At 45.4% G+C, this 72089-nt stretch overlaps 1 protein-coding gene across 4 annotated transcripts; it reads right to left on the bottom strand.

The window, feature by feature from the left end:
* Positions 1 to 1295: 1295 nt before the first annotated feature.
* On the bottom strand, positions 1296 to 32885 carry GMEB1 (glucocorticoid modulatory element binding protein 1). 4 transcript variants are annotated; one of them, XM_088442162.1, is made up of 10 exons: positions 32551 to 32885; positions 31967 to 32129; positions 31667 to 31746; positions 31464 to 31588; positions 28667 to 28770; positions 28430 to 28584; positions 28137 to 28268; positions 14587 to 14724; positions 5464 to 5586; positions 1296 to 2291 (listed from the first exon to the last, which is right to left on the bottom strand). In XM_088442162.1, the coding sequence occupies exons 2-10, from the start codon at positions 32092 to 32094 to the stop codon at positions 1765 to 1767; spliced, it is 1512 nt and encodes a 503-aa protein (XP_088298288.1). In that variant the 5' UTR covers positions 32095 to 32129; positions 32551 to 32885; the 3' UTR covers positions 1296 to 1764. The 4 variants fall into 4 exon arrangements, with proteins under 4 accessions (XP_088298288.1, XP_088298286.1, XP_088298289.1 ...); XM_088442160.1 differs by lacking the exon at positions 32551 to 32885 and adding an exon at positions 32458 to 32537; XM_088442163.1 differs by lacking the exon at positions 32551 to 32885 and adding an exon at positions 32458 to 32534 and having other exon boundaries at positions 31967 to 32126.
* Positions 32886 to 72089: the final 39204 nt, after the last annotated feature.

A 72089-nucleotide genomic window follows, 5' to 3' on the forward strand; every position in this document is an offset into this window, starting at 1 on the left:
GCCAGGTCTGGGTATGGTTTATAGTGGAGAGGGAGGCCTGGCCTGCTGGAAAAAGCTATTTAACTGTTTTGTGCCCAGGCTCTCCCCTCTATAACCATGGTGTACCTGTGCCTCCTATGGAGTCGAAGAAAAGGCTTTGACCAGGTAAGAACATAAATCTATTTTTCTCTTGCACCCCATTTTTTTATACAGATGTGCCCAGCTAGTTTGTTGCTCCATACAGCCATGTAGCGCGCCATGCATCTAACACCACACAGAAGCCTTGGGTCGCGCCACACAATGTTTCTTAACGGAACATAGTGTAGAACTGGAAAAAAGTCATATCATGCAATGCAACTTTTTGTCCACCAGGTGTCACTTTTCCTAAACTACACAGCACATGAGTCAGTGTTCCAATGCATTTTCTGTATCACCGCCCGATGATTGACTGACAGAAGCTGTGATTGGGTACACTATAGAATAGCATTTTGGTCATGGAATCAGGGTTGTAGAAGAATGTGTAATAAAGTATTAAATAATAACAGTATGTGTGTGAGTCCTGTACTGTTAAAAAATAAATTATATATATATATATATATATATATATATATATATATATATATATATATTTGTCTCATGGGCTCAGACAGGGGTCACAGGCATGCACAGTTTTCACTAAGACATGATGACTCGGTAGTGCGAGCGTCTTTTATGCAACTTTTTACCTTCAAATGCATCTGAATCATACAGCGAATCAAATTGAGAGCACTAGCAGCTTCTGCATGCTGCATATCATTTTAATCAGCAGAAGCTGTTTGTGCTAATAAGACGTATTTTAGGGTAAAAAGATGCAAAAAAGACGCTTGGCGCTACCGAGTTACACAGCACTCCTGTGAATTCTGTTATGGCATGGCGTGACTCGGTAGCGTGAGCATCTTTTATGCGACTTTTTACCTTCAAATGCATCTGAATCATACAGCGAATTGAATTGATAGCTCTGCTGATTAAAATGATATGCAGCATGCCTATATTCTGTGAGCCAGTTCGGGTGTATCTGCACGCAAAACTTTACTCTAATAGCGACTATAACACTTTAACGTAGTGATTTGCTTGCAGATACAGCCATACTGGCTCACAGAACATAGGCATGCTGCATATCATTTTAATCAGCAAAAGCTGTTTGTGCTAATAAGACGCACTTTAGGGAAAAAGACGCAAAAAAGTCGATCTGCTGATATAATCGGTCAGGTGTGTACCCACCTTTGAACAATTGTATGGAGATGATCAGATGCAAGAGAAAACAAAAAACTGTAGGATAAATTTAAAATAAAATATATATCTATATATCCCTTAAATGTAGACGGACAAATAAAAGAAAATAGTGTGTTAAAATCCCTTAAAGATGAGCTGTTGACAAAATTGGGCATCTAGGAACAGTTGATTACCACCTCAATTATACAGTTCTGCTTGACATCACACTTTATAAATAACAGATTATAGTAATACATGTCATTTTAATAAAAAAGTAATTTCAACATTTGCTTTAGTCTTTTTACACACTATGTACAGAAAACACAGAGGCTGCAGTTATACTTAGAGGGCCAGGGGGACATCCATTTTCCAGCATATGAAGGCTCTTTCGTCTTTGCTAATATATTTGTCATTAGCTCACTTTACTTGCCAAAAAAATCCTTAAAATAAAAATAGAATATAGCCTGGCCTGATATAATAAATTAATGTTACTTAACATTAACTCTAAACACTATGATCTGTCTGCTATAGCTGTTAGTCATCTTCCAAAACCACAATTTCCACATTATGCATTCCATCATGGTGGCCAACACCCAGGACCTTCCCATCACCTAGCTCCATCACCTTGGATCCTCCCTCGGGGTCTGGCGCTGGGTCTATCTGAATGATAGTTTGGCCCTCATCACCAAGTCCATCCTGGCACAGTCCTGAATCCATTGCAACCAGCTCTACAGGGCTCATAATGCCACTCAGGGACCCAGACTCCTGCATTTCTGTTAATACAGTAAGGGCATCACCTCCCTCAGTCTTGCCTAGGACTGTGGTATAACGCAAGCCACCTATAGAGAACTGCTGCCCAACTGGAGCCAGAGTGAGAGGAGACAGTACTGTATACTGTGGCTGTGATGAAGGAGTACTCAAAGTGCCAGTAGAAGCGGGACGTTGAAGTCGAGGCCTCTTTGGTGGCTTAGGGGTGTTCACAGGCATCAAGACCACATTCTGTAGGAGAGGAGAGTGGCTGCCTTCCTGCTTTCTTTGCTCTTCCAGTTGTCGTTCAAGATCTGAAAGACATTAAAAAAAAAAAAGATAAGGAACTGCGTGAGGGGAGGGTACCCTTCAAAGCAAAAAGATAACTGTGTGCTGGACAGGCATAATGGAAGGACACCCATAAATAAAAATACACAAAATGGTGTGTGAACCTATTCCACAGTTGTCTCCGAGAACTGTTGCATCTTTGCAGGGAGGAGTAAATTACATTTGTGCAGTTTCTTTCTGCTGTTCTTACCTGGAATATTTTACCAGCCCCAAAAGTGCATTTTGTCAAAGTAGTTGATTTATTAACACGGAATATTGTAAAGGAAATAAACAAATTTTGATTTTAAAAACAACTAATCTAGAAGAGCTGGTAACAACTTTCAAAAATGTATGTGGAAATAAAGCATCTACATATCTAATGTAATTAGAGTGCTAAACACTTAAATGTTTTTTTCTTTCTGTAACTTTAATGTACAGTGCATCCGGAAAGTATTCACAGCGCTTCACTTTTTCCACATTTTGTTATGTTACAGCCTTATTCCAAAATGGAATACATTCTTTTGTCCTCAAAATTCTACACACAATACCCCATAATGATAACGTGTAAAAAGTTATGAGATTTTTGCAAATTTAAAAAAAAAAAAAAAAAACATTCATCTTTCCCTCTATACTTACTAGTTCCTGTCGCTGAAAAACATCCCCACAGCATGATTGTGCCACCACCATGCTTCACTGTAGGGATGGTATTGGCATGGTGATTAGCAGTGCCTGGTTTCCTCAAAACATAAGGCCTGGCATTCACGCCAAAGAGTTCAATCATTGTCTCATCAGACCAGAGAATTTTGTTTCTCATGGTCCGAGAGTCCTTCCGGTGCATTTTGGCAAACTCCAGGCGGGCTGCCATGTGCTTTTTACTAAGGAGTGGCTTGCGTCTGGCCACTCTACCATACAGGCCTGATTGGTGGATTGCTGCAGAGATGGTTGTCCTTCTGGAAGATTCTCCTCTCTCCACAGAGGAATGCTGTAGCTCTGAGTGTGGCCATTGGGTTTTTGGTAACCTCCCTGACTAGGGCCCATCTCCCACGATCGTTCAGTTTAGACGGCCGGCCAACTGGAGCCAGAGTGAGAGGAGACAGTACTGTATACTGTGGCTGTGCTGCAAAACATTGAAAACACTGAAGAGTCCTGGTAGTTCCGAACTTCTTCCATTTACGGATGATGGAGGCCACTGTGCTCATTGGGACCTTCAAAGCAGCAGATATTTTTCCTGTACCCTGTCCCAGATTTGTGCCTCGAGACAATCCTGTCTCGGAGGTCTACAGACAATTCCTTGGACTTCATGCTTGGTTTGTGGCCTGACATGCACTGTCAAGTGTGGGACCTTATATAGACAGGTGTATGCCTTTCAAAATAATGTCCAAACAACTGAATTTACCACAGGTAAACTCCAATTAAGCTGTAGGAACATCAAGGATGATCAGTGGAAACAGGATGCACCTGAGCTCAATTTTGAGCTTCATGGCAAAGGCCATGAATACTTATATACAGGTGATTTCTTAATTATTTTTTTATTAAATTTACAATTTTGGAGGACAAAAATTTATTCCATTTTGGAATAAGGCTGTAACATAACAAAATGTGGAAAAAGTGAAGCGCTGTGAATACTTTCCGGATGCACTGTATTGTTACAATATATACAGGTAGGTATGTATTTACTTACAATACAGCGGTTAAAGATGGCTTACTAGTAGAGAAACTTGTTATTGGAGTATTGGCCTTTTAAACAGTGTTTTGCAGCATCCATATTAGTCCAAGTATGAATAAGAAAGCGAGTGTGTCAGTATATATAGTATCAGTCAAAAGTTGGGACACCTTCTCATAAAATGTTTTTTGTTTAAATTATTTTCAACATAGATTAACACTGAAGATATCAAAACTATGAAAGAACACATATGGAATTATGTTGTAAACAAAAAAGTGTTAAACAAATCAAAATATGTTTTATATTTTAGATTCCTCAAAGTAGCCCCCTTTTGCTTTGATGACAGCTTTGTACACTCTTTGCATTCTCTCAATCAGTTTCATGGAATGGTTTTGAATTAACAGGTGTGCCTTGTCAAGAGTAAATCTGTGGAATTACTTGCCTTCTTAATGTGTTTGAGACCATCAGTTGTGTTGTGCAGAGGTAGGGTTAGTACACAGTGGACACCACTATTTGACCACTGTTGTAATCCATATTATGGCACCAACCACTCAACTCAGTAAAGAGAAACAACAGTCCATCATTACTTTAAGACATGAAGGTCAGTCGATACAGAAAATTTCAAGAACTTTGAATGTATCCTCAAGTGCAGTTGCAAAAACCATCAAACGCTGTGATGAAACTGGCTCTCATGAGGACCGCCTCAAGAAAAGAAGACCAAGAGTTACCTCTGCTGCAGAGGATAAGTTCATTAGAGTTACCAGCCTCAGAAACCACCACTTAACAGCACCTCAGATTAGAGACCACATAAAGTCTTCACAGAGTTCAAGTAGCAGACACATCTCAACATCAACTGTTCAGAGGAGACTACGTGAATCAGGTCTTCATGGTCGTATTGCTGTGAAGAAGCCACTACTGAAGATGTACAACAGGAAGAAGAGAATTTTTTAGGCCAAGAAACACAAGGAATGCACATTAGACCAGTGGAAATCTGTACTTTGGTCTGATGGGAGTCCAAATTTTAGATTTTTGGTTCCAACCACCGTGTCTTTGTGGGACGCAGAGAAGGTTAGCATATGGTTTCATTAATTCCATAAGTGTTCTTTCATAGTTTTGATGTCTTCAGTATTAATCTATTATGTTGAAAATAATTTAAATAAACAAAAACCATTGAAGAGAAGGTGTCCAAACTTTTGGTACTGTATGTATATTTGTGTATGTATGAGTGGGTGGGTGGTTGTGGTGGTATTGTTGCTGTATGGAGAGTTTAGTGCTGGATCTATTGTAGGGGTAAGCAACATGAAACACTCCAGCTGTGGCAGGGCATGCAGGGATGTGTAATTCCAAAGCAATTGGAGTGCCATGTGTTGCCTATCCTTGGTTGAATCCAATGCATTTCAATGGGGACAAATTTATTTTTAAAACGGACTATTAAAGGTTTACATATTACAAATTACCCACATATTGCTTTCCATGCTCTTAAATGAGAGACATACCTGCCAGTGTAGAGTGATATTGTTCTTCACTCTGGTCTGTTTGATTTTTCTTTTGTTCAAGAACTTTTTTCACTACATCCAGGAGGCCAAATGTATGAGCAATGTTACCAAGTACAGTGGCATCTAAGTGGGAAAGAGAAAATCTAGTCTATTTCTGATTATATCAGATCTATATATCCCTAAATAAAGTAGAAACCATGTATACAAGCCATTCTATGTAATATAGATCTTAAAGTCTCTCCACCGAATATATTTAAGAATGAAAATTAAAATGATTTTTGGTAATTAGTTAAATCTGTCTACAAATCCATCTGGGGGACACTCTAGACCCAAAGGTAGCATGGGGTGTAATGAGGGTTGAGGAGCTTCCACTTAATATGTTAACTAATGTATATAAGCTCCTCTCCTCTTACCCCTTCCTCAGTTTAAATTTAAAAAAGCTCCAAAGACAGGTTGAAGAAATAAGGATAGGATTGCATCCACAACCCAATATGGGAGAGATCGTGGTGTCCCCAAGATGGAGTCAGACAGAGACTTAACGGTAAGTACCTAACATCTTATTTACTCCATCTATCTGGGGGACACTTCTATACAATGGGGATGTACAAAAGCTGCCCCTTGGCGAGGGGTGTGCTCAGCCTTGGCTGAACCCAATACTTTCCGTCCAAAAGAAGTATTTTGTTGAATATATGCATCGAGGACCATGTACTTGCTCTACATAACTGCTCTGTGGAAACTCCATGCCACCTATGACGTTCTAACTGAGCAAGTGGAATGAGCGGAAATTCTAGCTGGGATAGGTTGTTCAGCCGTCTCTTATGCCCGCTGAATAGTGGCCCTAATGCATCTAGCTATAGTCTGCTTGGTCGCTGGCCATCCTAATATCTTCGGATCATAAAAAAAAAAAAAAACACCTTCTCTATACTGGCTGTCCTTTCCATGATTCTTAGCACTCTAACCATGTCCAACTGACCCTGGCCTGTTGTCTTGCCTCACTTAGCTAAAATAAAATGGTATTACTATATTCCGATTAAATGAAAAGCGGACATATCTTTAGGCTGAAATGAAGGTGTATACAAAACACTGATCCATCTTTGTGAATCAGAAATGGAAGTCTACAGGACAAAACTATTTCGTGAGCTAAGAGTTGGTTTGAATTAAGAGCTAGAAGAATTATTTTTTTTAAATTTACCAGTTATTTATATATCGCACACACATTCTGCAGCGCTTTACAGAGAGAATATTTGGCGGAGCTTACAATCTATATTCCCTAACACATGGTCACACACATACACACTAGGGTTAATTTATGCTGGGAGCCAATTAACCTACCAGTATATTTTTGGAGTGTGGGAGGAAACCGGAGACACAAGCACAGGGAGAATATGCAAACTCCACACAGTTAGGGCAGAAGTGGGAAATCAACCCACGACCTCAATGCCGTGAGGCAGTAATGCTATCCATTACACCATCTGTGCTGCCCAAAAGAAATGATAAACTTCCAAGTGACCCACTTCAGGTCTACCTTCTGCAAAGGTTCAAAGAGAGGTAACTGAAGCGCTGAAAGCACCAGCTTAAGATACGAAGGGTCTATGGGATGCCTATAAAAGGTGGCTGTATATGCAATCCGCCCTGCAAAAAGGTCTTTATTTTTTCAGAGAAGATTGGCTCTGATTCCAGATGTAGACAGCTTAGGTTTCCTTAAGGTGCAAGTATGAGCTCTGAAGGCCTGCCTGAAGAAAAGGACTCGGTGTATTAAGGAGAAGGTTTCTCATTACAATTAGCAATATAATATTTCCAGACTCTAAAGACTTTTTCTGGCTCTGATCACAGCCTGAACTACTGAATCCTAGAAACCAGTCTTTTTTTTTTTTTTTTAAGATCTGGCTTCCAGAATCATGCCATCAAATGTAGTTGATGGATGTCCTAACAATAGGCAGAAATGTAAGCCAGACGAAACTTCCAAGGGACCACCATCGCATCCTTGACCCAGCAACAAAACTTGGCTCTCCTGTTGATCCGAGAAGCTAGATTGTCTCTCTCTGGCTGAGACACACATCTGGCCACGTCTTTGGAAGAATAAACTGACGACTCAGAAACTCAGCTTTCCAATTCTATATTCCTTGAATAAAGATTGTGGATATTCCAGGAACATGGATCTCTGCCCAAGATGGGATCTTGAACAATTCTCTCATTGCCAGGGAACTTCTTGCCCTTACCTGATGATTTATGCATGCTACTGCTGTAGCACTGTCTGGCTGGATCCTTACAGGCTTTCCCTGAACCGATGTTAATTCCAGCTCAGTGATTGGAAGCCTTGTTTCCTTTCTGGGCCAGAGTCCCTGAAAATGATGGTTCATAATCACAGTCCCCATCATGGGGGATTGCATCGTCGTGATAAATCAACCAATTGCTGGGCATGGAAGTTAGTCTAGTTTTGTCACAAATAAAAGTAATAACAAAAAGGCAAGTTCAATTAACCACAGAGTTGAGTCACGCAGACTGTTACCTCCAGAGGTATGAGCAGAACTTATCATTAACTGCTGCCTCAGGGCTGCTCGCAGGCTGATCACAGCTCCGTAATGAACTAGTTCCGGGCACTCTACACATGGGAACAGAACACGTGAAGCAAGACTGCGGCTAATTGAATCTGCCCCAAAATGTACATTTTGAAAAATCATCAGTTGTATGAGCACTATTCAGAGAAGGTGCAGAAAGAAAAAAAAAACAAAAACAAAAAAACAGGATATTGGTACATAACAGTAAATCCATTTCTCCGATTCCACAGGGAACACTCTAGTACAAGACACTTGGGTATACACTGTGGTAGAGTAGAGCCTGTCACTTTAAATAATTTAGAAGTGTGACTGGCTCCTCCGCCTCTATGCAGGCCCAGCGACAGGGGGGTAACAACCACCCACTCAGCAGATCCTGCACTACAGGGAGGCGCCAGGTAGGAGGCACTTTCCCTGCAGCAACTGCTGGGTCCACTGATGCTGCTGCAGGCTGCACTGCCTGTCACACTGTATGACATGCAGCGGCAGCCTGCTGCAGAAAGAAGTGCGGCTGAGCCTGACCGGCTCTTCACAAAGTCCCTGCTGTTCTCCATGCTTCCTTCCCTATCCTTACTGCTCGTCGGCTGCGCTGCACCAGTGACCACTCCTTCGCTGGAAGCAGGGGAAGCCTGGAAGTGCCTGGCCCTTGACGTCAGGCACTGGTCAGGAACATATCGGTGGGACTCAAATGCCGGTGACTGCAGTGTCTGTGCTGTGTGGATGGCGGGTGGCAGCCAGACAGCGGGACTCCAAGATGTGGCCAGCACCTGGTAAGAAAGAAGAATGGGGGTAAGCCAGCCTGATAAGGGGGGAGGGGTTCTAAGTGTGTCCAGGAAGGGGGTGGGGTACTAAGTATGCCCAGTATTAAAGGGGGGGGGGGGGGTGTTATGTGTGCCCAGATTTGGGAGGGGGTGGGAGCCAAGTAACCAGGGGCTAAGTTTGCCTAGTAAGCGACGGGGGGAGTTCTGTCCTGGTACTGTCCACTCTGTCCTGTCCCGGTCGCCTCTGGGCCTTTCACCTCTGTCCCGCTCTGGTCTCCTGTCTTGGCCATCTCACTACTGCCCTGCCCCCTCATTCTTGCCCTGTCGCTTCTGTCCTGGACCTGTCAATGCCGTCCTGGCTCTGTCACCTCTATCCTGTCCCCTCTGTTCTGTCTTGGTACTGTCACCCCTGTCCCTACTGTTCTGTCTTGGCCCTCAACTCTATCCTTGCACCTCTGTCCTGGGCCGGTCTCCTCTATCCTTTCCCTGTCACCTTTGTCCTGAAATTTGTGTATCTAATAAATACTCCTTGCGGTGTGGGGGTTCAGGGTTTTTAGGCTGAGGGATATGGTTTTGTGGGTAGAGGTGTTTCATAGGGGGGCCTCCAGAGATTTAATTTTACCGGGCCCCAAAATTTCTGTTGCCGGCCCTGCCTCTATGCCCCATCAACCCCAGTTAAGAAACTGAGCCCGAGACAGATAGACTGAAGGAGAACAGAGCAACCCACTGCAGTCACACCACAACAGAATGCAGTCAACCGCAATAGAACAGAATAGAACAAACCAAGCAGGCACGTAAGCAAAGCAGCGCTGCGTGGCCGTCCAGTGTGTCTCCTGTGGAATCGGAGAAATGGATTTACTGGTAAGTACCAAAATCCTGTTTTCTCCTTCATCCACTAAGAGGGACACTGGAGTGCAAGACACTGGGGACGTCCCAAAGCCGATCTCCCAGGTGGGAAACGCTAAGAACTTGCTGATCCTGCGGCCAAACTAAACAGGAACTGCCATAAACCCAACAGGAGGACAAAATAGAAAAGCAAGAGCGAAGGACCAAAATCTGTAGAGCACAGGAGAGAATCAGAACTCTTCTCTGGACAGCCACAGATAATTCCACAAACATACAACAAAAACCAAATAGAACAAGAGAACCTCAACTCTTGTCAACAACAGCAGGCAAGAATCGTCAGAACAGCATATTTTCAACTGAAACCTACCAACCCCAAGCTTTATCATCCAACCAGGAATCCTTAAGAGAAGGGAAGCAACACGAGAACACTCAAGAAACCCAACCAGATTGTAAAGACAGGAAGATGCAACAGCTGCCGACAGAAGAATCCCAGAACGGCTGGGTGTCAAAATATTTTAAATATATAAAAATTATATATTTTAATAAAAAAATATATATATTTTACATTTATTTTTCTCCAGAGCTGTTCATGTTCACAGAATTCTCTAGCAAAAGAGTATACATGAAGGCCAGAGACAAGTCAGAACAGTCATCCCGGACCAATCTTGAGGTCCATATAAGTAGGGTTTTTTTTTTCCCCAGCGGAAGGCTGAAAACATAGAAGACCTTAACCGGTGGAGATCCTACCGGGCATGAGGCGGAGACAGCACCAAGAGTGAGCAGAGACAGAAACACCCTGCAGAGGCTCAAAGCAGGACAACCAATTCTGAAAACAGATGGATAAGACAGCAACCATAACCTTACAGCGAGCCCAGGTGAAGACCAGCGTCCACCTCGTCTGGAAACAACAACATAGTAGGAAACAAACATCCAGGACACTCTAGCAGTTAAGAATCATGGACGCAACAGCCACACCAGGAGAGCAAGAACCCTAAGGAACTCTGCAGAAGAAGAACTAGCCAAACAACAGACCTGGACCAGCTGCAAAAACAATCAATATAGGAAAGCACCATAAGCAATAGGCTAGAACACTAGGACAATCATGAAAGTGTCCTAGATAAGACAGAGTCCATGTTTAGAGGCCATGGACTAACTGTAGTACACCCGCTAGGACCCCTGGAGATAAGAAGGGGATTAACGGCACCTATCCCAAGAAGACCGATCTCTTATTATGAAAGTATTAACAGATACCAAACAGGCAAACAAAGCAAGGTCTCCAGTGCGGCAGCCCAGAATGTAGCAGAACCAAACAGCTTCTAGAAGGATAGCATCATTAAACACTAGTTCAGCTTGAGATGAATCGGGAGAGGCCTCCGAAAACAAGCAACAGTCATTGCGAAGCTGCACTGCAAGCTAACCTCACGCTCTTCAGAGAACTACAGTTCTTCCACCTCACAGAAGCTGAATTATATAACAATTCCTGTCAGAGAATAACAGTTCACTCATGGAGAGAATAACGTTCCTAGAAGAAGTGGGACAAAAGAGGGATACGACTTATCAGAAGACTGGAACCAGCGTGCTTGTGTCGGAGCCAACAATTCTCACACCTATCCGTGACATCTTTGGAAAGATGGTGAGGAAATACGACCACCACTAGTGGAGGCAGACAACATATCAGTCCAGGAAGGAGGATTAAAGTTGTGTTGCAACTTTGGACCTATACGCTAGGAATGCTCGAAGTTGAAGAGTCAAGTGATGTGAACAGGTACCATATATGGGCAGATGACTGCTAGGACAGCAGCTAGGGTGCGGGGACGGAGGAATAATAGCTGTGTAAGGTCAGGTATGCATCGTCCAGAGCTTCTTCCGAGACAATAGTGGGGTCCGCATAGCTGTGAGCAACCAGAAGTCCCCTTGTCACATTGTAATATTTCACTGGGCTTTACCCTCTCTCAGCATCCAGCCTCGGCAGTATGAAGAGTAGCAATAAGTTCCGTAGGTGGCAGCTGGGACAGTTTTAATAGAGACAGACTCGGCTGTCACTAAGCCCAGCTACAAGAACCATTTCCTGACTGTAATTAAGCCTACTCTCCTCCACCCACTACTATCGGGTGGAAGGAGGGATCGGAGGTAGTTGCGGCCACCCTGTGTAACAGCTACATGACTGCACGCTGTCACTGAGCCCAGTCTTTCTCCACCACTCCTGAGTAGCATTACTTACATCTTACTGCTGCGGCCTTGATGCTGGGCTTACCGGGGCTGGTGAGGAATCCGGACAAGCCGTTTCCAGCTGTGGCGGGCCTCACAGAGACAGGAGTTTCAAAGCAGGGGCTCCCCACGCAGGGCACCGGCTGCAGTAGCCGTGGCGGTGCCCTTCGCTGCGGGTTCTAAGTAGCAGGCAAGCTGCCGAGGTCGGCCTGTCCTCATATAATCAAGTTTGTAAAATAATTAAAATACTAACATGAGCTGGAAACACTGTGCACCGGCTCACTTGGGCACATTTTCTTAACTGGGGCTGATGGGGGAGGAGCCAGTCACACGTCTAAATTATTTAAAGTGCCAGGCTCTACTCTACCACCGTCTATACCCCAGTGTCTTGTACTCCAGTGTCCTCTAGTGGATGAAGGAGAAAAAAAAAAAAAAAAGTAAAAAATATGTCATGGAGAATATATCCGAATTTAAAAGGTTTTCTTTGCGAGGAGCTGTGGACAGACAGATTGTGTATAGTCTGAGGAATACTAATCTTGAAAAAAAGGGAAATGGAACATTTCATTGAGGAAACGTATCCTATATGGTTTTATTCATACAAATAATGTGCGGTTGTGTTGTGTAAGGTTGATACACTCCCATTCAAGGCATTATGTGCACAAAAATGCACGTGCAGGCTATATACTTTAGTTATAACATATGGGGGAAGGGGTGATTTATATAATAGCCTGCGAGTGAGTTGCAGTCATTGGTGCAACTCCGGCAAGTCTGCCAGATGTTTTAAAGCTGCAATAATTCAAGAGGCAAAACCAGATTGGTTTAACCTTTTAAATTAGATTTAAAACATTGGGAAGAGTTGCACCAATGACTGCAAGTTGCAAGCTATTACATTTATCCCGTAGTCTCAGTGATTCTCTCATCTCATCCTCAAAACTCTATGGGCACACGCAAAGTTAGATTCAACATCACAAAACAAAATTCTGTTGTTTACGATGCACTGTATGTGAGCATGCAGTAACAGGTCAGACCGACTGCAGGGGATTACTCAACAGGGTAAGTAATACAGCAGAGACCATGTTGGATGGGGCGGACAAAAATGCATTTACTAGAAAATATGGAAGCCCCTAGTTTTATAGCATAACACTAAGGGGTATATTTACTAAAGTGCGGATTTTTAGAAAAGGAGATGTTACTCATAGTAACCAGATTCTACTCAACATTTATCTAGCACCTCCTAGAAGATAAGCTAGAATCTGATGGTCGCTATGGGCAACTTCTCCACTTCTAAAAACCTGCACTTTAGTAAATATACCTCTAGGAATCAATGTTTGTATGCATGTATACATGCGCTTAGAGAAACAAAATAATAATAAACAAGTTAAAAGTGTAATTAAAATACTAATGCTGGGCATACACAGCCAGATAAAATGTCTGTCAGACCGACAGACATTCCATCTGGCCGGCTGCAAGCCGCAGATGTCGCCGGCATACACTGTGAGAGAAATCTCACAGTGTATAGCCAGACATCCGCGCTCCGCCCCCGGGGGAGGAGACATTTCCCTGTTCCTTCCGTAGGAAGGAACACAGGAAATGTTTGTCTGTCGGCCGCGCTAGGCATACATGCCCGATGCGGCCGACAGTTACCGGGTAAATATTGCATCGGACGGGCATGCTGGACAATCCTGCATGCCCGACCGAGCAATATTTAACCCTCGGTCGCCCGCACACACGCTACAATTATCGGGGCGAACCGCTGATATCAGGCGGATCGCTCCGATAATTGTAGCGTGTATGGCCAGCATTAGTGAGAACAGGGGAGCAGGAAGGATCCGCCATCTGCCAATGTTTCTTCCTCCTAATGTTGAAGAGCGATTATGGTGTCTTATAAGTTTCTACTACACTAAGGGGTCAATCCAATTAGCCGCGAAGCGTGTGACTTGTTGCTGGCGTTTTAACGCCGTAGCGGCACCTCATCTCGCACCCCTTGTGGCCCCATAGAGCTGCAAGCACGGGCTACCGTAAAGTGCCGCAATGACCAGTGAGTTTATCGCGGTTAATTGGATGACCCCTATATGGGTTGTACTCAGATGTGTTTTGTCTTTCAGTCAAACAGCATTTTAGTACTGACCAATGTAAGGAACTGCATTGGTAAGGAATTCTGGTATCATTTAAAACAAAATGTTGAGACTGCTAAAAGCCATGATAGTACTACAATACAAAATAGATCTATACACTACTAAACTCCAATATAGCTCTAGCTAAAGCCGCATACACACTAGACGATAAGTTGGACGATATGAACAAGAACGTTATTGTTCATCTCGTTCAATATCTTCCAGTGTGTATGCAAGACATCGTTAATGATGCACGCTCCTGCGGATCATTTACAATGCCTTTCATCGCCCGTACTTGCAGGGCAACCTGACGATATAGTCAGGTTCTGCAAGTACAGAGATGAGGGAGCATGCCAACACAGAACGATATCGTTAATGACATTGAGCCTGGCAGTGCATGGGGAAACACTTAACGATATTGCTCATGGAGCATATCGTTAAGTGTGTATAAGCATTTACAGTGGGGCTTGTTGGGAAATTAATAAATGAATGCAGAAAAATAACATAGTACCACCTCACAAGCAGAGTGATGAGAGTCATGCGCTTCTTGTACATCTAGTCATTGAAAAAAGCTACACTGACTAATATTTACAAGAGCGTTCGTAGTACAGAACAGTTTAGAGAAGAGATAACAATCACCTGTCATCTGAAAAGGCGTCTGTTCAATTCGCTGTTGGACACCGCTCAAAAGATCCTCAATTTCATTCTGGACCTTGCTTATTACTTCATCCATAAGTCCCACATCTGAGATCCCTTTCAGAAACAGCAGAGTCTCCTCTGAAAGGTTAGAAATTACACTCCTCAACATGTCAGTTCATTAAAATGCAAAACTGTTCAAAGAATGATATCCTTTGAAACTATTGCCTAAAACTGGCAGAAGGTCTTACACCTGCAACAAATTATATACTTTATAGCGTGAACAGAAATTGGTAAGTAACATGGTGGTGTAAAGTAAGAGTTATGGTAAAACTTACCTAGATAACTCCTTTTCTTCAAGGTCCATAGGGTCCACAGATATACCATGGGGATATTATGGTTGGAGAGATCTAGGCACCAAACATTTAAAGCTTCAGCTCCCAGGATGCCTCCTGTCCTCCTCCATATATACCCCACCCCTAACCATAGGACTTCAGTTTAGCTAACAAGCTTCAAGGCAGGAGCAGGAAAAAGGAGAAGGAATCGTACACCAGAAACACAAAATGAGGCAATCTGTGACCAAAAGAAAAACTACCTATGCAGCTAGGTGCATCAGGGTGGGTGCCATGTGGACCCTATGGATCTCGAAGAAAAGGCGTTCTCTAGGTAATACTATAAACACAAATTTCAGGGTCCACAGGGGATGTCCTCAAGCAGGCCCCCTAGGGTGGGGGACACTCCTGAGCAGAAAGGAGAACGCTTCACCCAAAGGAAGCATCCAGAGAGGCAAGGGCATAGAACCTAAGAAAAGTGTGGACAGAAGACCAAGTGGCTGCCTTGCACAATTGCTCAGCAGAGACACGACGACTAAATGTCCACGATGGCCCTATAGACAGATTACAATGTGCTGTCACCGTGCTTGGGACAGGGAGATCAGCCTGTGTGTACACCTGAGAGAGTCATGCGTAGCCATCTCGCCAGAGTCTGCTTATTAGCTGGCCATCCTAGTTTGTGAAAACCATATAATACAAAAAGAGCATCTGATTTTTTAATATTGTTTTACGTTCCACAGAGATACGGAAAGCACAAACTACATCCAGGGAGACTTCACCTACAGAAAGATCTGAATCCTGAAAAGCTGGAACTACAATTTATTCATTCATATGAAAATGGGACACTACCTTAGGAAGGTAACCCTCCCTTGTACCAAGAACAGCTTTATCCTTATGAAAAATCAAAAATGGAGAGCGACAAGAAAGCGCTGCCAAATCAGAAGCTTTGCGAACAAAAAAAGAGATAGCAAGAAGAAAAAGGGTCTTTGCTGTCAACCGCTTCAAATCTACAGAGTCTAGAGGTTCAAATGGGGAAGCTTGTAGCCCCTTAAGAACCAAAAGACAAATCCCACGGTGCTACCGGTGGAACAAAAAGGAGGCTGAACTCGCAGAACTCCTTATAAAATAATTCTAACATCTGGTAATAAGGCAATCTTCCACTGGAACCAGACTGACAGTGCAGAAACCTGGAAGACAGAGACCGTTGTCTAACTCCGCCTGAAGAAAAGCCAGTACCCTGGAAATCCTGAACACCTTAGGATCATACTTCCTATGGGAACACCATTGACCAAAAGAATGCCAAACACTGTAATAGATGCAGGCAGAGGCAGGCTTCCATGCCCTAAGCATCGTTTGAATTACAGAACTAGAAAAACCTTTTGCTCTTAGGATGGAAGACTCAAGAGCCACACCGTCAAAGCCAGACGAGGTGAGTCTGGATGCCGGCAGGGAGCCTGAGTTTGCAGATCCTGCCATAGAGGAAGAGGACACGGACTGTCTACGGACAAATTATGTATGTCGGTGAAACAAAGGCGTGTGGGCCAAGCTGGAGCCACCAGTATTACTGTTCCGCCTTCCTGCTTGAATTTCCAGAGAACTCTTGGAAGGAGAGAAATCTGAGGAAAGAGATACGCCAACTTGAAGTCCCATCTTACTGCCAATGCGTCCACGAAGGCTGCTCATGGGTTTCTGGACCCGTACCTGGGGACATTGTCATTATGAAGTGATGCCATGAGATCTCTCTGGTAGACGCATTTGTTTACCAGGAGCTGAAAACATTCCTAGAGGAAGAAACCACTCTCTGGCGTGTATGTCCTGGCGACTTAGGAAGTCTGCTTCCCAATTGAGTACTCCCGGTATGAATATTGCTGAGATGGCCAGAAGATAAAAAGGTTCTGATTTGGGCAGAACGTCGTCACTTCTTTCATGGCTGCGTAACTTCTTGCGCCTCCCTGATGATTAAGATAGGCCACTGTAGTCGCATTGTTGGACTGAATCTGGACCGGCCTGCCCTGGAGCAGGTCCTGTGCCATGATAAGTGCCTTGTACACTGCTCGCATTTCAAGAAGGTTTACAGGTAGATGACTTTCCTGATTTGTCCATCTTCCTTGAAAGTGTGATGACCTGTCACTGCCCCCCATCTGCGAAGACTAGCGTATGCTGTGAGATAATCAACTTTTGCAGAGGCCTGGAATGGAACTGAGCATACCCCACCATGTCGAAGGTGGATATCATTGATCCCAAACAGACTGGATACCCTTCGCTTCCGTAGCAGCTTGCGTATTCATAAGGACAGCGCCGCAAACTTTTCCTCTGGCAGAAGTAAAGTTTGTGCCCGAGAATCCAGCAACACTCCCAGATGTACCATCTGCTGTGTTGGAGAAAGCGAGGATTTCTTCCAATTGATTATCGAACAGTGCTTTCGTAGGCAGGCTATGGTCAGTTAAGGTATGCAGTTATGAGACTGGCGGATGCATGCCCGCCGGTCTCAATACAGACAGCATAATCCCGGCAAGGGATCTAACTATGTTATTCCCGACACCGGGACCCCAACAGGATGCCGGACCGATCGTCCATTATTTTGGTAAATACCCGGGGAGCAGTAGATAGGCCATAAGGGTAGAGCTTGAAATTGGTAATGCTGCTGAAGGACAGCAAACCGTAAAGAGTGTTGGTAGGATGGTATAATAGGAACATGCAGATATGCATCCTGAATGTCCAGGGAAACCATGTAATTCCCTGGCTCCATTGCCAAAATATTTGACCGCAGAGTTTTCATCCGAAACTTGTGTACATGGATAAACTTGTTAAGGTATTTAGATTTAGTATAGGGCAATAAAGCCCCATTCGGTTTCTGAACCAGAAATAGAATGGAATAATAACGACACAGGAACCGGGATTATTACCCCCGTCTGCAGCAGGGAGCGAATGGCTTCCTGAAAGGCCAAGGCCTTGACCGCATCTGATGGAGGATCTGTGCAAGATGCCTCCTGAAAGTGAGGGCATACCCGAGAGACCATTTCTCGGACCCAGGCATTTGTTGTTGTTTGATGCCAATAATCCGCAGACTGAAGAAGTCGGCCTCCCACCCTGGGATGCCCCAGGAGGAGGCCCGCCCCATCAGGCCGAAATTTTGTCGTCCGGTTTAGAAGCTGGACGTCTTGGCAGACCAGCCCTCTTAGTTTGTCGCCTTGTTGTCTTGCGAAAACTAGTTGATCTAGAGGAAAACCGTTCCCTTGCTCGTCTGTGAGGACGGAAGGACCGAAAATAAACCTGCTTAGACTTTATAGTCGCCGTAGATGGCAGACCTGCTGATTTTGAAGCCGCCACAGTAGCAATAACCTTATCCAACTCTGCTCCAAAAAGTACCTTTCCATAGAAAGGTAAGACTTCTAGCACTTTGATCCTGTACCAGCTTTCCAGGATCTTAACCAAAAGGGTCCTGTGTGCCACCATTGAAGCTGCTGATGCTTTAAAAGCTAAAATTCCAGCATCTACCGCAGCTCCTGCCAGATAGGAAGCAGCTTCCTGTATGTGGGAGATATACTGTAGATCCTCTGTTCTCTGGTAGCATCTGGTAGAGTCTTCCAATTCCCCCATCCATTCTTCAATAGCTTTGGCTACCCAGGCTCCAGCCATAGCTGGATGAGTAACCGCTCCAGGTGATGAAAATATTGCCTCAAGACATGCTTCTATTTTCTTATCTGTGGAATCCTTCAGAGAAGATGTTGACGGAAAGGCAATGTAGCATTTCTGATTAAATGAGTTACACGAGCATCCACAGTAGGAGGTACCTCCCGCTTAGTACATACAGCAGCTGAGAAAAGGGTACAACGATGTTATTCTTTTATTCACATAAAATAGTTTGTCTGGGTTACCCCATGCCTCATCCATAAGCTCAGTGAGCTGTTCAGATACAGGGAACTCCGTCTTGACCACCTTCCGGTGATGATTAAACATTGGAGCCTTCATACTATGAGCTGGTGCATCATCCTGAATATCTTGGACTGATTTAACCAACCTCACCGAAGAAGGAACATCCACTTTGGACGGATGGTCCTCCTCCCACGAGCTAGACCCTGGAGGAGAAGAGCCCTGCACATCATCCGATTCCTCCGATGATGTGTCTGAATCCATATGTTGAGCAGACTGATAAAGAGAACTTGCACTTAGGCGCCTTAGTAACTACCGGTCTGCTTTCAACATTAGATGGTGCTATACTTTGACTAGAATGGCCATAAACATCTTTCCAGGAATGATGCATAGGAGGTCCAAACATAGCAAGCTGTGGACACTCCATCCAAGGAGGCATTGTGGGAGCAGCCATACGATCCACAAATTGCTTCATTATCTGGGACAAAAAGGATACCCAAGATGGCTCTTTATCCAGAGACAGGTAAACTAGACTGGTGAGGTGGTTCTTTATAACAAACCATCCTTTACATCCTGAGAGGACACATAGGCCATATACATGAAACCAGCACAGGGGGCTTCCCCTCCTGTTTCCCTTTATCTTTAGACATGTTTATAAAGGTAATAAATGCAATGCTGTGTGACAGCTTTCACAAAATCTCAAATGAATGCGAAGTACTCAAAGAAAAACCTTCACCCCAAAGGATGGAGAGAAAAAAAAAAAAAAAAAAGTGATTTTTATTTCTCTGTCTGTCAGAGAATTATAACTGAGTGTCAATAGCAGCTAGCAAACAGTCACATGCAATGCATATGTAATATAATTACAATGGACTCTAAATCAACTACACAAACACCAGGAATGGTAGATATAGAGCCCTGTATACCTTTACCACGGAAGAGGTATACACTGAGATTTACCCAAACCCTCCTGAGACCAACAGCTACAGCAGCATACTTGTGCATCTCACATACACGTTGAGGGTAGGTGGAGCAACTCAGACGCGTAAAACCCTTCACTGGGACTGCGTCTGGGTAGATCCAGCCTCCCCTAAGCAGAGTTAACAAGCTGGGTACGCTGGCCTTGTGGCAGCAGAAGCGTCTACTGCCAATCCCCAGCGTCAGAAGACAAGGCCCCGGGGGTGTAGTGATGACGCGAACAATCTCGGGCCCTGACTGCAGCGTCTTCTGGTGCGTCTCTGACACCAGAAGCAAGGACTGCCACACGCATTTCCACATAAGTGAGGAACCGCCTTACCAGACATCTCCGTGCGTCTGGTTGCAGTCCAGGTCACAGCATTGCTGCTAGCAAGCTCAGCCGTGCCCCACCGAAATCACCAGCCCTGTTACTGGTGTTGCGGCCCAACGGAGGTAGATGGAGTCGCAGTATATGAGTCTTAATTCAGGACACTTAGTACTGCCAACCCAAAAAACAAAATAACAGCTTAGGACTGCCTGAGCAGTCCCCTGTTACAAAGGTGCGTCTTGTTCCTGCCGCACCAAACGAACAACTGATTCCTATGGCTAAGGGCGGGGTATATATGGAGGACCCAAGGCATCCTGGGAGCTGAAGCTTTAACAGTTTGGTGTCTGGATCTCTCCAACCATAATATCCTCATGGTATCCCTGTGGATCCCTATGGACACTGAAGAAGAGTAATCAATGGTAAGTCTACCAGAACTCATTTTCTTCTTCAGGTTCCATAGGGATACACAGGGATACCATGGGGATGTCCAAAAGCAGTTCCCCAAGGGTGGGGACGCTCTGAGCAGAAAGGAGAACTCGTCGCCCAAAGGAAGCATCCTGAGACGCAAAAGTATCAAAGGCGTAGAACCTGAGAAAAGTGTTAACAGAAGACCAAGTGGCTGCCTTGCACAATTGCTCAACAGAGGCACCACGACTAAATGCCCATTATGGCTCTACAGACCAGGTAGAATGTGCTGTCACCGTGTTTGGAACAGGGAGATCAGCCTGTGTGTATACCTGAGAGATAGTCATACGTATCCATTTAGCCAGAGTCTGTTTGTTAGCTGGCCATCCTCGTTTGTTAAAACCATAACACACAAAAAGGAGTATCTGATTGTCTAAAAGAGTTTGTACGCTTAACATAGATACGAAGAGCACGAACTACATCCAGAGAGGCTTAACCTACAGAAAGATCTGAAGCCTGAAAAGCTGGAACCACAATTTCTTCATTCATATGAAAACGGGACACTACCTTAGGAAGGTAACCCCCTTGTACAAAGAACAGCTCTATCCTGGTGTAAAATAAAAAATGGTGAGCGATGAGAGCGCTACCAAGTCAGAGACTCTGCGTGCAGAAGAAATATCTAAAAGAAAGTGTCTTCGCTGTCAACCATTTCAAGTCTACAGAGTCCAGAGCTTCAAATGGGGGCTTATAGCCCCTTGAGAACCTAAGACAAATCCCAAAGGTGCTACCGGTGGGACAAAAAAAAAAAAAAAAATTCTAACATCTGGTACAGAAGCAATCTTTTTCTGGAACCAGCCTGACCGTGCAGAAATCTGCACTCTCATAGTGGCCAGGCGGAGACCACCAAGGTCTAATGCAGCTGGAGAAAAACCAGAAACCCTAAACACCTTAGGGTCATATTTTCTGTGGGAACACCATGGACCAAAAGAAGGCCAAACTCTAATAGATGCGGGGAGTGGAAGGCTTTCGTGACCCAAGCATCATTTGAATCACAGAGCTGGAGAAACCCTTGGCTCTTAAGATGGAAGACTCGTCAAAGACAGGCGAGGTAAGTCCGGATGGAGGCAGAAACTCTGCGCTAACATATCTGGCCATAGAGGAAGAGGATACAGACTGTCTATGGATAGATTCCGTATGTCGGTGAACCAATGATGTGTGGGCCAGGCAGGAGCCACTTGTATTACTGTTCTGCCTTCCAGCTTGAATTTCCTGAGAACCCTTGGGAGGAGGGAAATCGGAGGAAAGAGATAAGCCAGCTTGAAGTCCCATCTTACTGCTAGTGCGTCCATGAAGGCTGGTGAGGGATCTCTGGTCCTGGACATGTACCTGGGGACCTTGTGATTGTGACGTGATGCCATGAGGTCTATGTCTGGTAGGCCCCATTTGTACACCAGGAGTTGAAAAACCCCCGGGTGGAGAGACCACTCTCCGGCGTGCATGTCCAGACGACTTAGTAAGTCCGCTTTACAATTAACAACTCCCGGGATGAATATTGCAGAGATGGCCGGAAGATGACGTTCTGCCCAAATTAGAATGTTTGTCACTTCCCTCATGGCTACATGACTTTGCGTGCCTTCCCGATGATCGAGATAGGCTACTGTGGTCGCGTTGTCGGACTGGATCTGGACCGGTCTGCCCTGGAGAAGGTCCTGTGCCACGATTAGTGCTTTGTATACTGCTCAAAGCTCCAGAATGTTTACAGTCAGATGACTTTCCTGATTTTTCCATCTTCCCTGAAAGGTGTGATGACCTGTCACTGCCCCACATCCGCGAAGACTGGCATCCATGGTGAGAAGAACCCAATTTGGAATACAGAATGCGCGACCTTTGTCCAGATGATCCTTTTATGGAGGAAGGGAGAGGCACTCTGGGACTTTATCAGATTATACAGTCCATTCCACCTGGAGAGAATCAATTTTTGTAGAGGCCTGAAATGGAACTGAGCATACCACACAATGTCGAAGGTGGATACCATTGACCCCAGGACCTGCATCGTTGATAGAATGGATACGCTTCGCTTGTGTAGCAATTTACGTATTCGCAATGATAGGACCTCAATCTTGTCCTCTGGCAGAAATACCATTTGTGCCTGAAAAACCTGAAGTGCCCCCAGATGTACCATTTGCTTGGAGAAAGGATTTCTTCCTATTCATGATCCAGGCGTGCTTCTGTAGGCAGACAATGGGCAGTTGGAGATGGTGTTGTAAAACAGCTAGAGACTGTGCCAATATCAGAAGGTCATCCCAGATATGGTAGTATTCTGATTCCCTGATGCAGGTAGTCATAACAGCCATTATTTTGGTAAAGACTCGAGGGGCTGTTGATAGACCAAAGGGTAGTGCCTCAAATTGGTAATGTTGTTGCAGGACAGCAAGCCGTAGAAATTGTTGGTGGGATGGCATATTGGCACATGCAGATACACATCCTGAATGTCCAGGGAAACCATAAAATCCCCAGGCTCAATTGCCAAAATAATTGACTGAAGAGTTTGCATATGGATAAACTTGTTGCGGGTTTTTAGATTTAGAATAGAGGGATGAGACCCATTCGGTTTCTGAACCAAAAATAGATTGGAATAATAACCACTTCCTTGCTGAAACACAGGAACCGGTATCATCACACCCCTGCCTGCAGAGCCAAGGCCTTGATCACATCGGATGGGGGATTTGTACAAATAATAAAAAAAAAAAAAAAAAATCTGGGGAGGAAGCCTCCGGAAAATAAGGGCATATCCCTGAGAGACCACTTCTCGGACCCAGGCGTCTGTTTGATGCTGGTAATCCACAAACTGAAGAAGTCTGCCCAGGAAGAGGCCCGTCCCCGTCCCATCATGCAGGTGGTTTGTCGTCCGGCTTAGAAGCTAGATGTCTGGCCGTCCCAGACCTCATAGTATTCTGCCTGGTTGTCCTGCCAAAACTAGACTGCCTGGAAGTAGTATGTTCCTTCGCTCGTCCCTGGGGACAAAAAGGACTGAAAAAAAATCTGCTTAAACTTTAATGTAGCCGTAGATGGCAGACCTGCAGATTTTGAAGCTCTAAGGCTGGGTACACACGTAAAGATTTTCTGTCCAACCATCCAACTAGTTGATTGGTTGGAATGAAAATCTGGTAACGTATGGGAGTAAATGATGATCATCAATTTGCTCCTAAATGCCAGAAAACAGATGAAAATGGTCGTCAGACAAGTTTGTTAAATGTTTGAGCTAAACAATTTGTTCAAACAACAGTTTTTGTCCATTTTCCGGTGTTTAGGAGCAAATTGCTCATTGTCATTTGCCTTACCAGATTTTCATTCCAACCAACTAGTTGGATGGTTGGACAGAAAATCTTTACGTGTATGCAGCTTTAGTGTAGCTATTATCTTATCAAACTCTGCCCCAAAAAGTATATTTCCATAGAAAGTAAGGATTCCAGAGCCTTCTTTGACCCTGTATCAGCTTTCCAGGACCTTAACCAAAAAGGACCCTACGAGCCACCACTGAGGCTGCTGATGCTTTAGAATCTAAGAGTACCACATCTATTGCAGCTCCTCCCAAAATAAGAGGCTGCTTCCGTATGTGGGAGATATATGTGAGCCATTTTCTGACAGCATCTGATAAGAGAATCCTCCAATGCCCCTGTCCACTCTTCAACTGCTTTGGCTACCCAAGCCCTAGCTGGACGAGTAACAGCTCCAGATTATGAAAACATTTCCTTAAGACAGCTTTCAATTTTTCTATCTGTAGGATCCTTAAGAGACGATGCTGACGAAATAGGCAATGTAGCATTCCTGCATGAGCATCCACAGTAGGAAGAATTTCCCACTTCGTACATTCAGAAGCTAGGAAAGGATACAACGATGCTAATCTTTTGGTAATATAAAACAGTTTATCCGGGTTACCGCATGCCTCTTCCATAAGTTCAGTGAGCTGCTCGGATTTAGGAAACTCAGCTTTCACCACCTTTTGGTGTTTAAACACTGGTGCCTTCTTACTAGGAGCTGGTTGATCATCCTGTATATCTAGGATTGATTTGACCATCCTCAAAGAAGGAGCATTCACTGTAGAAGAATGGTCCTCCTCTGCAGAGTTAGACCCCGAAGAACCCTGCGCATCATTCGATTCCTCAGATGATGCGTCTGAATCCATATGCTGAACAGACAAATAAAAAGATAACTTCTGTTTAAGCGCCTTAGTGACTCAAGTCTGCTCGCAACAGCAGACTGCTTTCATTACCGGAGAAAAGGACACCCAGTATGGCTCCTGTACAGGGACTAGTAAACTGGGCTGGTGAAGTGGCTCTTTATAACAGACAGCACACAAACCATCCTTTATAAAGTCCTAAGAGGACAAGCCCGCCAAACAGGATTTACATGAAAGCAGGACAGGGGCCTCCCCCTGCTGATTCAGTTTACTTTTTGACACATCAATTATAAAAGGTAAAAATGCAAAGTAATGTAATGTGACAGCCTTCACAAACAAGTACATCACTTGTGAAATGTAAAGAAAAAAAAGCCATACACCTGCAACAGAGGGATGAGGAGAAACAGTGATAGTTAGAACTGATAGTCAGAAATAAAAGGCAGTATCAACACAGCAGCTAGCACACCTTCACATTCAATGCATATACAATTTAGTTGCATTGGGCTCTGAATCAACTACTCAACAGCTACAGCAGCACAACGTAGTGGACTGTGAGCATCTCATATACACGAGGCGGGTAGGAGGAGCGACAGACGCGCAAAAACCTTTCAATGAACTGCGTCTGCGTTGGGGGAGGAGCTGCCGGGGGAGAGCCTACCTCCCCTAAACTGCATCAACCAGCCGGGTAAGCTGGCAACATGGCAGCAGAAGCTTCTGCTGCCGATCCCAGGCGTCAGACGATAAGGACCCGGTGGTCTAGTGAGGACGCACACACTCCGGGTCCTCACTGCAGCGGCTTCCGGTGCCGGAAGAAAGGACAGTCGCACATGATTCCCTGTAAACGAGGAATCACCTTACCAGACATCTGCGTGCGCCCGGTTGCAGTCAAGGCCCCAGCATTGTTGCTAGCAAGCTCTGCCATGACACGCGGAAATCACCAGAGATGTTACGGCCCGGCGGAGTCGCAGTGCATGTGTCTTAATTCAGACACTCAGCATTGCAAACTCAAAATCATAGAAAAAAACAAACAAAAAACAAACATAAAATTAAATCTTAGGACTGCCTGAGCAGTCCCCTGTTACAACAGTGCGTCTGAATCCTGCCACACCAAACGAACAACTGAATGCCTGTGGCCTGGGGCGGGGTATATGTGGAGGAGGACCAGAGGCATCCTGAGAGCTGAAAGCTTTAACTGTTTGGTACCTGGACCACTGCAACTACATTATCCCCATGATATTCCTGTGGATGCCTATGGAACCTGAAGATAGATAAGTACACATTAAGAAGTATACAGTATTAGTATTCTGGTCTCTCATATAGCCCTTTCTTTGCCTGCATGTGCATAATAACACCAGTGAACAGGTCAGTGCCTCTCCAACAAGATTAGCTAGTCTCTTGTTGCTCTGACCATGCAGATATTTTACAACATTGTCTTAAACCACTAACCTCCTCATTCCATTACAAACAGCTGAAGTTCTTCCCACATCCTAAAGTCAGTGTCCTAATGGATGCAGTTCAAAAAGCTGGAAATGCAGCCACTGGTGTTGCTGCAATATCACGTTTTTGCACCGAATCAACTAATCCATATAGTATAGAAAATCTTATTGGAAATCCACGCTACGCTGGTTGTGGGTGTTATTAGATTATTTAACTGAGCTGCAGGGTCTAGTTAGGGTCCCTAGATAATCGAGCTATATATAAGAAGAAAGCCATTCACATTAGTGTAATACATCCATAGGAGTGATATAATTAATGTTGAGGAACATTACATATATCCTGTGATTTGGGTGATCACAAATCATACCAAATCATTGAATTCCTTTCCCATCCATATATGTCTAAAGTATTTCTCTATGTCAGTGGTTCTCAAACTCGGTCCTCAGGATCCCAAACAGTGCATGTTTTCCAGGTCTCCTCACAGAATCACAAGTGAAATAATTAGCTCCACCTGTGGAACTTTAAAATGTATCAGTGAGTAATGACTACACCTGTGCACCTGCTGGGTGAGCTGCAAAACGTGACCTGTATGGGGTCCTGAGGACCAAGTTTGAGAACCTGTGCTCTATGTCATCTTAATTCCAGCATTAGATCCATTTTACTTTATTTTGTACCATGTTTTTATTGTAAGGGCCAGGTATGACCAATACAATTTCAAAGATGGCCACCACACTATCAGAATGACATCTGAGGTCAAAGATGGCGCCACACATGACAGCTATAAATAGCCATCACATCTGAAATGCAACATAATTCCCTGAGGAAGGCTTGAGGCCGATACGTGTTGGAAGACACACACATCACCTGTATCAGACAGGTATATACACCAACCCCAACTCCCCAATACAACCAAGTCTCCTCGAAGTTGGTGCGATTCGAGCGGCTGTAGACCAGCTGAGACCCGGAAGCAGCGGAGTCTCACGACACGCGGCAAACCGGAAGTCTCGCTGAGAGCCGGCCTGGACACTGCCCCAGTCAGTGCGCGCGAGTCCTTGCACACCGACATACTGGCGGCGCAGTCAGCGAACTGAGCCACCGGAGACCATCACCCCACTCACAAGGAGGTGAGCGCAACAATAACAGGGTACAGGACACCGCCCCACCAGGACGCAACACCCACTGACCATGCATATTGCCTGTGACCTGTTTGAGGTCCGTACTGGGCACTATACTTATGAACACACCATTGTAGTGCTATAAGTTTTAGACATACATTTCTCTCTAACAGTGCATGCAATTTTTTCTATTTCTAATTTTTTCCCAATTTTCTGTTTATGTATACATTTTGTATAAGTGTGTGGGTATACAAACAATCCACATACTGTGTAACACTCATTATCCCTGAAAAATAACATGCGTCAATCAGGAGCACTGATACTTCTGAATATGACCTAGTGTATCTAAATAAACAAAGTACAATAGGAATTGGTCTCACACAGACTTTGTGTGTAGCTTTTGCACCACTAATGATCGTGCTAATCCATATAGTGGTTTTTCTTTTTTGCAGAGATTACCTAGCTGTACTTTATGGTCGGTATACACTAAACAGATATATCTGCAGATCGAGTAATCTGCAGATGGCGGTTGTTCGTACACACTGAACCACCATAATCTGTTTCTACCCGCAGGTCCCGGCAACCAGGGGGCATGTCCCAGCCCCCTCCTAGCGGCTGCCGCTGTGTGTGTACAAGGGTTTTTTTCGAAAGGGTTCTGAACCAAGACATATTTAACCAAAAGTAACGATTTTGCACAACTTTCACCTGCTCTGGTATAGTGAAAAAACTTTTCACTATATCAGTGTATGGAGAATTCGCACCAAAAGATTGCACTAAACGCCTTTTTGTGCGAAAACTATTCACAGCTACTTGAATCTGGCCCATAGTATCTTTACTTTTCATTCTTACAATTTTCAGAAAATATTGCTGTTCAGAACATGCTAACAGAATATGACAGGTGGCTGTATTGTTTTTCTGATCTTGCTTACCAGATATCTCTTCTGCCTCTTTTTTACTTCGGTCTTCTCTATTCATATGTACTGTAGCAGTAAGTCCAGGACCCCACTCAATTGAACCATCCTCCACGGTTTCTTCCGACACACTTACTGAAGAGAGACTGCCTTTAGATGAAGAAGGTGACAGATTTTAGAGGGATGGGTGGGCATCTTTTTGTTGCCCTTCTGTCAGTTTAGCAATACTACTGTAATGTGGGTGGTACAAATGGGGAGTTATTTTGCAATGGACATGACAGGTTAGGTGCTTTAGACATGTAATCCCATACCTTCTCCTGTGGTGGCGGTCTGCACTACACTGCTCTGTCCTGGAAAAGGTGCACGTGCACTGCTAATCAGAAGGTCAAACTTAGTGCTCCGGCAGGTGTTTGTGCAGAGTTTGTCATGCTGATAAAAATCAATCTGTCCAGAATCCATCATTTTCCTGCAGAGAATGGCAAACAGCTACAGCTCTACAATTCACCAGTTATAGACACATTAACAAAACAGATACATAAGATGCCAACCTCAGCATGACTCCTTCCAGCCGAATGGCTCGTTTCCAATCCTTTAAAGTTGATTTTCCAGCCAGATGTACAAAGTGCTTGGGACTAATCATTTGGTCATTAAACTGAATACAACATAGCCAGTAAGAAAAAAAAAAAAAAAAAGTGTCGGTAAATTAGAAAGGCAATAAGACAATTCAGTAAACGATTATACAGTGCATACTACAGCCATGGCCAGAAGTTTTGAGAATGACACAATATTGATTTTCACATAGTTTGCTGCTTCAGTGTTTTTAGACCTTTTTGTCAGATGTTACTATGGTATACTGAAGTAAAATTACAAGCATTTCATAAGTGTCAAAGGCTTTTATTGACAATTACATTAAGTTTATGCAAAGAGTCAATATTTGCAGTGTTGACCCTTTTTTTTTCAAGACCTCTGCAATTCACCTAGGCATGCTGTCAATCAACTTCTGGGCCACATACTGACTGATGGCCGCCCATTCTTTCCTAATCAATGCTTGGAGTTGGTCAGAATTTGTGGATTTTGTTTGTCCCCCCGTCTCTTGAGGATTGACCACAAGTTCTCAATGGGATTAAGGTCTGGGGAGTTTCCTGGCCATGGACCCAAAATTTCGATGTTTTGTTCCCCGTGCCACTTAGTTATCACTTTTGTCTTATGGCAAGGAGCTCCATCAAGCTGGAAAAGGCATTGTTCGTCACCAAACTGTTCTTGGATGGTTGGGAGAAGTTGCTCTTGGAGAATATTTTGGTACCATTCTTTATTCATGACTGTGTTCTTAGGCAAAATTGTGAGTGATCCCACTCCATTGGCTGAAAAGCAACCCCACACATGAATGGTCTCAGGATGCTTAGACCATTAGGTAGGAGAAAGATTATGGTTGTGCAATAATAAAGCATTTGTATCAACTATTTATCAGAAACTGACACTTTAGAAATGCATGTAACCTACAGTCTATATACCAAGCTGTCCTGTTTCTATCTAACTTTAGCATATATACAAAAATGTACCGATATGTTCTAGGCACAGATAAGATAACATTTTGTCAGTTGATAGAATCAGAATGCCTCAGACTTTAAGACACGATAGCAACCAATCAGATTCTAGCTATTATCTTCTAGAAGGTACTGGATAAATGAGAAGTACAATCTCATTAATTGTTATGGGCAAAATCTCCACTTCTAAAAAAACCACACTTTAGTACATATACCCCTAAGAATGAGTGTCAGAACAATATTAGGGGTCAGTTCTTCACTCTAGAAATGTCCTCACACCACCTGATGTATCATTTGGGTATATTTGAATAAAATACCTAACTTTTGCACTTCAAGCATTGTTTTGTGAACCTTATTTTTGTATTAACTGAGCTTTCCATATCAATCCTGCACCCATCATATGGGTTAAAGGGAAGGATATAAAAAACAAGGAGCACTGGTGGCAAAGATAGAGCAAAGGAAGTACAAAATGGAAAAGGGTCCTGCCCAAGAGCTCACACTCTACAAGGATGGAGTGTAAACCGTTGGAGCGAGAACTGGGAAGGAGACAAGGCGGGTAGGAGGGAGTAAGAAAATAGTTCAGAGGAGGTCTGGTAGGCTTGAGTGAAAATGTGTGTCTTGAGGGAATATTTAAAACTGGGGAGACTGGAAGATTTGGCAAGGAGGCGCTTCAGTGGAACACCTGGAGGAAGGCACAAGAGAAAGTGACCAGAGTACAGTGGAGGTGACAGTAGGAGGAGCAGGGAGAGGGCTGGAGGGAGTGTGGACAGAGAGGAGGGAGGAGAGACAGATATGTCCTCATACACCACTGCTTAACTTGTGCCTAATAGTCCCTCAGGGCACAAGGTTGCAGCTTTTTCTCACACAAGGGCCCGATTCAGAGCCACTCACTAGATGCGATCGCTCGCACGATGTGTATGTAATTGCATAGGCAGTGCTATCGCACTGCAATGCATTAGCACGCCCAGTATTTCTTAAAGAGCGATCACATAGTGTATGCAGACACCCACCAGCCTGTCTTAAGACGCCCCCACTTGTGCACATCATGTCCAGGAAGTGTATGCAACCATCGGTACATCAGACGCTATCGCAGCGATTGCGGTTGACCATACCCTGCCACAAGCACTTCAGTGTAAAAACAAGCCAGGTGACGTGTTCTATGATACTCTTATAATTATACACATCTCTAAAACGCCGTTGAGATGCGCAGGTACGTCTGCGTTTGCACCTCCACGCCCCCGTTTTTAATGGGCAGCCCCTGTTACCACCTACAAACGGTTTCTCCTGTCACTCACTCTGCTGGCTGTCTATGTGCAGCGGGCAAATGCATACACACTACATACCATAGACAGCAGCGAGAGTATTCATCTTAGCGAGCGGGTCTGAATCAGGCCCCAAGTTCTATTGTGCTTCATCTGCAACTCTGTAAGTATGTAAAACCAATTCTTGTGCAGTTACTGTCGCAGCCTAGCATCTCTAGTGCACGGTGTGTGTAACGTATGGTCTACTACTACTCCCGAGACATCTAGGGCACACCGGCGGTCTCATATCTGTAGGTAGAGGAGGAATGATTAAGGGCTTTATATTTAAGGTGAGGAGTTTGAATTGAATTCTAAAGGGATATGTAACTAGTGAAAAAATAAGATGAGTAGCAGCTTTAAGAATAGATTGGAATAGAAAGAGGCAACACATAGGGAGACCAGAAAGGAGAAGGTAAAAATAGTCCAGGTGGGAGATGTAGAGTGTGTGGATAAGGGGTTTTAGAGGCATCTGCAGTGGGTAAATTTATGTACATCATCACCTTGACACATTTGACATTGATTCCAGGACACACAAATTTCTTCCATAGTAAAACAGCCTTGCTGTCCCCACAGGTGATGGGATATGCAATATCAATGTCCTCACTTAGTTCCACCGTGCCACCATCTATAAGACAAAGGAAAACCTTAAGGAATAAGGTTACCTCCAATGAAAAGCAATAAAGGGAAGCCTCATGTTACTAACCTAGAGTGTCTCCCATCTTCAGAGTGTGAGTTTCCAGAGACACAACAGCAGCATTGGTGTCAGACATCTCCTCGTACATCCTGCATGAATAGGGAAAAAACAGGATACAATCATTAATAGAAAGAAGAATATTTTAGCAGCAGGATTATTAGTGAAATTGGCTCGAGAGCATGAATATGATGGTACTCAAAATGAAGTCTAACAAAGAAGTATCCACTAATACATTTTAAAGTAAAAGTGTGAAAACTGTTGAAAGATCCTGAATAAGAATAGATTAAAAGAATATTTACAAGCACTTACTCATGGGGTATAGGCTGCAACTGCAGGATAACCTGCGTCTTGGTGTCCTCAGGATCCTCCCCTTCTGTGCAGTCACTAGGGATCACCACAACGTCCCCCATAGGGACGGTTACCTCAGCATTCGCCATGTGTCACATGGATAGCTTACATGTAAGTCAACCTGCTGAAAATTACAAACACAACTGGATTAGCATCTGAGCTACACCCCTGCACAATATCTGTCTATAAGCCCCAATTTGATTTCCCTAACATAGACATGTAAAAAATGATAGGTCACTGTTTATACACTGCACAGCTCTGCTGCAGCTTCTCAGCCACACTTCTCTAAATTTTGTTTACTGAGCCACAGTACTCACACTCACAGCCCACCTTACATCCCACCCAACACTGCTGCTACCTAGGATACAGACTATGGGGAGAGTGTGGTAGGGAGAGACCACTTGGTGACACAATAGCAAAACCCTCCCAAGCTCACCCACAGCGCTTCCCACCTTCCCCCGGGTCGCTCAGTGATCAGTGATCCCCCTCCTCCCCGCTGGGACTATTATCCGGATATAAGAAACTAGCGCATGCGCTAATCACACCCAGTGAGACGGCGCGCGGCCGTTCTTTCCGGTCACGTGACCACTGTGCACAGTCCACGACACGAGCTGAGGGGGAAGGTCCCGAGTCCTTCCCACAACGTCCTGTGTTTGTGATGTGTGTGCTGCATGGTGCCGCCTTCTCCCAGCTGCTGCCTGTCCTACACATCCCGAATTATTTCATAGTAGCAGAGTCCATTGCTGCAATCTGTGCACCGGCGACGTGAAGAAGCATGGCCGTGCAGTTCCAGCAGCCGTCGCCAGGTGGCGCTGGTGAGCAGCGCTCAAGACGTAACAACACTGCCGAGCTTCAAGGGTTCCAGACTCAGAGTAGGGAATGGGATGGATATCGGAAGCCTGGCATCAAATAGTTGCCGGCTTATGACATCAAATAATGGTAGGAGCTTATTTCTCCTTCATGCGAAGGACCTGGAAGTGACGTGAGTGAGGGCGGAATTCTGATTCCATACCCATAAAGTCCACCTAAAGAAGAAACTTGTCTGCTCGCCACAAGATTATATTCCCCCTCTATGTCTACGTGGATGGTAGGGAATGATGTATGGTAGCTGATAACGTCAGGGTCCTTTCCATGAAGGGTATCTAGACACTACCATTAAATCATGCAATGCGATGGTAAATAGGCATCGCAACAATTCGATACTATAACGGGACGGGCCTGTTGGGAAATGAGAGTAGCCGCGCAGGACCTCTGCCCATGTCACTGTGGGGGCGTGCCCAGCACTCCGAGATGCTGGGCTGCCCCCAGGCTCCCCCTATACAGAGAATAGATGTTGTGTGCATGCGCACAGTATCTATTCTTCTGCTGCACACCCGCCGAATCTAGACTGTTCTTTTAGGGGGGGGCGATTAATGATTAATTATGACTCCTTCCTGTATTGGCACCTCCCCTTTCTGTTCCCAATGCCTCCCCTTTACAGTTTTTTTTTGTGGCCACATTTATTATTACAATTAAAAAGAAAAAATTTAATTATTGAAATAGATTGAGGAAATAAAAATAGAACAGAAGAAAGAAAAGACATACAAATTAATGGTTTATAGCTCTGTTGTAAGGTAAAACTCGGGGTAAAGATCCTCAGTCATTCAGCAAATTGTTTTATTCTCTGTTTGCTTATCAGTGCTTTTTGTGTCTCTAAAGCGTATGATTGTGCGAATCAAATTGTGACTGAATAAGCTGAGTAATTTTTTTTAGAGTGTGTCTGATTTGTAACTGGCTGGTTAAGACTAACCTAGACCCTGGCGCAACTGGCTTGCCTGGTCGGCGTGAGTATAGGCGCCCTTAACCTAGCGGACTTGCAATTCTGACATCAATGACCAGTTGAATCAAGTGACGGTCAATAACCGCCCACTGGGTCTGGTGAGGCTTCCTGCAATTTCTTATTGTGACTAATATTGGGCAACAGGGTCAGGATACATGTCTATATATATATATATATATATATTACTTGTTTAAGTTGTTAGCATTTAGAGTTATGATAGAAACCTATTATAAGTATATGTCAATTATTACTCTGGTAAGGCCAGGAGGTGTTAGAGGATATTTCCTTAATGATATATGTCCTGTAGGACAGGTGCTCCTATTTTCAGAAACCTAGGAAGGTGATGACCTTTTTATCCTAGTAGCTTGTAATTTTGTCCCCAAACCCACAGACATAGGCAGACCCTAGTGTGACATATGTGATCGCACCAACCTAACTCACAGGCACCAGTAAGAAGTAAAACCCAAATATATGTATTGTCATCAGTGTGTGTGTTCAGCTGTATTAGAAAGCAGACAAGGAAGTCCTTGGGTTGTAAAAAGTATATATTTCAGAGAAGGTACTGTATTTCTCACCAGCCAAGACCGTGTTACTATCCTTGTAAGTTGCCATTTTCCTCTCAGTAGACGCCATTGGGGTTAGATATTGTCCCTTATAAACATTCTTAGATGTACTTAAGTATGGGGAACACAGAAAGTCATCCCTCAAATGTAGAGATCCCTCGGATGGTCATTACATAATGAAGTGTGTCCACGGCGAGGAATCTTTGAAGGGAATGCGGATATCATTTCAGCGAGCGGGTATCTAATAAGAACACCCTTGACTTGGAAAAGCTGAAAGATATTACTTCAGCGAGCGGGTATCTCATAGTGAAGGTACCCTTGACTCGGAAAAGCTGCAGGATTTAAAATTAAAGCATTGCAGTTATGTGACGCGCAAAGGACTGACCCAGAGGCATGATTTGTGGATTGAAACGGAAATTGCTTGAGTATGAGAAAGAGAGAAGATGGAAGATCAAACGTTATCTATGGGAATGGGGGATATGGGATATCCCTGCCCAATAGATACACCAAATACAGGTGCAACAGTAGCACTAGGACCCAGACAGAGGGGCCATTATAAACAGAGAGGGTATCCCAATAGGGAGTGCCCTAGATGTGGACACTGCAATCTTGCAGGAGACACTTTACACGGTGTTTGCTGGTCATATGCCTGTAAAACCCAGCCAGCCACCAACTAGGCTAACTAAAAGGAGTACACACGAATGCATTGAAGTTTTGAAAAATAAGAAATCCATTAGATATAACTGGAGGTGCCCATGTCCCAGAGTGTTTCACTGGCAAACCAGAATTTGCATGATGTGCAAAACCAGAAGGCCAGGAGTCCCTCCTGCCCATGAGGTTCCCAGGGTCTCACCTGTGGAATCTGCACCCCCAACTTATGATGATTCTGTAGAACCCCCCACTAGACTGTATCCAGTTTGTTCACAAACTGCAGTGGAGGCAGATCAAACTAATGGACAGGTTGCTATACCAGCATGGATCACACCTACCAAATGGTACAAACCATGGAGTAATTCTGAATTGATTATTTTAAAATATATTCCTAACATCAAACAGCAACCAATGGGTTTCCATAGGCAAATGAGAAGACTAAGGAGAGTATAGAGTGCCAGTTGGTTAGATTTAGAAGAGGTTATAAAGGCCTCTGCGGTGAGACTATTGCCCAGCAGATTGCCTATGTGAATCCCCCTCAGGGACCAAGACATGGAGATGCCAGGGGGGAAATCAGACACAGGTATAAAATAACATGGAGGAAAACAAAAACCTTTAGGCTACTACTCATTGCAATTAGATCCAGTGATCAGAGCAGCACCCTTTGACTTTACAAGTACCACATGCAGTTACAGAGATTCTTTTGGAGCACTCTTTGCTGCCTTTCAGTTGCCTAAATAGCAGTAATTAAGGTTAAGGCACACACAAGGGAGAACACTCAGGATTAAAGGGAATGCTGTAGCCGATAGTGCCGCAAAACAGGCCGCAGTACTCCCCTTACCGGACACACAGGTAATGGTAGCAGTAACCTCAGATACATTGGACCTAGACCTACTGGTCAAGCTTCAGAGCCAGATCCCAGACAAGGAAAGACAGGATTTGGAAAATCAAGGAGCAATACTGCAGGGCGACAGATGGATTGATCACCACCGTCTCTGCCACGTGCCCTATACCCAGTCCTATCCCAAATTTTACACTGCATCACTCACCAGTCCAGAGACGCCATGGTGAAGATAGCACTGGCTAGCTCCAGGCTTCAGCAAAGCTGCATAGGCCTATGTCTCAGGGTGTACTTTCTGTGCTTTGCACAACCCTGGCAAGGTGGTCAAGAAGCCACCTAAAAGTACATCCCAGACTTGTTACGCTTTTCAGAGAATACAAATAGACTTCATACAGCTATATAAGTGTTCATGCTATGAGTATACCCTAGTGTGCACAGACATATTCTCTAATTGGCATGGCCTTGCAGGGCAGCAAATGCTAAGACAGTAGCTAGGAAGTTGATACAAGAAGTTGTGTGCCGATTTGGAGTACCTGAAGTGATTGAGGGCCTGAGTCACTACAGATCGCTATTTTGCTTATACGCATGCAACGCAGTTGCTAAAATCAACAGGGACATGTAAATGTTTGCATTCGCATTGTGATCGCAGCCTGATATAAGGACGCCCAATTCCTTACTCACATCTGTATACTTGGCCAACATAGAGAAACAATCGGTAACATCGAATATCATCAGACAGTTAATGAAGTCCAGACCTTACTCAGGAATTGCTTACTTCAGCGTACGGTATGAGTCCTCAGGCGGCATCTGGTATCGCAGTGGCTAATTTATGCAGGCCCATGCAATAGCGTTGAAACGCACTGGTATGCCTGTGTTTGCCTGACCCCCCCCCATCACCACCCACAAACGGCACTTCCTATCAATCACTCTGCCATGGGTCTGCGTATCCTCTGCGATCGCTGTCCCGATTGCAGTGGCTAGTTCGCGCACTGCAATGCATGCGCAGTACGCAACAATCAACCGATTGCAAGCGTAGAAGCAACTGTGTTTCTTGCTGAATCAGGCTTTGAAAGCGATAGAGGAACCCACTTCACAGGGTTAACAGATTTAGGCATCATACAGGCCTTCGACACGCTGTACCACCCCAAAGTGTGTCGAACGTCTTTACGGTACCCTCAAGTTACAATTACAGAATTTCATGGGAGAGACTAGCAAAACCTGGCTAGAATGCTGGCCTATAGCCTTGTATTCAGTGAGAAACACTCCTAGTGATAAACACAGGTTGACTTCTATTTGGTACTGCAGCTAGAACAGGCTGTTATTTCCCACAGCAACCTCAGCATGAGCATGGAGATTTAACCCAATATGTGATGCATATACAACAGGAACTAACCAAATGGCACCACCGAGTATTTGCTTCTATTCCATACCACAGCAGCATTGAAAGCACTCATCAATTGAAACCTGGTGACTGGGTGGTCACAAAGAAGCACGTGAGAAAGTCTCTTGAGCCCAGGTTCGAAGGACTCGTGGATACACGCATCACACTACAAGAAAGTGACAAAGGAAATATAACCCAATCACGATACACAATTAGAACGTACAGATACAATTTAATAGGCCCCAAGCCTGTCTGTGGCGGAGATGTGATTAACGTGATGAGTAGTGACTAACAGGTGCCTAACACTCTTATTGCTACAGGTGAATTGTCAATTAATAGTACCACCCTTAGATACTCAACAATATATGCAATAACAATTAAGACAACTCGTGTGCTGTGGAGGAGATGTATAATGTGTTATTCATTCCTTATTGTTGGTTTAGTTTTTCTTGTTTGGTAGCATAGAGGCACTAGCTGAATTGTTTCACAATGTGACAGATCAAATATTGGATGTTTTAGACATTCAAACTGAAACTTTAATATATTACAGCAGCATCAGCTTGTGCTTGATTGCTTAACAGCCGAACAAGGTGGAATGTGTTAGATTGTGTGCCCAGCATGCTGTAATTATGTAGCAAACAATTTTAGTAACCCTATTGCTGCCCATATTAAAAAGGTATATGAACTTAAGGAGAAATTCAGAAAACAATGTAATGATCCAGAGTATGATCTGGAAGCTGAGAATTGGTTTTCGTGGTTAAACCCAGCCAAATGGTTTAGTTGTATAGAAGGCTGGTTCTCATGAATATTATTAATATTATTGTTAATTATATATATTGTTGTAAGGCTTTTCATTTGGTTAGTAAAGAAGATATTGACGCTGAGATGTTTCTCTTCCAAAGAAACTGCCAGATCACAATCAGCATATCTTGGACTTCTTGGATCAATTTCAGGATGTGACTCCACATCATACTATTGTGAAAAGTGTCATACAAGATCCTCAGGAGCAAAGAGTTGTCCCAACTGCTATGATGATGTGCTGTAATGAACTGTTAAATGTGTGAGAAGAAAGGATTCCAGGGAATACAGGACAGATAAGATGTATGGCGGTGGTTCTGTGGGAGATGCTCCTGCCCTGTGTACATTACATGCACTCTTAACTGTAGGAACCTAAGCTTGAGGGACATAAGGATTTAGGGAACATTGGGCCTGATTCAGACCCACTCGCGAGCGGCTGTCCGCTCGCAAGTGGGTCGATGGTCTGCACTGAGCATGCGCACGACGGAGGGAGCTCCGTCGTGCGCATGCGCCAGACACGACGAGCGAAGGACTTTCCTTCGCTCGTTGTGTCCGATCAAAGGGGGCGTGCTGTCAATGTTGATTGACAGCACGCCCCCTTTGGTGGGCGTGCCGGGGGCGTGCCTCCCTGACGGGGGCGTTCCCACGGGAACGCCTCCCGTCAGAAGCCGGCCCACTGACATCACTAGTGATGTCAGTGGGAGTGATTTTGGCTCTGATAGAGCCAAAATCACTCCGGAGCTTGCGGTTGAAAACCTCAACCGCAGGCTCCGGCTCGCAATTTCGATGGTCGCGATGGTCACGACCATCGCGACCATCAAAATGCACGCTCGTATAGCCTGTGGGTGGTGACCCACAGCTATACGAGCGTCCAGGAGGACGCTCCATGAAAATGGAGCCCGGCCCTCATGCAGAGCGTGCGCTCTGCTCAGAGCGTACGGCTCTGAATGAGGGCCATTGATCTCTGTATAGGGAACTGAATGGATGTTATCCCATGCCTTATGCCCTTATGGTATAAACTGTGAATGTAATGTACCCTTTGGAATCAGATTAGGAATAGAGATTTGAACAAAAAGAGGGGAATAATAAAGTCAAAACCATGATAGCTCATGGAATCCATTTTATATTTGTTAAAATTCTTTGTACAGACTTACCAAGTAATTATAGGGAGGTACAGATTGATGTGTAAATATGCTCACACACTGACATCTCATCAGTATTTTGTGTTCAGCTAAGTTTTAGGATGTCTCAGCAAATTTAGTGAGTTAGCTAATTTCAGTACTGCCCAGTACTGGCTAGGAAGATAAAGCTTAAGACAGAATAATTAGCCAATAGAGCCTTAACTAGACATTTTAGAGCATCAGCGCCCCCACTCCCCCCACACCGTGTCATATTTTGATATTACTGATAGTTTGCAGCACTGGAGGGTCCATGGCAAATTAAACCAGTGTCTTGTACCCTGTGGACAAACTAGGTAGTATGGGGTGAATGTGGTATAGGATGTATGATGGGGTGTAGGTTACTCATTTGGAATCGCCAGCCGCATCCCGACAGCGGCAGCCCGACAGAGGAGTTAAGTATAAACAACCTAATTCCCCCCCCCTAACCCTCCTATAGGGGTGCCTAACCCTAACCTCCCCCCCAGGTGCTTAACCCTAGCCCCCCCCCTCCCCTTCAGCTGGGAGGGTGCCTAACTCTAACCACCCGGGGGGGTGCCTAACCCCAAGTCCCGCCCCCCCGGAGCCTCTAAGCCTCCCCCCGCGGCTGTCCGCTCCCGGCGCCCGGCTTGCCTTCGATCGGTAAGCCGAGATTTCGACGCCTACCATTTATACCTTGCCGGGATTACGACATCCCGACTACTTCCCACTCATTTAGGGATAAATAAATGTTTTATACTTATTTGGTGCTCTGTAATTCTTGACTACATTACACTCCCTAGTGGTCCACATATTCATTGTACTACACTACCCTATCACTGACTACTCATAATGAACTAACAAATGACATGACAAACAAGGTGTGTCGCTCCAGCATTAAACTAATTTTCCAATACCATTCACCTCAAATCTCTATAGCCTCAGTTCATCCCATATCTCTGAAGCAGTTTCAGCCCTGCTCCCCGTGTGTTTACCCCATCTCTCTATAGTGTCATCCCCCCTGAGTGTCTTTATAGTGTCAGCACTCCACCCTGTATCTGTCTATAATATCATTTCTCCCTGTATCTCTATAGTGTCCGCTAACCTCCTGAGTCTGTCTATAGTCTAAGCCCCCCTGTGTGTCTCTGTAGTGTCAGCTCATTCTCTGCGTCACCATAACTTCAGCCCTTCCCTCCCTATGTCTCTTTCTTACTTACCTTGATCTTCTCTTTACTCCTCCTCATGGAGGCTGCAGGCTCCTCACTGCAAGTCTCTCTACTTCAGCGCGCAGACGGCATGACGTCACGCGTGCAGTGCTGTGAAAAAAATAAATAAAACTTTATTGTGTCGGGTCACGTGATCCCGGCCCCGTCCCTCCTTGCCTGCTCCCTGATTACTGCAACAGCGCAGCACAGGGGACCCCGGCCATAACCACTGCACGCACAGTTTCTGACCTGTCATGGGAAGAGGGGAAGGAGCAGCCAGAGCTGGGATGGGCTCTCCCGTCCCTATTACAAACTGGTTGGGAGGCGGAGCATCCATGAAAGTGACAGGACTGTGCAGTAAAGTAGCTACTAATACCTAGCGGGTGCCCGGCGGCTGATAGAGATTGTGGTGAGCGGCCATTTCCGCCCTCGGGGCATGTTGCACTGGCAGCACCACCCTAGTTACGGCCCTGGAATTGCAGTTAATATGTATTAATCAGGAAATGCCTTGGATATGCTATATAAGTGGATTGTTGTTTCAAATAAATTTTGCAGTGAATTCAACCTTACACAAGCTGCAGACTCTTGTCAGTTTCACTCTCCACGGCCGTGAAGAGTATGCTGAATGACTGACTGATACCTGTTGAATACCTGAGAAGCCCCTTTCGATACCACTGAGTGGGACAGATTTTTTTATTATTTTATTTTTTCGAACTGGGGCATCAGGGGCCCACTGAAGGGGCATGACCAGCCATTGGGTAGGTGTGGCCATCAGTTGGAGGGGTGTGGCCATTCACCTTATAACAATATCAATAGTCGGTGGTGCCTTTTATTAAAATAGTGATAATTTGGGTCCTTTTTATTAAAATAGTAATAACATGTGCCCCCTTTCATTAAAATATTAATTTGGACCCCCTTTTATCAACATAATGATAAACTAGTAATAATCTTCGCTCTTGTTTTAAAATTAAAATAACCATAATCTGTGCAGTTTTTTAGATGTAAAGTGTCACCAACCATATAGTAATAAATGTAAGGTTCCTTTTACTATATTTATCTATAATTTTTGCCATTTTTGTTTTTATTTCTATATTGTCACTTTTACTATAATTAAAACAATGTCCCCCCATATTTTCTGTAGTGTAGTGAAACCCACCACCCATCAGAACCCCTAGGGTATACTACTTACCTTTCTAAAGTCCTGAGTCCACCCCTGCACGCTGCAGCATTCACACTCCTGAGACCTGTATTCTGTCTTCAGTCACTGCAGACTGGTCCAGCTATTGGGATATCATAGAATATAAAAATAATTAATGCCCTTGGGCTTAAAGAGTATCTACAATGGAACAGCTGCCCAATGGAGATTGTGTATTCTGCTAACCAAAAGCAAAAATAAGATGGAAAAAGAGGTATTGGCTACGCTCCAGTTGAGAAATTTAAACTACAGTAATTGCACAAGTTTAATAAATGACAATCAAGGTTCTGCAGTGCAATGTACAGATTGAAGTGGCATATAGTATGCAATATGTGTATATGACACGTAATATGTGTTACACTCTCCCTGCATTAGTGCAGGGAGAGTGTAATGTGTGTGGTGTATTATTGCAGGTAGAGGAAGAGTAGTGTATGGCTATATGTAGGTGCTGACACATATTTTGGGGTGGCCCCTTGGCCATGCAGGTGACTCTCTCTGTAGAGTCCACCTGATTCTCACCATACTCCATTGGACTGGCTGGAGTAGGAACAGTCTCTTTGGGCTCACCTCCACACGTCAGACAAGCAAGCCAGGCTCCAGCACTCTGATTTGGGGCACGAGTTTGGGGTGTGGGACAGTTCATCCTTAGATGTACGATTTTCCCACAGCTGTAGCACTTCTTGTCCAGGCGTGACCCCGGTGGTCTCTGATGATTTCAGGGACAGGACGGGGCGGTTGCTGGCTAAGAGCACCCAGGTTGGAGGATGCCCGCTTTGGGGGGTGATGAGCAGAAGAGGGGTATTCCCCTGGTTGTACAGTCTATTGGGGTCAGCTGCTGGTCGGGTGCTTCTACCCTTGTGGCCGAATTGCCACATATTTGTCTGCTAACTGAGCAGCCATCTTCACGCTGGGTGGCTCCCGATCTAGCACCCACTCCTTTACCTCTGGGGCGCACCTGCGGTAGAACTGCTCTTGGCACAGCAGATCAATCAGTGCGTCCCAGGTAGTGACACCAGATCCCTTCACCCACTTCACCATGTACTGCCTCAGGTGGGTGGCGAACTGCTCATGGGTGCTGTTAGGGTTCTTGGGCAAGTCCCGGAACTTTTTCCTGTAGGACTCAGGAGTCCCCTGGAAAAAGTCCTTGGCGGAACGTACTTCGGCACCGCTCGAGGGGTACCCCTGTATGCACAGGGGCCCCTGCATCATTGACCACTATCCCACAAGGAATCCTGCTAATCACTGACAGGTACTTTACTTATTTTCTCTGTTCTCTCACCAGCTGCGACTTTGATTGACATCCTGCAATGCTTTGCAACAGGGGGCGCTCATAGTCCAGTGCTGGCAGCAGAAACGGGCCTATTGTTCTTTCACTGTGCTGTTGCACAGGACTCTCATTCCCAGTCTGATGCTTGGCTGGACTGGGAAAAACAGATCCCAGTGTATGTAAATGCACAGTCTATTTTTTCCTCTATTAGTTACTACACTTGAATCATTGAACATTGTACCTGGTGTTTAGCATACTCCACATTCCCATTTATTAGAGGGACGCCTCAATTAATTATATGTGTAGGAATTAATAATTTTGAGCATACAAGTGGTCATGTTGCTTTTTAATATGTATGTGTTTTATACATGTGATTTATATATGTTTTGATTTATTTTCGCCATCACCTAATGGTGACTACACCAATTCACTTTACACTCTGGACCTCATTCAGAGTCTCTCGCTAGGGCACGCTCGCTGGGTGCGATATTCGCACTTCTGCGCGTACGAATAATTTGCAGTGCGTGAGCGCAAGTCATTCATTGTGATCTGATTTTGGTAGCTCGCAAGTTACTTTCAGGTCGCTGCTTTGAGTGACAGTGCCGTTTGTGGATGTGAACGTGGGAGTGGATGTGCGAACGCAGGCGTGTCAGGCCACCAAAATGCTGTTTAAAGGGCGTGCATAATATACAAAGCAGCATCATGGTACACGTCACCTGAATGTATTTCAGCCAGCAATGATCGCAGTGCTTGCGGAAGGCTAAGGCAACCCCAAAGGCTGCAAGCAGCTCCGATGGCTCTCGATGGTCCCAATTAATCCTTCATTTCCCGGAGCTCGCTAAAACATAGTGGGCATCCTTACGAGACGCATTGCAAGCACTTCATTACAATATCCGGACCCTTTTTGCCAGTGAGCGATCGCATCTTGCGAGAGACTCTCAATGAGGTCCTCTATCTACTAATACTCCAATATTTCCCCGTTTTTCTTTGATTAATGTTACTTCATTACTGTGTGTACTTGTGTATTGTCTGTTGAGCATAGATTACTATATGAAATTTTGAGATCTTGTGTTTGATCTCACGTGTGTTCTATTTTTACTAATTATGTGATTCCTATATTTTAATTGATTTTCCTATTAAAAGCTATATTTTATTGAGGTGTGCCCCTATACATAGGAGTTCTTTTTTTCCTTTTTTTTTTTTGTATACCTCTATATTGTGCCTTGGGAGCACCCTCATAACAGCAATATCTTTTATCAGGAATCTACTATTTTTCTATTAGCATTTATTTGTGTGTGTGATCTTGAATCGCCTAGATCTCCTCTGTGCGCTGTATCGCCTTCCCCTCTCTCCCCCTTCCCTACTCGACAAAGGACTCAGGAGTGACAAAGTATCGCTGTAGGAGGGCCCTTACAACTTCATCATAGTCACCGCAGTCCTCGGTGGCCACTCCTCGATAGGCTCTCCGTGCAGTGTGGGCACTAGGTGTCTAACCCACTCCTGCTTGGGTAAATCGTGTAGTTTACAAGTAATTTCGAATACTTGCAATTGTCCATCATCACTGTCAGTATCTGTAAACTTGGCAAATTGTTTACGATCTGATCGCGGTACAGCAGTCTGCAACGGTTATCGGGGTACCACGGCCGGTGTTGCCCGCTCACCATGCCATATCCGAATGACTAGCATGCATTCCTGCTCCGTTGCCCTTTCTCCCAATTTCGCTAGCCTCTCTGCTAGCGTATCCGTTCCGCCCCCCCCAAGACATTGGGATTCCTGCCATGCTTGGGAATGCAGAGAAACATAACTGCTGTGAGAGGGGGCGGGCCATGTTGCTCCCACCACGTTTTGAGGGGCGTCCGTTGTTACGCCATCCGCACTTTCCACCTCTGTCTGGTGCAACTCTGTTCCGCTGTGATCAGCCATCCTGCACGTTCTTCTGAACTGCAGTTACTGCTCTCCTGAGTAACTCAGCTTCTCTCATCGGGTAACCAAAAAGCCACCTGGGATTATCCCATCGCTATGCTTCCAATATCTGTGACCGGATGGCTTCAGCCCGACTCCCGATCACAGGTTGGGGTTTCGATCCCCACTGGAACTTGGGGTATCAGGGATTCACGCTTACCATCAGTGACCGCCTGTCACTGACTCCGCCCACTGTGCTGTGGGCATAACGATGCTGCCACCACCAAACTCTACAATCAGCTCCTGTTTGGTGTCAGCTGTTCCCGTCTGATCTCTCGCAATCGACCAGGCACTGCACGGTAGCTGGCAGAGGGCTTGAGCTTCTGAGATGCTTTGCTCAACCCAGAAGAGTAGGGGAACGGAATAGCATTTGGTGCAATTCTGTTGGTCGCAGGATTCAATTGCAATTGTAGTCAAAGCAAGGTGTTTATTGCTCAAAGTCTTAAAAAAAACTCCCTTCGGATTGAAGATGAATATCAGCATACATCAGGTCTTCTCCACAAAGGATATACAAGGATGTACACTTTTACCAGGCACACAGCCTTTTTTTATGTCACTCCAACACACATTACCATAGGGGGTAAGTCCGCCCTGTGGTTTCCAACCAATCACCGTAAGTGCATGTGCTGGCCACATGCATGTTTAACATTGTCCCCTATGGACAGGGGGGAGTGGTCACTCCCCTATGCCTGAGCCTGCCTGGTATTTTAGTCGCCACTCAGGAGTCAGCTCGTCAAGGGCTGGGGGAGGTTTCCCTCCAAAACAGACTTCCAGGAATCTGCTAAGGGACCAAGCCTGCCATCTCTGCCTGAATCTGAGCTCCAGAGATGGGCAAGCAGGGTCCCGGGCAGGGTCTCCTGGCCAAGGAAGGGAAGCTCTTTTGGAGCTACCTACCACAGTTAGCTGGCTGCATTAGCCAGCTTCCTATGCACCTCCTCATTCCACTTCCAGGCATGGGGCTGCATAGGAGGACATTTTATTTCTTCTGGAAGGTGCTGGGGGATCCAGCAGCCACTGAGGACTCTGGATCCCCTGTCCGTCCAGAGAAATCCAAGGTAAGTGCATTTTACTTTTAAATTATACACTTTAACTTAACACATACATGAAATATATACATTTAAAATACATTATGTGTTGTTACATATACACCAGGCCTGTGCCCTGCACACTGCAGCACTCTAGCCCCATTACATGCTTTCCTGACTCAGTGCTGCACATACCACTTTAAATACATTCATTTTTATTTATGGTGCCTGCTCACAGTGCTGGGGTCCAGGGAGCTGACTCCCTGTTCCCCAGCATCAGCGCACCATCTGTGCTGCACAGGGAGCTGGCTAGCCCAGTCCACCTGTGTACCAGCTATCCTGGCCAGCCCCACTCCTACGATGCACTGGGAGCCAGCTTCTCCGGTCTCCCAGTGTGTGGTCTCTCCTCTGTATGCGGTTCTTAGCCCTGCGGTCCGGGACACTTGCCCCGGTTGCAGCGGTTTCCTGCAGCCCTGGAGTGCTGGGGGCGCTAGGAGTGCTGCTCCACATAGACCCCCGGCTCGGAGGTGGCCCGGGGGCTGTAGCGCAACATACAGCCCCTGGCCCTCCAGCGTAGAGCACCTCACTGTGCAGCTGCAGTATTGGGAGCTGAGATCCCAGCCCCCAGCGGTCGACATCCCGCCCTGCCCTCTGCTGCCTGCCTGCAGTAAGCAGCCAGCATGGACGGACCAGCGGTGACATTGTGGAGCCAGGCTCCCGGTCCCCAGCATGGAGCCCTCCTGTCGCACCGCCGCAGCTGCCTGAGATGATTCGGGGCTGCAGCGCCAACATACAGCCCCCGGCGTGGCATGCCGAGGGTTAAGAACCCTCACCACGGCCACCGGAGAATGTCCATGGCCCAATGGCATAACAGAAGACATTTATATTTACACACTCTGCGCCTAGCGCCGGTGAAACAATTCAAAGATGACATATTTAAACCAGGATTCCTGGCGCCTTTTGTCCTTTTAAAAATGGCACCGCACCACCGGGGTTAACCTCTTCAGTGTCGCATCCCCCATTATACATTGGAGCTGGCCTCCGGCCACACTTGTCATACTCAGGGCATTGCATTCCATAGTTCTAGGCTCCCCCTGGCTCCGTCTGCATAATCCTCAAATTGACTGGAGAACCTCACAAATCACCACTTGGGGACCTTCCTGCTTTGGCTCTTGCCTTCATAAAGTTCTTCCAGTATGCTCTGCTCTACCATCTCATCCGGATACTCCTCCTCATCAAGAATTCACTGATGTTTTCAATAAAGCTGATGCTGATATTCATCCTCCTCACTGTGAATGGGACTGTCCAATTGAATTAATCCCTGGGAAATCTCCCAGAGTACAAATGTATACGCTATCGCTCACAGAAACATGACTAACTATATCCAGGAGAATTTGGAAAAAGGGTTAATCCACCTTCCACCTCTCCCGCTGGTGCAGGCTTCTTTTTCGTAATAAAAGGATGGAGATCTGCGCCCCTGCTTCGACTACTGGGGACTGGATGACATCACCATTAAAAACCGCTATCCTCTTCCTCTGATCACAGAGCTTTTTGACCAAGTCAGTGGAGTTACCATCTTCACCAAAATGGACTTGCGCGGAGCATATAATCTCATATGAATTTGAGAGTGGGATGAGTAGAAGACCGCATTTAACACCCACGACGGTCACTAAGAGTACCTCGTTATGCCCTTCTGTCTCTGCAATGCTCCCGCAATATTCCAGCACTATGTCAAAGAGATCTTCCATGATCAGTTGTACAAACATGTTGTGGTCTATCTTGATGCTATTGTCATATTCGTCAATGATCTGGAAGAACATCGCCAGCATGTAAAGGAGGTTCTGACACACCTCCGTTCCAATCATCTCTACTCCAAATTGGAGAGTGTGTCTTTGAGGTCAAGTCTATTCCCTTCCTGGGATATATCATTTTAGGTTCTGGTCTCAAAATGGACCCAGAAAAACTCCAAGCAATTCAGGAATGGCTGCTTCCTAATACTCTCAGGAAGACAGCGCCTCCTTGGGTTTTCAAACTACTATCAAACGTTTCCACCATTATTGCACCTATCACCACGCTCACCCAGAAAGGTGACAATCCACCCCTATGGTCAGAGAAAGCAAAGGAAGCCTTCCAAAAAATCAAACAGAAGTTCATTTCAGTTCTTGTTCTTCGTCAACCTGATGTCTCACAGCGATTCGTCTTTTAAGTTGACATTTCTTACGTAGGAGCTGGAGCTGTGTTCTCTCAATGCGATCCCCATGGTCTTCTCCACCCCTGTGGATTTTTCTCCAGAAAATTCACTCAGGCTGAGTGCAACTACTCTATTGGGGATCAAGAACTGCTCGCTATTAATTTAGCCTTATAGGAGTGGTGCTATCTTTTAGATGGAACTGTGCATCTCATTTCCATTTTTACAGACCATAAAACTCTCTTATATCTTAAGACAGCCCATTGCCTGAATCTGAGGCAAGCCAGATGGGTTATAATCTTCTCACTATTTAACAAATTGTCTTTTCGTCCAGGGATCCAGAACCAAAAGGCTTGATCCCTCTCTCACTCAAGAAAATGAGACTACATCCTCTGAGAAGCATCTCATCATTAATCCAGCAGCCTTTTCTGCAGTCAAAGTAGAACCCTCACCACCGGTTGTGAAAACTCTTGTCAAGCCCGCATTACGCAAGAAACTGCTACATTGGGCTCATGCTTCCTATTTCGCAGGTCATGCAAGTATACAAAAGACCTACAAGTTAATTTCCAGGTATTACTGGTGACCCTCTCAGAAAAAACATCCAAGACTTCATTGCCTCTTGTAACAAGTGCACCCAACATAAAGTGCCTTGGCAGTCTCCAGTTTGGCAGTTACTTCCTCTCTGTCGATGGACTTCATTACCGATCTTCCGGTTTCAAACAAGTTCAACAACATCTGGGTGGTAGTTGATCAGTTCACCAAGATGGCTCACTTCATACCCCTTACCGATCTTCCATCAGTGCCTAAGCTGGCTCAATTATTCAAACAATAAATCTTTAGACTCCATGGACTACTTCAGGAAATCATCTCTGACCAGGGAGTGCAGTTTGTCACCAAGTTTTGGCATTCCTTTTGTTCTTCACTTCAAGTCAAACTCAACCCCCAGTCCAATGGTCAGATGGAAAGAATTAATCCAAGACCTGGAGTCATTTCTTCATTTATTTGTATCCTCCTTGTCACAACAATCAATACCATTCTTCATCTAGTTCCGCGCCCTTTTATGTCACCTATGTTCTTTACCTTCGACTTCCTGAGTTTCAGCCTCTTCCTGCCTCACAGGTTCCAGCTGCTGACTGCACCTTGCAGCACATCTCCAAGATTTGGAAAGAGATCCACTCCTCCCTTATGAAGGCTTCTGAGCGGTACAAGAAGTTTGCTGATAGGCAGAGGAGAGCAGATCCCAGTCTCCAGGAAGGTGATCAAGTTTGGATGAAATTTGAGGTTGTGATCAACCCTGTTTCATTTAAACTCAAGCTACCTCCCTTCTTGAGGATACCAAATTCCTTCCATATTTTTTTATTGAAACAATTCATACTCAACCGATTTCATTCTACACTTCCAAAGGCACCAAACTCCAGACTCATTGTGGAGTTGAGTACGAAGTGGCAAAGATTCTGGACTCTCAAATCCGGTATGGACGTCTCAATACTTAATCGCCTGCAAGGGCTATGGCAGAGAAGAACATTCCTGGACTTTGCCTCTTACATCCATGCTCCTCAGTTGATCCAAGCATTCCATGCCAAGTTTCCACAAAAACCTAAGATGTGTCCTGGGGCCGTCAAGTGGGGGGTGCTGTCACGCTCCGGACTATTAAAACCACGTTCCTACCTCTCCAGTGCCTGTCCAGGATAGCACAGAGGTCTACTCATACTGGTGAGGTCTATCTGTGGTGCTCCTGCCCTGTCTGCTCAGTGTCCTGTCACTGAGTATGGAGATAGAGCTCTGCAGTCACTTGCTCACAGCATGTCTCCCCAGCATGATGGTATACAATCTGCACGCCAGAGTTCCCTCCAGAACAACAATATGGGTGCAGACAACCTGATTGCAGCTTCCAATTCCTGGGGATCCACCCCTATAAATTCCGTTCCCTGACTGGCCCTCTTTGCCAGTACAATGTCGCTTCTTGCTGAAGTTACAGCTCAGTTCTGAGCTAAAAGGTACTCTGTATCAGCTCCTAACTGCCATTTTTCAAACATAGCCTGTGACATGGCAGTTAGGAGCTGATTGGCTGGTACCTTATCACCTTTCACTGTATCTCCTAACACTGCTTAGTAAATAGTCCCCTAGATCTGGTAATCTAGGGGACTATTTACTATTTAATAGTCCCCTAGATCAGTCCCAACCGATCAAGTTAATCAATTCTTCAACAGCGGACTCTTATCAATTAAGTTCTTCAATTCATCAACATCGGTCCCAACTGATCAAATTCATAAGTTCATTAATATCGGACTCATATCAATTAAATTCTACACTTCTTCAACATCGGTGTCTCACACCGATCAAGTTTATCAATTCTTCAACATCGGATTCAATTCCATCAAGTTCTCAACATCGGTCTCAGGGCCTAAGGAGCTAATTCAGATCCGGTTGCTAATAAGCATTCACTCGTAGATGGCTGGTTTTCGCATTCTGCGCATGCTTATGCATCGCAGTGCGCATGCGCAAACCAGTGCAAGGGATCGGGAAGCGTTTGCTCACTGCGCATAGACTGCTCAGCAGAGTGAGTGACAGGAGAAGCCGTTTGTGGGTGGTAACATGGGCAGGCCACTAGAAACGGGGGAGTGTAGGTGCGACCACAGGCGTGCCTGAGTGTCAACGCCGTTTCAGAGGCGTGCATAATTAACAGGCAGCGTCATGGTACACGTTACCTGGTTGTATTTCACACTGAAGTGCACGCAGTGCTTGCGGTAGGTTATGGTCTGCCTCAAGCGCTGCATTCGCTTCCGATGGTACCAGAAGTATCGATGATTGCATACACTTCCTGGCTAAATGCAGATTCCCGATGTTTGGGAATCTGTGCAGGCACCAGACACATTCTGCGCATGTGCAGAATGGGTCTGCGAGCCTGCATGTAAAATGGCAGCAAACTGTCAGTGGTTGACAGTATGCAGTCGTTTGGGGGTGGGGAGGGGGCAATGAAACGAAACGGAGGTGTGCAGCCACCGTTGCGGGGGAGGGAAGAAGCAGGATCTCCTTCGGCTGATGGAAATTTCCTGGCCTCTTCCTCTAAACTGCGGCGGCCAGCTGTGGGACCCCATGGGTCACCGCAGCCGGCAGATGATACGCAGATTATCTGATACTGCTTGGATAACGCAGCTCGTATAAGTAATGCACAGGAGGTGTGATGCCTCCTACTGCACTGCCATATCTGCAAGGATTGCAATTGCAAAGCTGGTGTCACAAACCGCGGCCGCATCTTGTTGGACAACGGAGCTCCTGGCGATTCTCTTGGGCCTGTTGCTAGGAGACGGAGACGCCATGCTGTCAACTCATGAAGTCCTTTCATTCGGCAGTTACGTCATCTCTTCCAGGACTAGGATTGGTTCTTCCTCCTTTTTCTTTCCTGCTGGTGCATTGCTCGGGTGCCTGTGATAGCGTCTTACATGTGTTTCCAGTTCCATAGAGTTGATTTTTCTCATTGTGATTGTCAGCGTCTCCAGTACTGAGTCTGTCATGTCTCCTGTTGAATAACATCTAAACAGCATTAACCGCACTGCAGCATGTGAGGTTCCAGCATAATATCGTGGCTATCTCCAATGAAGAGTGCAACCTGCTTTCCAAGTACTGTGTCTTATGCTGGCGGCACAGTGCGCACTACTGCGTCCAAGGGTCTCCAGCCTAACACCGCAACAACCTCCGCAGCAAGTGTACACATCACCTCCCAGTTGCTGCATCACTTCCTGGCGGCATTACCCGCACTGCAGAGTGTGAGGTTCCAGCATAACTTCATGGCTATCTCCACTACACAGTGCTACCTGCCTTCCAAGTACTGTGTCTTATTCCGGCGGCATAGTGTGTACTGCTGCGTTCGAGGGTCTCCAGCCCTACACCGCAACCACCTCTGAAGTGTGTGTACACCTCATATCTCCATTGCCACACCATCCCGGCGGCATTAACCACAGTACAGCATCTTCAGTTGTCACTAATGCCTCATCATCCTGGCGGCATGTACCACAGTGCTGCATCTTCAGCCATCACATCCCTGCACCATCCCAGCGGCAATACCGCAGTGCAGCATCTGAAGTGAACTATATTGCTTACCAAGGATATCTCCGCTGCCCTGCCTCTCGAGCACCTCCAGCCCACCAGGCTGCTCCATGACCATCAGGTCACCCTCTTGCCAAACACCTCCAGCCCTCAAGGCTGCTCCGTGACCCTCAGGTCACCAACTTGTCTAGCACCACCAGCCCTCAAGGCTGCTCCGTGACCCTCAGGTCACCATCTTGCCAAGCACCTCCAGCCCTCAAGGCTGCTATGTGACCGCCAGATCTCCACCTTTGTCTAACATCTACAGCGCTGGGTATAACTACACTATCCTTCTGAAGAGAAACTCCCTGGGATTCATTACATTATCACCAGCCAAAAAGAAATATTAAATAGTGTCTGAGGCCCGTAGTCATGGAACCCATCCAAAATCCAGCCCAGATCTTCGCCGCTCAGATTCAGGCTTTAACCCAGAAGGTTCAGGAGCTTTCCCTATGGGTCAAGGAATCATGTGCCACCTCCACTCAAGCAGCTGTCCGTGAGCCCAAGTTAAATTTGCCTGACTAATTTTCTGGCAAACGTAAGGACTTTCTGAATTTCAAAGAGAGCTGCAAACTCTACTTCAGATTACTGCCAGGATCTTCGGGTTCTCAGACTCAGCAAGTGGGGATCATTTAATTATTGCAGAGCGACCCTCAAACCTGGGCTTTTGGTCTTCCTTCTGTGCACAGTGCACTTCAAACTGTGGACTCATTCTTTTCTGTGCTAGATCTCCTCTGTGACAATCCAGATAAGGCAGCTTTGGCTGAAGCTAGTCTTCGATCATTAAAGCAGGGACAAAAAGCAACAAGATTACTGTACTGAATTCCACAAGTGGTCATTTGACTCTGGGTGGAATGACCCTGCGCTCCGGAGTCAGTTTCGCCTAGGTCTTTCTGATCATATCAAGGATATTTTAGTACAGTATTCGGCTCCAGAGTCTTTGGATGATCTCATGCACCTGGCTATCCACATTGACCGACGACTTCGGGAATGAAGGTTGGAGAAAGAACACCCCTCGCCTTCTCCACAGTCGCTGGTGTGGGTGACACCCCCTGACCAAGGAGAGCCCATGCAATTAGGAGCTTTCCGTCTCTCCTCCGAAGAGAAACACAGGAGACGTTCCAAGGTCTTTACTTGTACTGTGATGGAAAAGGACATACTGCTCTTGTTTGTTCTGTCAAGTCGGGAAAAGGCAAGGTCTAGGTGTACAGGGAGAGTTAAATCTGGGCCTTGCATCTGTCTCTCCCAATAACTCAGTCCTTATCCCCACAGTAATCCAGGTCAATGGTCAGCAAGTTCCCATTTCAAGCCTTTCTGGACAGCGGTGCAGCTGGCAACTTTATGGACGTTTCCTTCTTCAAATCCCTTGGACTGGTCTCCGAAACCCTTACCACATCCTGTCTCAGTTATTGGCCTTAATGGAGAGGAACTGTCCAAAGTTTTAATTAACTCCCAGACGCCCTCCCTCCGGTTGTCAGTGGGAGCTCTACATTCTGAGGATATTACTTTCCTGCTGCTTCAGTGTCCTCTGGCAACGTTGGTTTGGGGGCTACCATGGCTCAAGAGACATAACCCCATCATCCAGTGGCAGACAGGAGAGATTCTGAAATGGGGAACTTCCTGCTCATGCCAATGTCTTACCTTTCATGTTCGCCTGCTGCCACAATCCACTGAAGTGTCTTCCAAAATTCTGTGCCTTATCATGATTTGGCTGAAGTTTTCTCCAAAAAGAAGGTAGACACTCTTCCTCCTCATCAGCCATATGACTGTCATTGACTTGCTTCCTGGAATGAGACTACCCAAAGGCAGTCTGTATGCCTTATCCATACCGGAAAGCAAGGTGATGCAGGAATATAATCAGAACGCTTTAGAGAAGGTTTTTATTCGACCATCAAAAGTCTCAGGTTGGGACAGGCTTCTTTTTTGTGCAGAAAAAAGATGGATCCCTCCGAACGTGTATTGACTTCCATGGTTTGAACAACATAACCTTAAAAAACTCCTACCCGCTGCCTCTAATTTCCGTCTTGTTTGATCAGCTTCGTGGAGCATCAATCTTTTTTTAGATTGATCTGAGAGGAGCATAATATTTAGTCTGGATCAAGAAGAGTGATGAATGGAAGATGGCCTTCAGCACCCTCTCTGGTAACTATGAATATCTTGTGATGCCTTTTGGTCTGTCCAACGCCCCAGCTATCTTCCAGGACTTTTATCAATGACGTGCTGAGGGATTACCTGGAAGTATTTGCGGTTGTTTACCTTGACAACATCCTGGTTTATTCTAACTTTTTGCAAGAACATCGTCAGCATGTGAGGCAGGTGCTACAGAGACTCCTGGAAAACAACGTATATGCTAAACCAGAGAAGTGTGAATTTAAGATCCAAGAGGTATCCTTCCTAGGGTATATCATCTCATCCCAAGGGTTCTCTATGGATCCAAGCAAACTCAAGGCCATTCTGGATTGGGTTCAGCCTACCACCTTGAAAGCTGTGCAATGTTTCCTTGGCTTTGCCAATTACAGGAGATTTATCAAATCTTTCTCATCCATTGTCGCTCCAATTGTAGACCTTACTAAAAAAGGTGGAAATGTTGTCAACTGGCCAGTGAAGGCTATTCAAGCATTCAACTCATTGAAGTCTACTTTCATTTCTGCTCCTTTCCTCCGGCATCCCAATCCGAATCTCCTGTTCATTGTTGAGGTGGATGCTTCTGAGGTTGGCGTGGGTGCTGTTTTGTCCCAGAGAGATCTTGGAGATAATAAGTTGCATCCCCGTGCCTTCTTTTCCCAGAAATTCAACTCAGCCGAGAGAAACTACAATGTCAGGAATCGAGAACTTTTGGCTATCAAGTGGGCGTTTGAGGATTGGAGGTACTGGCTGGAAGGAGCAAATCATGTTATCACTGTGCTAACAGATCATAAGAACTTGTCTTACATTGAGACAGCTAAGAGGTTAAACACTGGACAGGCACGGTGGGCGTTGTTTTTCACTCGCTTCAATTATGTCATTTCTTTTCGACCCAGCTCCAAGAAACTCAAAGCGGATGCTCTGTCTTGTAGTTTTCAACCCATTCAGCCACTCACTGTCTTGGAGGAAACCATTGCTCCCATTTATAAAATCCAATTTGCCCTGACAAGGACTTTAGCGGATTCTCTCAATGGCTGTCAGTCTGAAGCTCCACCTGAGAAACTTCCGAGAGTGTTGTTTGTTCCTTAGAAGTTTTGTAGAACCGTCCTGTTGGATTTCCATTCATACAAAGAAGTTGGTCATCTCGGTATCGCCAAGACTACTGAGTTACTGTCTCGCTCAGTTTGGTGGCAGTCCATGGCCCAAGATGTCTGTGAATTCATGTTGGCCTGTGACATTTGTGCATGGAATAAAGCTCCTTGTACTGCTCCTCCCAGGCTTCTGCTTCCTCTTCCTACTCCTTCAAAGCCCTGGACCCACATCGCCATGGATTTTGTTGTGGATCTTCCATCCTCCTCTCATTGTTCGTTTTCTGGACAGTTGTTGACCGTTATAGCAAGATGGCTCATTTCTTACCACTCACCAAACTGCCTTCTGCTAAAGAATTATCTTCTCATTTTATGCAACATATTTTCAGACTCCATGGTTTGCCTGTAAATATTGTCTCGGACCGAGGGACCCAATTTGTAGCACGCATCTGGAAAGTTTTTTGTTCTGCCTAGGGCGTCAACATCAGTCTGTCCTCCGCATACCATCCCCAGTCGAATGGACAGACGGAGTGGGTTAACCAGTCCTTGGAACAATACCTCCGGTGCTTTGTCTCTAAGTACCAGAATGATTAGGTTTCCCTTCTTGCTGTTGCAGAATTTGCCTTCAATAATGCTTGCCACTCATCATCCTCCGTTTCTCCGTTCTTCTGTAATTTTGGGCTGCACCCTAGAGTTAATTCTTTTGAAACAGTCTCAACTGGAACTTCCACTTCCTCATCAGTTTCTAGACTCCGGTCTGTCTGGAAGAGGGTTCGCCAATGTCTCCTCAAGGCATCCTGTCGTTTCAAGACATGGGTGGATAACCATCGGAGACCATGCAATTTCAAGGTGGGAGGTCTGGTTATCATCCAAGAACATAAACATCCACCAACGATCACAGGAGTTGGGCCTAGGTTCATAGGGCCTTTAAGAATAATTTCCCAGATTAATCCAGTGGCCTTCCAGTACCCTCAAAATCAATAACACGTTTCTGTCACGACCAAGGGTTTCCTGGGTATAGGGGACGACGGCTATTACCTGTGAGGGCGCTGTGGCGTGGTCCTTCCAGCGGAGGGGCTGGTGTCTGGTGGCGGGCATTGGCTGTGCGAAGTGTTCCGCGTGCACTGTCATTCAGGTCGGGGTAGTCCTGGTGGTGTTTATATTTCACTCTGGTATGGGCGTCGCCATCTTGCCTCTGGTCATGTGACTTAGCTGCTCCAGTCCTGGCATGTCACATGCTCTCTCTGACCTATCACGATTCTGCACTGGGTACTTAAGGGAGTTTAGAGCTTACCATAGTTGCCAGTGCAACGTGTTTCACAGCGTATGCTGTGAGAGAGATCCTGTGCTCAGTAAACCTGCCTGTTTTCCTGTGCTCAAGTAAACCTGGCTGTTTACTTGTGCTCCTGCTGGATCCCAGCTTCCAAGCAGCCTGCATTGCTCTGCCTGCTCCCAGTCTCCTGCTGGAACCACCCTGCACCTTCCATTAACCCTCTCCCTGCCTAAAGACCTGAGTCTGCAGTTAACCCTGTCCCTACACTGTCTCCAGTTACCTAGCTCTCTGCAACTACCCAGTTTCTACACTGAGCCATCTCAGTGCTACTCATCAGTTAACCTACTACTCCATAACCTCTCTGGATTTCACCACACCAGTATCAATTTGTAACCTCATATCCTGTCTGCAGCCTTGCAGTAACCATTTGGATTACAAATACTTTTTATTATTTCTGCCACTACCTAGACATTACCCACTCTTGCTTCACTTCAGTTTCAAGTCATCACCTCCCCATCTAAATTCTGGACTTTATGTTATCAGTGTACATGTCTTCAAGTTCACCCATTAAAAAAAACACTTTTCAGTTTAAATCTGTTCCGGTGTCTGCTCTTGTTACCACCCCGGGTCCACAACAAACACAGATCCTAACCGTTTAATAGCTCTCTGCTCAAGCCGGTGTTTTCTTCTTCCAGGTTCGGTTCCAGACGGCCAGCCAGACCTTCAACTATCCTCATCCGGAGGCATCCGGATTTTGTTGAAAAAAACCTGGATTCCAGACTTTCACGTGGGGTTCTTAAGTTCCTGGTTCATTGAAGAGGGTACAGGCCACAAGAGCGCTCCTGGGTTCCCGAGAGAGCCTTACATGATCCTGCTTTGATAAGAGGATTTTTCCAGAACTTTCCTGACATACCTGGGTGTAGGGGTTCCTTAACCCCTCGTCAAGGGGGGGTACTGTCACAGGCCGTGGCTGTGTCTTGTTGGACAACGGTGCTCCTAACGATTCTCTTATGCCTGTTGTTGGGAGACAGAGACACCACGCTGTCAACTCATGAAGTCCTCCCATTCGGCTGTTATGTCATCTCTCACAGGACTAGGATTGGATCTTCCTCCTTTTTCTTTCCTGCTGGTGTGTTGCTCGGGTGCCGGTGATAGCGTCTTACACATGTAGAGTTGATTTCTCTCATTGTGATTGTCAGTGTCTCCAGTCCTGAGTTTGTCGAGTTTGTCCTGTCTCCTGTTGAATAACATCTCAGCAGCATTAACCACACTGCAGCGTGTAAGGTTCCAGCATAACATTGCGACTATCTCTGCTGCAGAGTGCAACCTGCTTTCCAAGTACTGTGTCTTATTTCGGCGGCATAGTGCACACTGCTGCATCCAAGGGTCTCCAGCCTTACACCGCAACTACCTTTGCAGTGTGTGTAGACCTCATCTCTCCATTGCCGCACCATCCCGGCGGCATTAACCGCAATACAGCGTCTTCAGTTGTCACTGTCATCCCAGCGGCATGTACCACAGTGCTGTGTATTCAGCCATCACATCCCTGCACATCCACTGCCCTGCCTCTCGAGCACCTCCAGCCCTCCATGCTGCTCCGTGACCATCAGGTCACCATCTTGCCAAACACCTCCAGCCCTCAAGGCTGCTCCATGACCCTTAGGTCACCAACTTGTCTAGCACCTCCTGCCCTCAAGGCTGCTCCATGACCATCAGGTCACCATCTTGCCAAGCACTTCCAGCCCTCAAGGCTGCTACATGACTACCAGATCTCCACCTTTGTGTCACAGCTGCTGACACTTGAGACTCCTGGAGGGAGGCAGGCCTACTAGGCACAATAAACTGGGGTGGTCTTAGGAATGACCTTTCTATGAAACTCAGTAGCACAGGATAAAAGTAAAATAGAATTTATTCACAAAAGAATTATAATCAGCAAGGTCTCATATAAAGTCTCAAACAGCACAGAGATTCATATATGCATTCATAAGTATAGGAGAGAATCCCCAAATATATATGCAGTCTTTAACATATAAAAACTAACCTGGTAGAGAAACCAGAGTCCAATATGAGGCTAACACCTCAGGATGGCATTGAGGACCTTGGCCAGGGTAGAACCCTGTAGTAATAGAAATTCGGAGCAGAGCAAGCCCAGCAGAATAATATAGTTCCGGGACAGGGCCGAGACCTGCGGTGCAGTGAGAGGTGAAGCAAACTTGAGCCTTGTGGTATAATGAAGACGGAGAAGGGTTAAACCCTGTAAGGCGATGAAATTCCAGAACAGGGCTGAGCCCTGCAACGTGGCTAGAGTACGGAGCGGGGTTGAGCCCCGTGATGCGGAGAAGACTAGCAGGGTTGAGCCCTGTGGTGCGGCTAGAGTTCGGAGCGGGGTTGAGCCCCGTGATGCGGAGAAGATTGTAGCAGGGTTGAGCCCTGTAATGTAGCTAGGGTTTGGAGCAGGGTTGAGCCCCGTGATACGGAGAAGATTGTAGCAGGGTTGAGCCCCGTAGTGCGGCTAGGGTTCGGATCGGGGTTGAGCCCGTGATGCAGAGAAGATTGTAGCGGGGTTGAGCCCCATGATGCGGAGAAGATTGTAGCAGGGTTGGACCCTGTAGTGTGGCTAGGGTTCGAAGTGGGGTTGAGCCCCGTGATGCACAAATGACACTATAACGGTGCAGTTGACACCTGTAACAAGGATGAGTTCAATATCCACAGGAATGGAAAAAACAACAGGAAAAGTAAATAGGGCAGCAAAATGGTGAAACTGCAGTGATGGAGCAATAAGTAATACTTAGGCAATAGGAATGCTGGTCCCTGTAGTGCAGCAGGTGACTGACATTAAAAGTTCATCTGGAATACCACAAAGTACACAGCAATCCACAGGCACAGCGGGGATCTGGCAGGAGTCCAAGAAAAGACCTGAAAGCAATGTTGAACAGACACTGAGACACAGGCTTTATACTAGAGGTCTGTGATCCATAGGAAGTTTCAGAACATGTGACCCAAATGGAATCAGGTTTGAAATAATGAGCAATCTAGGAATCCCACAACCTGACGACACCTGGGAAACAGATGATCAATTTAACACTCTATCCCCTGAATGAGAAGCATGCCAGCAAGCAGGATAGCTCCTCCAGCGACCACAATGGAACTTTGGCAAAAGTAGTCTATCTGTATGTACTGAAATAGTCGCAGTCCTGACAGTACCCCCCCCCTCCCCTTTTTGGGTGGTCTCCGAACACCTACCAGGTTTTAAAGGGAATTTAGCATGAAAATTACGTATCAACTTAGGAGCATGGACATCAGAATCTTTAATCCAAGATCTCTCTTCCGGGCCATAACCCTTCCAGTCTACAAGATATTGCAAGTGATTTTGATGCTTACGTGAATTCAGAATCTTATCAATCTCAAACTCCAGATCTCGAGTAGTTGTTATGGGAGGTACTTTAGGCAAGCTGTCATGAAATCGATTAAGAATCAATGGTCTAAGCTAAGAGACATGAAAGGAGTTAGGTACACGCATGGTTGGAGGTAACTGTAGCTTACATGCCACTGGGTTGATAATTTTTATAATACGAAAAGGACCAATATACCGAGGAGCAAACTTCATGGTAGGTACCTTAAGTCGTAGATTTCTAGTAGATAACCAGACATGATCCCCAACAGAATATCTAGGTGCAGCCGAACGTTTTCTATCAGCAAAGGTTTTATAATTATGAGAGGCATTCCTAAGGCACTTATGTACCTGTCTCCAAATTCCAGAAAAATATTGGAGGGTAGCTTTAGCTGCTGGGACATCCACAGGAATTGTCTAAAGCTCAGGAACTCGAGGATGTCGACCAGTATTGGCAAAAAAAGGACTTACACCTGTAGCAGACGAATAATGAAAGTTATGAGCAAACTCAGCCCAAGGCAAAAAATCCATCCAATCATCTTGGGAGGAAGAAATGTACATTCTTAAGAAGGTCTCCAACTCCTGGTTCACTCTTTCAGTTTGTCCATTTGACTGAGGATGATATGCAGAAGAAAATAATTTAATTTGCAATGATGAACATAAAGCCCTCCAAAACCGAGCAACAAACTGGACACCATCTCAGAAGGAAGTCCATGAAGATGAAATATCTCTTTGATAAATATTTTTGCTAATTTGGGGCTGATGGAATTCGAGCCAAAGGACAAAAATGAGCCATCTTGGTAAAACGATCCACCACTACCCAAATAACTGCACCCCCTAGACTCAGGAAGATCTGTAATAAAATCCATGGAAAGATGGGTCCATGGCTGAGTGGGAATGGGTAGTGGATGGAGAGGGCCAACTGGAGACTGCCAGGAGGACTTATGTCGTACACACTTAGAACAAGAATGTATAAACTCTTGGACATCTTTTTTCATGGAAGACCACCAATAGGAATGTTGCAAAAAAGAGTAAATTTTACGAACCCCTGGATGTCCAGAGAAACGAGAATTATGAGCCCAGGAAAGAAGTTTACCTTGTAACTCAGGTGCCACAAATATCTTCCCAGGAGGAGGATCAGGAGAGATGGAAACTGAAGAAAAGGCCAGAGGGTTTATTATAGGGTACCTTTGATCCTCATTTTGTTCTTTCTCTTCCAAAATTGAGCGTGAGAGAGCACCTGCCTTTTTATTCAAAGAACGTGGACGATACCTGAGGACAAAATTAAAACAAGAAAAGAAGAGTGCTCAACGAGCTTGTCGTGGGTTCAGACAATGGGCAGTCTTCAAATACATCAAATTTTTATGGTCTGTACAAATAGTAACAGGATGTTTTGCGCCTTCTAATAAATATCTCCACTCCTCCAAAGCTAACTTAATAGCTACCAATTCTTGGTCCCCGATGGAGTAATTACTCTCAGCACTAGAAAACTTTCGTGAAAAGAATCCACAAGACACTGTTCTCCCATCTGCAGCCACTTGAGACAAAATAGCCCCAACTCCATAAGTGGTAGCATCCACTTCTAGCATAAATGGTTTCTCAACATCAGGTTGAACTAGAATGGGAGCTTCAGAAAATGCATCTTTAAGAGTCTGAAAGGAATTCAATGCCTCTGGGGACCATACTTTGGGATTAGCCCCTTTTTTTGTCATAGCAGTAATTGGGGCTACAATCGTTGAAAACGCTTTGATAAACTTTCTGTAATAATTGGCAAAGCCTAAAAATCTCTGAATAGACTTTAACGAAGTGGGCAAAACCCAATCTTGAATAGCCTTTAACTTCTTAGGGTCCATCTGAAGCTCAGAACCGGAGATGATATACCCCAAAACGGGTACAACTGGAACCTCAAAAGCACACTTGGAGATCTTACCATAAAGCTTATTAGCTCGAAGACGACTTAATACCTCTTTAACATGGGTACGATGATCAGAAAGATTCCTGGAAAAAATCAAAATATCATCAAGATAAACAATAACAAACTGGTAAAGTATATCTCGGAAAATTTAATTCACAAACTCCTGGAACACCGCAGGAGCATTACATAAACCAAAAGGCATGACGAGGTTCTCATAATGGCTATCTCGCGTATTAAACGCGGTATTCCATTCATCACCCTCTTTAACTCTGATCAAGTTATAAGCTCATTTTAGATCAAGTTTAGTAAATAGTTGAGAACCCTTAACTCTATCAAACAGTTCCGTAATGAGAGGTAAAGGATATTTATTTTTTACCGTAATCTCATTTAGACCTCTAAAGTCGATACATGGACGAAAACCGCCATCTTTTTTCTTTACAAAAAAGAAGCCCGCTCCAGTGGGAGATGAAGAAGGCCCGATAAACCCCTTTCGTAGATTATCTCGCACATACTCCGACATGGCTTGAGTCTCAGGAACAGAGAGAGAGTATACTCGACCTTTAGGTGGCATTTTACCAGGGATAAGTTCAATAGGACAATCCCAGGGACGATGCGTTGGCCGCCTGCTCAGAAAAGACATCAGCAAATTCATGATAAGGCTGTGGGAAAGAAGGTGGAACATCTACTTTCACTTCAGCCAATCGTACCACAGGAATCAATTTGCATTTGGGACTCCCAAGAAAGAATTTGAGAACAAGTCCAATCAATATGAGGGTTATGAAGAGTTAACCATGGTAAACCAAGAACTATATCATACATAGAAATAGGTAAAACCAAAAACTAAACTTTCTTCATGCAAAGCTCCTACCCCCAACTTCACAGACCTTGTTTGATGTGTAACATATCCATTAGAAATTCTAGTCCCATTTACTGCAGAAAGGGAAAAAGAACGGGTTAATTTGACAACAAGAATTTTCAACTTTTGAACCAAAGACAATGAAATAAAATTGCCAGCTGCTCCAGAATCTAGCAATGCAGAAAACTCTTGACATGAAGAACCAAAATCAGGAATGCTCACAGAAATTGAACAATCTTTTTTGGGGGAAACTTTAGAGAGTACCCCTAGTTTGACTTCCCCTCCATCAACTAGGGACGACCGTTTCCCGGCCTTATTGGACATTTAGCCAAAAAATGTTCTGAGGATGCACAATACAAGCACAGATTAGAACGGCTTCTACGTTGCTTCTCCACTTCAGACAATTTGGCTTTATTAATTTGCATAGGCTCATCAGATGTACCTTGAACAGAGCGAGGCTGGGGAAGAGAATTTTTAGAACACTCAGTTGCGATTCCTCTGAACCCCTCGTTCTCGCATACGCAGATCAATTTTAATAGTCAATGAAATTAACTCATCCAAACTCTCAGGAAGATCCTGAGTCACCAACTCATCTTTAAGTCTCAGAGAGACCATTCCAATGTGCTGCTCTTAATGCCTCATTGTTCCACTTAAGTTCTGCGGCTTTAGTTTGAAAACGAACCACATACTGACCAACTGGAGCTGCTCCCTGTTTTACTCATAAAATGTCCACAGATGCAGCCACTGATCTTCCAGATTCATCAAATATCCTTTTAAAAGTAGAAACAAAAGCTTTGTAATTAGACATTAAGGCATCATTTCTCTCCCATAAAGGAGAGGCCCACTCAAGAGCAGCACCACACAATAATGACATAATATAAGCCACTTTGACACGAGGGGTGGTAAAACTCTGAGGTAACAATTCAAAATGAATCTCACATTGGTTGAGAAATCCTCTACATGTTTTTGGATTACCATCATAAGAGGTGGGTGTTGGTAGGCGTAAATGAGAAGCAGAAACCCCTGATGTACTTGTAACAGGAATTTTAAATTTATCAAAATGTGTGGAAAGATCCTGTAGACATTGTAAGACTTGAACTTGGGTATTTTCCTGTACTTCCAAACGGGCGGTCAAACCCTGAAGCACCTGTACCCCAGTAGCCTGTTCCAGATCCGGCTTCATTTTTAGTTCTGTGCAAACTGTCACAGCTGCCGACACTTGAGACTCCTGGAGGGAGGCAGGCCTACTAGGCACAATAAACTGAGGTGGTCTTAGGAATGACCTTTCTATGAAATCCGGTAGTACAGGATAAAAGTAAAATAGAATTTATTCACAAAAGAATTATAATCATGAAGGTCTCATATAAAGTCTCAAACAGCACAGAGATTCATATATGCAATCATAAGTATAGGAGAGAATCCCCAAATATACAGTCAGGTCCATAAATATTGGGACATTGACAGAATTTTCATATTTTGGCCTCTATTCACCACCACAATGGCTTTGAAATGAAACAAACAAGATGTGCTTTAACTGCAGACTTTCAGTTTTAATTTGAGGGTAATTACATCCAAATCAGGTGAACGGTGTAGGAATTACAACGGTTTCTATATGTGCCTCCCACTTTTTAAGGGGCCAAAAGTAATGGGACTATCAACTCAAAAGCTATTTCATGGACAGGTGTGGGCTATTCCCTCGTTATTTCATTATCAATTAAGCAGGTAAAAGGTCTGGAGTTGATTCTAGGTGTGACATTTGCATTTGGAATCAGTTGCTGTCGACTTTCAATATGAGATCCAAAGAGCTGTCACTATCAGTGAAGCAAGCCATCATTAGGCTGAAAAATCATAACAAACCCATCAGAGAGATAGCAAAAACATTAGGTGTGACCAAATCAACTGTTTGGAACATTCTTAAAAAGAAAGAACGCATCGGAGAGCTCAGCAACACCAAAAGACCCAGAAGACCACGGAAAACAACTGTGGTGGATGACAGAAGAATTATTTCCCTGGTGAAGAAAAACCCCTTCACAACAGTTGGCCAAATCAAGAACACTCTCCAGGAGGTAGGTGTATATGTGTCAAAGTCAACAATCAAGAGAAGACTTCACAAGAGTGAATATAGAGGGTTCACCACAAGATGTAAACCATTGGTGAGACACAAAAACAGGAAGACCAGATTAGAGTTTGCCAAACAACATCTAAAAAAGCCATTACAGTTCTGGAACAACATCCTATGGACAGATGAGACAAAGATCAACTTGTACCAGAGTGATGGGAAGAGAAGAGTATGGAGAAGGAATGGAACTGCTCATGATCCAAAACATACCACCTCATCAGTGAAGCATGGTGGTGGTAGTGTCATGGCGTGAGCATGTATGGCTGCCAATGGAACTGGTCCCCTTGTATTTATTGATGATGTGACTGCTGACAAAAGCAGCAGAATGAATTCTGAAGTGTTTCGGGCAATATTATATGCTCTTATTCAGTCAAATGCTTCAGAACTCATTGGACGGCGCTTCACAGTGCAGATGGACAATGACCCGAAGCATACTGCAAAAGCAACCAAAGAGTTTTTTAAGGCTAAAAAGTGGAATGTTATGCAATGGCGAAGTCAATCCCCTGACCTGAATCCGATTGAGTATGCATTTCACTTGATGAAGACAAAACTGAAGGGAAAATGCCCCAAGAACAAGTAGGAACTGAAGACATTTGCAGTAGAGGCCTGGCAGAGCATCACCAGGGATGAAACCCAGCGTCTGGTGATGTCTATGCGTTCCAGACTTCAGGCTGTAATTGCCTGCAAAGGTTTTGCAACATAGTATTAAAAAGTGAAAGTTCGATTTAGGATTGTTTAGTTTGTCCCATTACTTTTGGCCCCTTAAAAAGTGGGAGGCACATATAGAAACCGTTGTAATTCCTACACCGTTCACCTGATTTGGATGTAATTACCCTCAAATTAAAACTGAAAGTCTGCAGTTAAAGCACATCTTGTTTGTTTCATTTCAAAGCCATTGTGGTGGTGAATAGAGGCCAAAATATGAAAATTCTGTCAATGTCCCAATATTTATGGACCTGACTGTATATGCAGTCTTTAACATATAAGAACTAACGTGGTAGAGAACCCAGAGTCCAATATGAGGCTAACACCTCAGGATGGCATTGAGGATCTTGGCCAGGGTAGAACCCTGTAGTAATGGAAATCCGGAGCAGAGCAAGCCCTGCAGAATAATATAGTTCCGGGACAGGGCCGAGACCTGCGGTGCAGTGAGAGGTGAAGCAAACTTGAGCCTTGTGGTATAATGAAGACGGAGCAGGATTGACCCCTTTGCATGCAATATACTTGTACATTCAGGATGTATTGTGTGTAAGCATAACTTCTGCTCGTTAGGGAAATACGTCATGCAGAACTTTCAAAGAATACTTTGCCTATTGTAATTATAGTGGCCTAGCCTACCTAATTGAATCCGCTGGTAGAAATACAGTGTGCACCATTCTAAAACAATACTGCACAAAATTGAAATTTCACCAGTTGAAATTTTTACATGTACCTTTTATCCTTGGTAGATGATAACATGACACTCTGATAAGGATGGACATCGGAATCTGATGGCTAGCAACCCTCGATATTCCTGACCTAATGGAAATACTTTTTTAATCGATTTTCAATGGTTACCAACCATCAGATGCTGCTTTCTGACACCCATCCGATGGCTGACAGACTTGTATTTAGCTGTGCACACCCAGAAGTGGTGTCCACAGCTCAGCTTATGTGCGCATGTCTCATAACTGGAAGTCGTGTATCATATCACCTGTCCTGAGAGTGTTTCTCATTTGAATTTCTTATTAGTTTATTCTATCTATCCCAACAGTCACACAAACTCTTTCTGCTTCTTCCCTCTGTCATCCATACTCTCTCTCTCTTTCTGTCTCTCCCCCTGTCACTATCTCCCATACTCTCCCTCTCTGTGGGTCTGATTCAGAGATGGACACAGTAGCTACAGCCACTGCGTCTTTGTACACAGCGTCTGTGCTAAAATATTCGAATGATGCAGAAGACATCTATAACTAGACACCTCCTGCTGGCTTCTCTGATCCTCTGCTTCTGAGGATGCAGCTTTGGATCATCTGTGTCAACATTGGACATCTGAGTAGCCCTCAGGTTGCTCAGTATGACCGGGGATTTCATGCTGCCAGGGTCAGTGACGCAGCCACTGGCTTCAACACGCCCAGAAAACGGGGGCCAACATCCCTCCTCCCTTTTTCTAGGATGCTGTCTGTCACTATCCTTTCCCTGCCCTCAAATGGCTGCAGCCTGTCAAGCTGTGGCTAAAAGGTAACTGTGACTTTCATCACGGACACAGATCTGCACATGCGCAGTACAGATCCTGTGCATCTTCAGATCAAGAACTATCGAAGATGTACGTAACCCATCGGGTTTGCGCACATGTCTGAATTAGGCCCAGTGTTGGAATGAGCTGGTGCAGGGATAGTCGGTGAAAGTCAATGCACTGGAGGTCTGCGTTGTGCAGGAATTGGATGCCACAGAGCATGAGATGGTGGTCTGTCAACTTTGTTGCTGGATGCCACCTAGGGATGGCCATCAAAAGGGTCACTATGGTGACACCCTTGTTTTGCATTAATGGCATAAAACCATTAAGGTTTTCAACCATCAATAGACATCTCTACTGATAGCAGCAGACTAATCAGGGAAGGATGCATGAGGCTGAACAGCGGGGGCAGGGCTAAGCGATGTGCCAATCAGACTAGGGGTTGGTACTGAGAAATGCAACGGGGGCTGTGCTAAACTCTGTGCTCCTGCACAACAACATAAAACATTGCTACATCTCTGTCCCTGAGCGAATCTCTATAATTGATGGAAAAAAACATAGGGCCTGATTCAGAGGCACTCGCTGTTTGCTTGTGTGAGCGGCCTGGCGATGGTCACGATTATCGCAACCATTGGCATTGCGAGGAGACCCTAAGGTAGGGTCTCAGCACTCGCAATGCTGAGAGGACTTCCTGCTCTAATAGAGCAGGAAGTCCACTACTGACATCACTCTTGATGTCAGTAGGGCCGCCCACAAACGCAGACGTTCCTTCGGGAATATACATATATGTTTCTTCCCCAGTAATCTCCCTCTTATACATATTCCCCATAGTGTGACAGACGCAGCGGCAGCCGGCAGCAGCATCAATGGACCAAGCAGCCGCTGCAGGGAGAGCGCCTCTAAAGCCTGGTGCCTCTCTGCAGTCCAGGGTCTGTCGAGTGGTTTGCCGCAGCCCCTCTGGGCCCCTCTGTACCACAGGACCCTAGACAGGGGGTACCCTTTGTACTGCCCTGTCGCCAGGCCTTCCCTCGCCCGCAGCTGCAGAGGTGGGCCCCCTGTCTAGAAAGGGGGCCCGGGACAGGAGTTCTGGCTATCTCCCCTGATGGCGGCCCTGGTAGGCATGAGAATCATTTAATGCTTCATCAGAAGAAGTTGAATGGTTCTGTTGGCCGATGTTTAACTCTGCGATGGCAAGGTTCCAATATTTCCTCACCATTGCAAGATTTTAATTTTTTTTTATTTTTTAGTGACACTGTGGCTGAGCTGTCTTGCCGGCAGCTGCACTTACTGTGTGGTGCTTTGGGATGCTGACTGGCTCTCTCTGGGGTCTATTTACTAAGCTGTGTTAGAAGATAAAGTGAACGGTGATAAGGTACCAGCCAATCAGCTCCTAACTGCCATTTTTCAAACACAGCCTGTGACATGGCATTTAGGAGCTGATTGGCTGGTACCTTATCACCGTTCACTTTATCTCCTAACACAGCTTAGTAAATAGACCCCTCCGTGTCTTGTATTCACAACTTAAGAGACTGACAAAACACACTGATCTAGGGATGACCATCGATGGTTGCCTGCCACCATCTGTTGTGGAGATGCTGATTATTTCTTGCCATTGATAGACCCAATGTTTTTTTTTTCATCACACTTGCACTGCAGAGCTACTAGCCCTGTGCCGCTGCCAGTAGGAACCATTGATGGTGTGCCATTGCATAGTCTCATACCATCGATGGTTTTCCCATCGATGGAGGGCACACCGATGGCCTCGCTGCCTTGTGTGTGCTCGCTGCTGCTGGGGGTGGTGGATGATAGAGCCTATCAGCAGCATCACATAGGACAGCTCCGTCCCTGTCTCACTGCCAAAGGTGCTGCTATTAGTGCAGGGGTCTTCAACCTTTAAGGCAGTGTGGACCACATTAAAAAGTTCAACGAAGCCGAGGCCACTAAGCTATATTGCAGTATTTAGACTCTGCCCCTCCTCACACAATTATCACCCATAACTGCCCCCTTCTACAATTTTAATTATGTCCCATAACTGCCCCCTCTGCAGTGCCCTCAGTAGTGTCCCTTATACAATTCCCCCAGTAGTGGTCCCCCTTATACAGTGCCCCCAGTAGTGGTCCCCTCTATGCAGTGCCCCCAGTAGTAGTCATCCCCTATGCAGTGACCCCAGTAGTGGTCCCTCCTATGCAGTGCCTCCAGTAGTAGTACCCCCCTATGCAGTGCCCCCAGTAGTGGCCCCCCTATGCAGTGCCCCCAGTAGTGCCCTTTATATAGTGCCCCCTGTAGTAGTCTTCCCCTATGCAGTGCCCCCAATAGTAGTCCCCCCTATGCAGTGCCCCCAGTAGTGAACTTTATATAGTGCCCCCAGTAATAGTCCCCCCCTATGCAGTGCCCCCAGTAGTTCCCCAAGTAGTAGTCCTCCCGGGCCGGCCCGCTCTGCACTATGGGAGAGATGTCGTCATGACGTCTCTCCCATCACCCACTGCGGGAGCCGGAAGATGGAGCTCATGAGTGAATTCCAGCCCGGCTCCTGCAGTGGGCACAGCAGCCAGTGAGAGCCTGTCTGACTCTCATTGGCTGGCTGCCAAAGCAAACACACCTCTGGCGGTGGCGGTGGCGGCGGCGGCGGCAGTGTGCTTGTTTCTGTGTGTAGTGCAGACTGCACTCACTGCGGTCTGCACTACAGTAACCATCAGCGGGCCACGGGGAACGGCTCCGCGGGCCATGGGATGAAGACCCCTGTATTAGTGAGTCACTGGATGCTGGGCAGGCTGCTGGTGCATGTGTGCTGCTGCTGGGGGTGGTGGCTGACTGAATGAAATACACTTTGATCAGTCAGTCAGTATCAGTACATAGGACAGTGGCACATGCTGCCTGGCAGCTATTGGTAATTCAAGAAAAAGAGGGGTGATTCCGCACAGGACATCTAATTTTATATTACAATTGTGAAGAATGTAACTCTCATATGAAAGACCCAACAATATCCAGTAATCAATTCCCTAAGAGGGATCTTTCCCTTTTTATTGGTGTTTGTGGTGCATCCTAAGTCAGTATACTACAACGGTCAACATTTAGAGAAAAAGAAAGACTCTTTGGAGCTCATTCAGACTCGCTCGCTAGTTGCGTTCGCTCGCTCCCATCGTATGCAAATCTGGCACACACCCAGCAAGGCAGGCGATCACACGGCAAGGCATAAGCACGCCCACTATGTCTTGGCGTGCGATCACTTTGTGTATGCAGACGCTCACCAGCCTGTCTTAAGACGCCCACTTGCGCACATCATCTCCTGGAAGTGTATGTAACCATCGGTACATCGAGGACCATCGGATGCGATTGCAACGCTTGAGGTTAACTACACCCTGCCGCAAGCACTGCGATCACTTCAATGTGAAATACAACCAGGTGATATGTACAATGACGCTGCCTGTTAATTATGCACGCCTCTGAAACGGCGTTAAGACGGTCAGGCATTCCTGCGTTCACACCTCCACTCCCCCGTTTCTATTGGCCTGCCCCTGTTACCACCCACAAACAGCTTCTACTGTCACTCACTCTGCTGGGTTGCCTATGCTTGGTGAGCGAACGCTTCCAAAGTTTTCGCACTGGTTCGTGCACGCGCACTGGGATGCATACGCATGCGCAGAATACGAACATCGGCCTGCTACAAGCGATCGCTTCTTAGCCTCCGGGTCTGAATCAGGTTCTTTGTTTGGGCACTCTTCAGTTGTTAATCGTATGTCCAGATTAAATATAACTTTTATTGTATCGATTAATGGGGGTCATTCAGACCCACTTGCGAGCGGCAGTACGCTCGCAAGTGGGTCGATGTTCCCCACTGCGCATGCGCACGACGGAGGGAGCTCCGTCGTGCGCATGCGCGAGACCCGACGAGCGAAGGACTTTCCTTCGCTCAGAGTGTCTCATCAAAGGGGGCGTGCTGTCGATGGTGACTGACAGCACGCCCCCTTTGGTGGGCGTGCCTGCCAGACGGAGGCGTTCCCAAGGGAACGCCTACCGTCTGAAGCCGGCCCCACTGACATCACTAGTGCCAGAAGATTCTACCCTCTGTCATGAGCATAGAACTGTCCTATCACTGGTGGGTGTGAATCTAATCTGGAGGTGGTATGCACAGAGTGGAATAAATATATTCTCTTAGTATATGAAAGTATGAATTCTTTGTTATTTCTGTTTTTGGTATGAGTTGTCTTACTCTAAAGGTGCCTACACACTACACGATATTATGCACGATTTGGCCGATTCCAACGGATCAGAATGACAGATCGTGCATAATATGTGCAAATCGTAAGTGTCCACTCATGATAATGATGCCAGTGCGCGTACCCGTGGGTCGTCCGTTGTATCTTCAGATCTAATCTACAGCAGGTAAGGTCTGGCAATCTCTTACACAATCCAATCCTGAATCCTGATTCGTACCATGCTGATGTCACTTTTTGACACAGATGCATGCATGGAAAAAAAAAAACAGATGTTTTGTCCCCTATATTTTGACAAGCAGCCCGAGGCTGGTTGTGCTTTAGTGGGGCACGTCATTTTTTTTTTTTTTATATTTTAACACTTTTTAATCATTTTTTTACACAGATGCATGGACGGATCTCACTGATCCTTGCATGCATCTGTGTCAGGACAGTCCATTATATATCACGCACGATCTAAAGATATGCAAATCGTGAGATCATGCACGATAGATCGTATGTCACATTTTACTGTTGATGCACCATATCGTGTCCTGGTGCCGGGGAGCTGCCGGGGAGGGTTCAAGGGAAATCACTGACGGCATTGCATCGTTTGCAGTTCTAGTGTGTAGGCACCTTTACCTTATTTCATGTTGAAACATATTGAGCTTGATTTGGTCTTTCTGATTGGATACAAAGCTTTCTGTATGACCTACACCCCTAATTCATATGCAGTGATGTTGATACACAAATAACGTATCATTCAGGGATCAAATAATAATCTTTATGTTTAATG

This window comes from Taudactylus pleione, unplaced genomic scaffold, assembly GCF_031769625.1.
Source record: "Taudactylus pleione unplaced genomic scaffold, aTauple2 ptg000305l, whole genome shotgun sequence".
Lineage (NCBI taxonomy): Eukaryota > Metazoa > Chordata > Amphibia > Anura > Myobatrachidae > Taudactylus > Taudactylus pleione.

Excerpts from the sequence above, each read along its gene's own strand:
- GMEB1 (XM_088442162.1), bottom strand. The coding sequence starts at position 32,094 with ATGGCGAATGCTGAGGTAACCGTCCCTATGGGGGACGTTGTGGTGATC. Across the intron at positions 14,725-28,136 it reads AGAGGCAGAAGAGATATCTG|AGGAGACTCTGCTGTTTCTG; the intron begins GTAAGCAAGATC and ends CTAACCTTTCAG. Across the intron at positions 2,292-5,463 it reads ATATCACTCTACACTGGCAG|ATCTTGAACGACAACTGGAA; the intron begins GTATGTCTCTCA and ends AATGTCTTTCAG.